The sequence below is a fragment of the Pelobates fuscus genome, chromosome 2 (genome assembly GCF_036172605.1).
Source record: "Pelobates fuscus isolate aPelFus1 chromosome 2, aPelFus1.pri, whole genome shotgun sequence".
NCBI lineage: Eukaryota > Metazoa > Chordata > Amphibia > Anura > Pelobatidae > Pelobates > Pelobates fuscus.
Genome location: NC_086318.1, coordinates 140,444,668 through 140,516,756, shown reverse-complemented (window position 1 = coordinate 140,516,756; position 72,089 = coordinate 140,444,668). Strand labels below are relative to the sequence as shown.

Here is a 72,089-nt window from a genome sequence, read left to right as displayed (position 1 = left end):
CTAGTTCAGGGGTTCTCAACCTTGTCCTCAAGGACCCCCTACCAGTCCAGGGTTTAGGGATTACCTGGGTGTGTCTAAGGTGTTTAGAAAAAGAAAAAAAAACACCTTAGAGTCGAAGGTGTTTTTTTTTTCACTTTTTCTAAACAACTTAGACACACCCAGGTAATCCCCAAATCCTGGACTGGTAGGGCGTCCTGAGGACTGGGTTGAGAACCCCTGATCTAGTTGATAACAGTGTGCTAATTTTACAAGTATCAAAAGTTCAGTTGGAAATAATGACAGCACCTGGTTATAAAACATATTATTACATTCCTCCAGTAGCCTTCCTGCCAACTAGTTTCCCATGCTTCCTTGTTTTCAGGCGATCAGGGTGTCAGTTTATTTGCTAAAATTACTTTTTATGGTCAAAGTAACATCTAGGTGAAACAATGCAAGTATTTGTTTTCCCAGGCCAAACTGTCTTTAAATGAATGCTCAACCTACCCTAAAATCCACCAGAATGTTTTACAATAGCTGGCGGGAAAGAGATCAAAGGGAAAACTTATATAACACACCAGACCACTCAGAAGAGGTTAGCCCTGTGTAGGAATTGCTGCTAAAAGATCTAAAGAGATGGTTCCTCCTAATCTAACCAGCATGGAGGACAGAGGGAACCAAACCATAAATATTTATTACTAATTAAAATCGTAATGCATTGTATTATATTGTTTTTAAAGTTTTAGATTTTAGAAAAACAGATTTTTCTAAAATTGGGATATGCGTAAAGGAGTTATTCTCAGACTGGAGAAGTTTAAATGGAGTCCAGGAGAAATGGGATTATTTAAAAGTTGCACTGCTGAAAGCAACAGAAAATTCCATTAGGCTAGTCAGGAAGAACAGAAAAATTAAGAAACCACTGTGGTACTCCGTAGAAGTGGCCAAAATAGTAAAAAAAATGAATCAAAAAGTTAGCATTTAGTAATTGTATAAAAAAAAAACAACAGAGTGAGGAAGATAGCCAGATCTATAAGATTGGGCAGAAAGAGGCAAAGAAAGTTATAAGAGCCTCCAAAGCAGACACAGAAGAGAGAATAGCACAGTCAGTAAAAAAGGGGGATAAAACATATTTTTAGATACATAAATGAGAAAAGGAAAAGGAAAGTAAAGGAAAGGAAAGTAAAACAAGGATTAGTTAGATTAAAAGCAAAAGAAGTAAGGGATGTAGAAGAGGATAAAGGTCTAGCTGATTGCCTCAATGAATATTTTTGTTCAGTATTTACAGATGAAAATTAAGGAAAGGGGCCTCAGTTAGGAAAAAGGACAAATTAGTCATTTGTTACATGTGAGTTTACAGAGGAAGAGGTTCTATTTCAACTGTCAAAGTAAAGACAAATAAGTCGATGGGGCCTGATGGGATACACTCAAAGTTATTAAAAGAACTTAGTGGTGTACTAGCAAAACCATTTAGTCCCAGAAGATTGGAGATTAGCAAATATTGTACCAATTTACAAGAAAGTTAGTAGGGAGGAGTCGGGCAACTATAGGATGTTAAAGGACAGAATTGTTGAACATCTAAAAGCACTTGTATTTTAAGATCAGAGAGAACATGGGTTTACTTCAGGGAGACCATGCCAAACTAATCTTATTTTTTTTTTTTTTTTATTGGGTAACTAAAATAACAGATCAGGGTGGTGCAGTAGACATTGCTTACCTAGATTTAAGTAAGGCTTTTTATAGAAGGCTTATCAATAACCTGCATTCTTTGCATTTGGATTCCTATATTGTTGAATGGGTTAGGCAGTGGCTGAATGACAGGCAACAGAGGGTTGTAGTCAACAGAGTATATTCGAAGCAAGGTCTAGTTAGCAGTGGGGTACCTCAGGGATCTGTACTTGGACCCATTCTCTTTAATATTTTTATTAGTGATATAGCACAAGGTCTTGATGGTAAGGTATGTCTCTTTGCTGATACTAAAATTTGCAACAGGGTTGATGTTCCAGGAGGGATAAGCCAAATGGCAAATGATTTAGTTAAATTAGAAAAATGGTCAGAGCTGTGGCAACTGACATTTAATGTGGATAAGTGCAAGATAATGCATCTTGGGCGTAAAAACCCAAAGGTTACCCTACTAACCTCAGCATCTGAGGAGAGGAATTTAGGAGTCATTATTTCAGATGACTTAAATATAGGCAGACAATGTAATAGAGCAGCAGGAAATGCTAGCAGAATGCTTGGTTGTATAGGGAGAGGTATTAGCATGGGCGTCCACAGGGGGAGGCAAGGGGGGGATTTTTCAGCTTGTTATGCTAATTTTCATGTGAGATTGAAAATACAGTGCAATACCAGCTGCATCTTATCCCTGCTTCTCTCTGACTAAATCCGCAGGGGAGCAACACATAAAGCCAGCAGAGAGAGCCTACAGATCAGGTAAGTGAGGCATAGGGGGGCAGAGATAGCCTACAGATCAGGGAAGTGAGGGATGGGGGAGACAGCCTACAGGAAGGGTCAGCAAGGACCAGAAAGGAGTAGGAAAGAGCAGAAAGGAGAAGGATTAGAAATGAGCAGAAAGGGGCAGCAAGGAGCACAACAGGTAAAGTAGGAGAAGGAACACAAATGAGCAGGAAGGTGCTGCAAGGAGCATGAAAGGTCAACAAGGAGAAGGAAGGGTCTGCAAGGAGCAGGGAGGGTCAACAAGGAGCAGAAAGGATAAGCAAGGAGCTGAAAATGGCAGCAAGGAGCACAAATGGGAAATAGGAGAAGGAACAGAAATGAGCAGGAAGGGTCTGCAAGGAGCAGGAAGGGTCTGCAAGGAGAAGGAAGGGCCTGCAAAGAGCAGAAGGGACAGAAGGAGCACAAAGGTAAAGGAGCAGAACGAATCAGAAGGAGCACAAAGGTAAAGTAGGAGTAGGAGCAATAAAGGGTAGCAAGGAGCAGAAAGGGATCAGAAAGAGAAAGGAGCAGAAGGGTGAGCACAATAAGCAGAAAATAGCAGAAAGGTAAAGGAGCAGAAGGAGCCAATGAGGAGAGAAGACAGTGTCAGAAGAAAAAGAAGACTGAGTCAAATGAAGGAGAAGAAAAGGAGATTGGAGCAGGAAGGACAAGTGAAGTGAACCCTCCACTTTATTCTGGACACCACATCATAAGGCTTTGGTACCTGAGCCTGGCAGGGAAACTTTGGACCTTCTCATCTCCCCAGGTAGAAAAAAATATCAGTGTTAATGTGTTCACTTTTATTTACTGAGTGTCAGGAAGCACAGAGGGCTGCTGGGGAGGGGTGTCGCTGATTGGCTAGTGCGGTCAGCTGTCTCTCTAAGCCAATCAGTAGCTCCCCAATCATAAAAAAAGTAAAACAATTTATGAACTGGGAACTAGCGATAGGCTTAGAGCGTCAACTGACCACTCTCTAGCCAATCTGTAGCACCCATGCCTGACGTCAATCTGCATTTCCTGACACTCTGTTTCAGAAGCCAAATACCACTGAGCGACCTGGAAATCTGGAGCCGGAGGAAGCCTTTGGGGTTAGAAAATTAACAGAGTGGAAGCCTAGTGTAAGGTAAATTAGTAAGACAGTGGAGGGGTTAACCCTAAATATAATATGAAAAGAAAAAAGAGGAGGAACACTGCCGTAAATAAAGTAATTAAAACAGAACTTTTAATAGTGAAAAAATACGATAGTGATAGCTATACAAAAAAATTACTCTCAATGAACCTCAATGTACTGAGAGAGAATACGGAGAGATAATCTGTGAAGTTTAAAAAAGTATTAAATTAATTGACATCAATTAGAATGTCAAAATAGACAGATATAATGGGAATTTGAATGTCCAGCTCTAGGCAGAGAATACTGTGACTATAGAATAAAGTTGGGTAAATCACTCAACAATGTAGCAGAAAGATTAATATCAAATGTTGCAATATGGTAATTGTTACAGCCTGATAGACATCAGAATGTGTAGTACCACACAGCAGTGTAAATACACCAATGCAAATTGAAACTGTGATGTGCCTTTAAGTATAGATTAAAGCTTAGACAGAAATTGTAAATTTTATCTGATCTGTCTCATATTTCCAAACATGTCATTGCTTTATAGGAACTGTAAGAAAGTCTGTTATATGCTGTTATATGCTGTATGTATAGACAATCTATATCTTCAATGGCACCTTAAACCAAATAATATTAACAAATGCAGAACTCAAGTTAGTAATGAGTGACTCTACAGAAATATATACATCTCTGTGCCTTCAAGGGCACCTAACTAATAGATAAACTAGCTGTAATAGAGAAACTAGCTGTAGAAAGAAAAGTATAGAGATAAGATGATATCAAAGCTACTTATTTATATTTTTAAAGGTACAGCGCACCTTATACGTTTTTCTATTGTATGTCCAGTGATGTTGAGCTATTTTTCACTTTGAGGTGCAGCTTTTTAGTTATACATAGTGTTTCACTGATTTGAAAGTTGTTATATTATTATTTATATCACTTAGCACCTTTTTTTGCTTGTATATATATATCGTTTACTGATATCAAAGTATACCTGTGCCTTCAAGGGCACATGTCTCCAATATTAGGTGCTAAACTAACTAACAGACGAGAAAACGCTGCAAAGCGTGATATTGGGGAAAAAAAAGAGATTATCTGTAATTTTCTAATCACTGTGCACTATGTCCGTGATTGCCTTTGTTTGCAGGCAGCAATCAACTAGAATCCCGCATCCCAAATCACCCGAAATCTTGAATAACTATACAATATCAGTAAAGTTCTAAAGCTAGAAATTAGATAACAAAGGGACGGAAGGCTAAGGCTGAGGTGTTCACAAAATGTTCTCCAGCCCCGACGCGCGTTTCGCCGGTAAGGCGGCTTTTCAAGGGGAACTCAATCCCTATCAGTGAGCGTTTAAATAAGGCGCTCAAAATGCTTATTGGTAATTCGAAAAAATGACATCATCAGTTGATACTGACGGAAGATGGGGGTTAGAAAGGACCACCAAGGCTCTGTTTCCAAGAGATGTTGAATTGTAAGTGATAATTCACATGAGCTACTGGTATTATGTTATATGCAACAGATAATGTAGGAAATTATTATTATAATTATTCTACCATATTACAAGATTTATATATCAGTCCATTGCAGTAAGAATTTAAAAGTATCATATCTACTGCAAAATGTATTTAAGGAATCACTCCCCACTATGATAAGCATTTGAATAGATCATATTTCTTGTAATACTTCATGCAGAAAAAAAATATTTTTTATTTATTTATTAATTTTGCATTTTTAAATATGTTAAACCACCGTGATAAGAGTTCACAGTGGAGTGACAGGTAGATGAGACAATATATATATATATATATATATATACATCAGTAGTGTTAATATGAGTTGAAGAAGGATAGATAAATGAAACAAAGTTAAATAAAATAAAATAAAATTAAATGAAATTAAAGGAAGATGGTGGTCAAAAAAGACCCCAAAGGCTCTGCTTCCAAGAGATGTTGAATTGTAAGTGACAATTCATATGAGCTACTGGTGTTATATTATATGCAGCAGATAATGTAGGAGATTATTATTATAGTTATTTTACCCTACCCTATTACAAGATTTATATATCAGTCCACTGCAGTAAGAGTATGAAGGTATCACATCTACTGCAAAAGGTATTTGAGGGATCACTACCCACTATGATAAGCATTTGAGTAGATCATATTTCTTGTAATACATTATGCAGAAAAAAATATATTTTTTATTTATTTATTAATTCTGCATTTTTTTTTTTTTAAATGTTAAACCACCGTGATAAGAGTTTACAGTGGAATGACAGATAGATAAAGCAAGAAATATATATATATATATAATCAGATAATGTAGTGTTAATATTAAAATTAAATTAAATTAAAGGAGCGCTGCTAATGATTTAATTTGATATAAGATGTCATATCGCCAATATGAGTAATTATGTGTATAAGACAGATAGAGACAATAATAAACTTATTAAGAAAATAATATGAGTGTATATGTGTATACATGTCATTAGAAATAGTTTCTATGTGCCAATTAAATGACCAGTTATGAAAATTGTATCAAAGAGTATAAGGAGTTTAAGGTGAGTAATTGTATCAATGTATGAAAGGGGTGTAATTAAACTCCTCATTAAGTCCCTGTGGGGTCAAAGTCCTGAATGAGTAGATCCATTGTGATTCCTTTTGGAGTAACTGTTGGTTAAAATTCCCTTTTCTGGGATTAGGTGCCAATTTTTCGATGGCTTGAAATTTTAGGTTATCAGCATTACCCTGGTGAAAGTTCACAATGTGTCTGGCTACAGGTGTAGGGGTTATGGAGTTTATATGTTGGAGAATCCTACGGCGGAATGTTTGAAAGGTCTTTCCAATGTACTGAATACCTCACTTGCATGTAATCAGGTATATTAATCGGGTAGTACTGCAATTCACAATTCATGTGTTGATGTGGTAGATTGTGAGGGGGTGATGAACTGACAAGCCTTACAATGGCCACATCTATATGTTCCCTTGGTGTTTGTAAGCCAATTAGATTTCAATGGAATGGGAGCTAAATAGCTGTGAACCAAAAGGTCTTTTAAATTCTTAGATCTTCGAGCTGTAAATGATAGATGGTTAGGTAATTACTGTTTCAGTATGGGATTATGTAGAAGTATGGGCCAATGTTTATAGAGAGTTTTTGTCGTTGTACTCCAGCCGCTATCAATGGTAGCGATACATCTAGTAGTCTGAGCACTTGGTTTAGTACGTGTGGATTTCAAACTCACTAATCTATCTGTTTCGCTGGCACGTTGATATGCTCTTTTCAGGACTTTATTCGGATATCCCAAAGCTTTAAAACGTAAGTTGAGAGTTTGATATTCTTGATAATAGGTTGAATCCTGAGAGCAATTTCTCCTTGCTCTTAGGTATTAGCCATATGGAATTGAGGCTTTCAACCTCTCCCAATGGAGGTTGGGACTATTAGTTGAAGTCAATTTCCTGAAAAGTTCAGTTTGTATAGTGCCATCCTCCATTAGTAGAATATTTAAGTCTAAGAAGACAAGTTCTCTCTCATCAATGACATGAGTGAGTGCTAAATTTATTTTGTTGTTATTTAGAGTTCTTACAAAATCTGCAAAGGCTTGTACCGAACCGGTCCACAGTAGGACCATATCATCAATATATCTGTACCACTTAGATCCGTGGTACAGACTATATTGTGGATCTTTCCAAACTCTATCCTCCCACCAACCCAGAAAAAGGTTTGCATATGTGGGGGCACAAGTTGTACCCATGGCAGTCCCGGTCTCCTGCAGGTAGTATTTACCATTAAATGTTAAATAATTATGGGTCAAAATTAACTCCAGAAGGGAAAGGATGAACAAAATTTGAACTCATATGATGATGATTCCAAAAAGAAACGGCAGGCTTCTAGACCTGCCTTGTGTGGAATAATACTATACAAGGATACCACATCAAGACTTGCTAGTAAGGTGTATGGTGGCACCTGAAGTCCTTCTAGAATTAGTAAGGTGGATTTGGACTCCTGAATATAAGATGGTAGGTTGGTGACATACAGATGTAACATTTTATCAACAAATTTACTGGATCTTTCTGTCAGACAATTGTTACCATAAATGATTGGTCTCCCAGGGGGTGCCTTCATGTTTTTATGCACTTTGGGCAGACAGTACAGAGTGGCTATTGTTGGATGTTTGTGTGGTAGTAGATATTTAAATTCATCCGAGTTTATAACTTTTTGTTCCATTGCTTTAGTGAGTAAGTCCTCCAATTCTCTTATGTACACCTCAGTGGGATCAGAGGGGAGGATACTGTAACTAGATTGATCATTGAGGTGTGCCATGCACATTTCTATGTACATGTCATGGTTTAGTAGGACAATGTTCCCACCCAATGTTGTCCACCGGTTTTATAATCACGTCATCTAACATTTTTAATTCATTAAGGGCTTTATGTTCATTAAAAGTCAGGTTGTTGGTTAGTGGGTGTTCTAAATGACTATTTTCCAAGTCACTAGTGGTTAACGTGCGGAGTATCCTTCATATTGGGAGTGAACCAGCTTTGGGGCTTTAATTTTGTCAAAGGTTTGGAGGGATTCTGTTCCTCCAATAGGTCTGTAAGTATTTTGGAGAATTCAAAATCTTCCAAAGATAATCCCAACTCATTTGCCATTAATAAATCTTTTTTAGAGTGCATTAAGTTTAATGCCAATTTTCTACCAAAAAGGTTTATATCCTTCGCCAGTTGAATTTATTATGCCCAGGGGTTGGTACATATGAGAGGCCTTTGTTTAAGAGATAGACATGACGTGGTTGGAGAGGAAAATTCGAGAGATTAATGATTTTATTAGATGTTAAAATCTCTGACCCCATTCTTGTCTCTTGTAGGCCCAACGGTCCCTGTCCCTCAGTCTTCCCCTTTGTTTGCGAGGAGGGTCCTGTCCTAAAAAAGTTTTAGAAACAGTAGAGTTGTTTGTATCAGAGGTGATTGGGGCGTCTAAAAATGCAACCGATTTATCAGTGCTCTTTAGAATGCTACTAGTAGGTGAATGGATGAGGACAAAATCGCTGTTATGGATCCTGTTGATATATTGTCTTTGTCTTGACCTAGAGGAACCTGTGTCAGAATCGGACCATTCAGACTGTTGGTATTTCTGCGGAATTTAAGTTTTTTATGAAAAAATTTCCCCTTCTTTAAAATCTTTGAAGTCCCTTTGAAATTTAGTGTGTTTCTTTATTTTTAGATTTTGTCTAAAGTGTTCAATACTTTTTTGGAGTTTTGTTTCCATGGGTGAGAAAAGATTGTCTATTTTGAACTTTTTTATTTGTATAATCTCATTTTGTAGTTTTGTATTAGTTTCTTCTAAATGTGTGGTTTCAAGTTTCACTAAAAATGTCATTAGTCTGGCAGAACAGTCTAGCAAAATTGTGTTCCATTCATTTAATTGCAAAAAGAATAGTTGGAACCAGTGCTTATTAATACCAAAATTCAATAAATCAATGTTACAGCAATTTAAGTTTAGCTGCTATACATTCAAGTGTTTCCTTACAATAACACCGTAACAGAAAATGTATCACAGAGAAAAGAATGAAGCGCTTATTTTAGTACAGATGAAACAAAAATGGATCACCTGTTTCAGTTCTGATTGAAGTTTTCTTTTTTAAAGGAACGAAATGTACGTTGACATAAACAGAGAGCTGTCAACTCAGCTCTAGTTGAAATCACTTCTAGGTCCGTTTAGGCGACCCACCCCTATTAGCGATGTGATTTTTCTTTCTATGTGGGAAAATAGAAACACACACAATTGCGCAGTATTGCTAGTACAGTGCCCAAAATTATACAAAGGAAATTTCCAAACGATATGCAGGCTAAGGGCTGCACTCCCTTCTTTTGAAATATAAAAAGCTGGGAACCAGGATACGAAATATAAATAAAAAGTAATAAATGTATTCACATGAAATAAAATTGACAAATAAAATTGCAACAATGTGCCAAATCCGGAACGCGTTTCGCCACTAACCACGTGGCTTCATCAACCGGGTAAATCCGTTAGGTATTCTCAAGTCCCCAATTCTAGTTTAAATACTTGAAAGTGGTGGGCAGAGAGCCAGTACACGGTAACCGCCTCACGTTAGTACCACCCACAGGTACTACGTGTGCGGTCCATGCCTCCCTCTCATGCCGCTACTACAAGGGAGCCGAAAGGAGTTGTCGGTTCTTCCTCCTTCGTTCCGTAATTTTCTTTCAATTTGTAAAAAAGGGTCCATATTCCATTCTTCAGAATATTTCGTTGCAATAGTTCCTTCTGAAGCTCATAATGTCCACTTTCACTGATATTCTCGTTGGCTCATGCATAAAAATACAAAATGCGGGAGACAAAGTATCAATTTATGTTCTTACCGGCATCAATTATTCAATAAACATCAAAGGCATAATGTATTCTTCTATAACCCAATTAACATCAATCATTTAACTTGGCTCTAATATATTTGGCATTCTTCGTTCATCTCTCCCTTTCTCTTTTCCATTAAAATGCAATGTATTATAATCCTCTATTGGGATTTGAAAAAATAATCATTAGATCTAAAACGGAGTAAGGAGGAACAACCGTTTTAAATGAAAACTATTCATTTGGTCCGTCTCATTATTTCATATTAAATCCTCAACTATTTGATCCCACACTTTGGATTAAGTACTATGTGAAGTTCAAATATATTATTCATTTAAAACAAGAACGGTTGTTCCTCCTTACTCCGTTTTAGATCTAATGATTATTTTTTCAAATTCCAATAGAGGATTATAATACATTGCATTGGAGACAGGTGCCCTTGAAGGCACAGGTATACTTTGATAATAAAATGAGAAAACAGTGGAAAAAATCCCAATCAATCCCTACCAATGGGGGTAGATTGGATAATTCCACAGAGAACCCACCTATTATCCTCAATGTGGGAGTAGCCCACTATAGAAATACAAAGAAAGAGAGAAATACGGACAAAAGTCCAAATAGGAGGATAACAGAAAAGAGGAAGCCCTACCTTTAATAATTCTAGGGATAACAGTAAATACGCATATACCAAAAAGAGGAAGGGCAGAACTAAGAGAGGCTGCAATTAGTCAGTAAATTTAAACTGCTAATAAAGCTAAAGAGGTACTGCAATAATGTCAGCCTGCCTATGCAGATCAAAAAAGCCAAACAGGATGATATAAATAAAATCACAAGCAAGGAAATGTTTGAAAATATGAGACAGATCAGATAAAATTTACCATTTCTGTCGAAGCTTTAATCTATACTTAAAGGCACATCACAGAGTATACTGTTTCAATTTACATTGGTGTATTTACACTCTGCTGTGTGGTACTACACGTTCTGATGTCTATTAGGCTGTAACAATTGCCATATTGCAACATTTGATAGTAATCTTTCTGCTACATTGTTGAGTGATTTACCCAACTTTATTCTACAGTCACAGTATTCTCTGCCTAGAGCTGGACATTCAAATTCCCATTATATCTGTCTATTTTGACATTCTAATTGATGTCAATTAATTTAATACTTTTTTAAACTTCACAGATTATCTCTCCTTATTCTCTCTCGTTACATTGAGGTCTATTGAGAGTAATTTTTTTGTATAGCTATCACTATCGTATTTTTTCACTATTAAACGTTATGTTTTAATTACATTATTTACGGCAGTGTTCCTCCTCTTTTTTCCCTTTGGGGTTAAACCATTTGAGAGCAGTTTAACCCCTTAAAGGAAAGAGAGCACCCAGGGGCTTCCTGGCATTATAGCATTTTCATTTAGATGAAGTTGTTATGGTGACCAGAATGTTCCTTTAATTTGCTTTAATTTACTATATATTCCTGACACCATAGATGTGAAAACGCTATTCACCCTGGCTTTATGTGATAATGGCTATGCTCCTCCCCTTCATGACACTGTCAAAAAGGGACCAAGCATGGATGTCATTACAATTATGCCACCCCCCTGGAAAAATTCCTGCAGACGCCCATGGGTATTAGCAGTAGAAAGAGGGAAGTGCTCATGGTGAGACCTCACTTGGACTATTGTACACAGTACTGGAGACCGTATCTTCAGAAGGATATTGATACTTTGAAAGAGTTCAGAGAAGGGCTGCTAAACTGGTTCATGGATTGCAGGGAAAAACGTACAAGGAAAGGTTAAAGGATCTTAACATGTACAGCTTGGAGGAAAGATGATATCTTTCCTAATATCCCCCCATCCCCACCCATTGCCGGCAGTTGGGGAACCTAATATAATAATTGTGGGGGGGACCTAATGTCTCCCCCAGTCCCCACCCATGAGCGGTGGGTGGGGACCCTAATTTAATGATTGTGGGGGGGACCTAATGTCCCCCCGGTCCCCACCCATGAGCAGCGGGTGGGGACCACAAATAAAGTGACTAGGGGTGCCCAGCCCCTAGTCACTCCCCCCCCTCCCCACCCCCAATAAAAAAATCCTACCTCACCCTAATAATAGTGAGGGGGTGGGCAAAAAACTAACCTGTAAAAAAAACAATTTCATACTTACCATTTGATGTCTTCTTTTTTCTTTCTTCTTTTATTTCTTCAGCCCCAAAAAAAGGCCAAATAAAAACCCATAATACGCGCAACTGTAAAAAAAAAAAAAAAAACAAGCTAAAAAAAAAAATCCATCTTCACCCATGGAGGGCTCCGCGCAGACTGAGCTCTGCAGGGCGGGGGAAGGCTTATAAAGCCTTGCTCCACCCTGCAATTAAGCTCAGATCACTGTGATTGGTCAGTTTAAGCCATCCAATCAGAGTGCTCTGACAGGTAAATGAATAGACTGACAGTTAAGTCTCTCCATTTACCTATCACAGCACTCTGATTGGTTGGTTTGAAATCCACCAATCAGAGTGCTCTGTTTCATTTTACACAGCGTGGGAAAGTTCTTTGGAATTTTCCCACGCTGTAAAAAGTGGCTAGCACTCTGATTGGTTAGTTTAAATCAACCAAATGGATGACAAATAAGGGATCTGGAGGGAGGCACATACAATAAACTAAGTTCAATATTTAAAAGTAGGATTGAGTTATAAAATAAAAAGTAAAACCATTTACTATTGGGATAACAAAAAAAGAAAAGTAAAATATGTCATCTCAACCATTTGTTTGGCAATTCAAAACACATGCCAGATTCAAGTCTTCACATGTTAGTAGAAAAAAAGGAGAATAATCATGTGTCAAGAACAGAAAGGCCACGTGGTGTGGTGTCAGAAATATTAATATAGTACAAAGCAAAAAAAAAAAAAAAAAGATTGATATAACCGGGCAGCTCACTTGCCTTTGTCAAATGACAAAACAGTTAACCAAAAATAAACTCAACCACAAGGACAACAAATGCCCTGTGAGTACTCGCAGATGAGAAATAAAGGAGTATTGGTAAGAGCCAAGCAAATAAACAATACATATTTTGAACTTGCATATTTCCATAAAGCAGGACGCAACCAATTAATTAAAAAATTATCCCATTAAACTCCCCGTCATAGTATTACCAACATTTTGAGTAGGCAAGTCTTTAGTAATGCTCAAAATATTAATAAGACTTCCTCATTTCAAACAAAAACAAAATAATTGAATGTCCCAAAGGCAAGTTATACATACTTAAATCAAAATTGCCTGGCAAATATGATAAATAACCTCAGTGTCTTTAATGTGGTAGTCATTGTTTGACAAGGGCTGCAACATTACAAATTGCATTGTTCTGTCATCTGATTTCTACTGCTTACTTTGCTGGCTTTTATATCGTTGGCTGCATCCATCACTTGAATCTAGTGGGCAGACCATGAACCTCAGGCGTCCACTTATTTTTATAAATGGTGTGCATTATTTGCAATTTTTAAAACAGAAATATGTTCATAAAAGAATTAACATTAGCGCTGAATAGATTGATTTTTGCTTTCTTGAAAAATGATGGTGATAATATAACTTATTTTCTTTAAATATTGATTTAATTTAGAGAAAAAAACCTTACTTTTGTTCATTGCAAAATAAATACAACGGAAATATTTTAAAATATATTTTATTTAAAACAGTAGAAATATAAAAACAATTGAAAATATATTACAAATATCATCTTCCTCATTCCATCTCTAATAAGCTTAAATACTAAATCAGAAAAGGTCAACAGGATTATGCACACTTCCAAATATTGCTTTAAGCAGCCATTTTGTTTTCCACTTAAAAATAAGAGAAAGTACTTTCATACTTCATGAGACTCAACAGTCTTTAAATACATGGTGTATATTTTAGAATAGACTCAAACCTTTTAGAAGTAATGAACTATCTATCAGAACAACGTCAGTGTGACAGTAGTCACCACCACCAAGAGTTTAAGATGAACAATTTAATTAGGTATCTGGGTGATTCCTATGTGTCTATTGTGGGTGCAGGATGTGTTTGTAATGTGGTTGTTTGGGGTTAAATGTTAATGTGCTCTCCTGTCTTGCTAATGCTTGCAATCAACTTGGTGGATTTGGCTGTGGAGCCTGTGGTTGCAAGCATCTAGCAACAGCTGAATGCAATTATGCACTACCTGAATAGCAAGGCTAGCTAATTTGGATATTTGGGTAAATTTGCAGAGATATTTTCTGTTAATTATTGCCTAAATCTGAAATCATATGCATTGTTCCAGAAGTGACTTATTTTCCATCAATGTTGACTCTCTTCAATTGAGTCCCCATGCATTACATCTCATGACATCACACACTGCTATAAGATATGAATTATTTGTATTTTGCAGTAAGCATCGCTTAATTTGTTGCAATTGGATAATGATGTAAAATTGCACTTAAAATTCACAGAATTACCAATTCAATTGCAAATATCACACTGAAATTACTAATAGAAAAAAAAAGTATGCAATAGTTTAAAAGGTTTAAATTGGTGACAGTGAGACTTTAACAATGCCATACATGGACTTTAAATACATCTTGAAAGTAATATGGGAAACTGAGCATTATCAAAAATTAGGAGTACTGTAGTGGCAATTCAATCAAGATTATTCACTTAATATGTAAGGCACCACTCAAGGAAACATAACAACGTGAAGTTTTTATGGTGTGAGGAGGTCCCATACACTATCTTACCTTAGTTTACTACTAATTAACGGTTAAACAATAGAAAATTGACCCCTGATCACTCTGTCTCTATTCTTCCTTTGTTAGTCCTAGACTTCAATCAGGAAGCTTTGGGTGGTACCGATAGGCAGAGAGAATCAATGTGAATTTCAATATTTAGGCCATTATATCCAAATCAGCTAAATCCTTCTAATTAGCAATGTTTTTGAGTTTGGCTATTTTGGCCTGAGAATTGATTCACTTTGAAATCCAATAATTCTCACTTTAGCTAATTCCACAACATTTGTATATGTAATATGACCAGTAAAAAAAAATTCTGAATGCTTTTTTAAATTATAAAAAAAAAAAAAACTCATAATTCTTCAGAATCCTTCAATTTCCTCAATTGTTCATTTGCGCCCGTAGAAAGAATTATGTATATATAATATATAATATATATCTACTTCAGAAACTCTTCATTTTCAAATGTTGGGTTGATGTACACTTCTGTCTTTTCATTTGTATGTCGACTAACTGGTTTTGTTCGGTATGTCCTATTTATTGGAGGCCAGTTGGTATCTGCCTCAACCAACCTGATTGTTTTTCTGTACTGGCTTTTTGACTTGTATTTGAAACATTTCTTTAAGAGCAGCCAAAGTTTCCTGTTCTCTATTATCAGCTCCTATTGATAGAAGACAATAAGTAGATATATAGCATTATTATTTAATCATGCATGAGGCAACAAAATATAACCCACTACCCCAAATATATATTTTATTTAAAATAAAAAAAATAAAAAAAAAGATTTACTCAATATTTCTGTCATGGGTAAACAAATAATGGGAAAAAAATTAGAATTTATATACATGTAATTATCTATGTGCCACTGAGCAATCTGTATACATTATGTGTCGGGGTGCTTTTTTTTGTACTAGGTGTTCATCACAAGTTTTAAATACCGTATTTATTGGCATATAACACGCACTTTTTCTCCCTGAAAATAGGGGGCAAATGATGTGTGCGTGTTATACACCGATATACATATTTTTCGCTCCATAAGACGCACTTTTTTTCCCCTCAAAAGTGAGGGGAAATGTCTGTGCGTCTTATGGAGTGAATGTGAAGGTTTACTTACCTGTCTTGAAGCGTGGGCCGGTGTTCAGCGCGCACCGCGGTACTGGAACTTCAATTTCAGGTTCCGGTTTCCGTCGGGACTGAAAGGAAGTGCGCACTCAGTGTGCACACTTCCTTTCAGTCCTGCCGGAAACCGGAACCTGAAATTTAAGTTCCTGTACCGCGGTGCGCGCTCTGAAGCCGGCCCACCCTTCAAGACAGGTGAGTAATTATGGGACAAGGGGAGGGAAAGTGCACTATGGTACAAGGGGAGGGGGGGACACTATGGGATGAGGGGGGGAACACTATGGGAGGGGGTGGAAAATACTATGGGAGGGGGGGGAAATACTATGGAAAGGGGGGGGACACTATGGGATGAGGGTGGGGGAACACTATGGGAGGGGGGGAGAATACTATGGGAGGGGGGGAAATTTCCTTCTTAAAATGAGGTGCGTGTTATACGCCCGGGCGTGTTATACGCCGATAAATAAGGTACATTTTTTATGTTAATATTTGAAAACAAAATGGTTGTGAAAAGTAAAATAGAACTACATTAAATTCACATTTCAGTATTACAGAGTGGAACATATATACATTTCATAAGAGGATTTTATATGCCTCTTGCAACAAATTGTTTACAGAATGCTAAAGAAAGAAAAAATTATAATGGATGCAGTACAACTAAATTTTGTTAAATATGTAAGGGTCACACACACTGCAAAGATCATTATTATTTTTTGCTAGTAACATCCACAATACATATATATAATATTTTTTTCCATTAAAATGTTAAAATGTTTTTGGGAAAAATTAGAGACATTCCAATAATATAGATATTCCTTATGTTATTATATATTATATTATACCTTATATTATAGATATATTCCTTCCCACTTTGAATCATTCCAGTGGATACCCACATACACTAAATAAATAATATGCCTACCTAATGTTTATGCAGCATTGCTGTGTTAAATGGTGTTCATCGTCAAAGTGTCCCAATCACATTAGTATGTGTTTCTGTATCTCTTACATGTACACCAGTATACATTACTAATTGTGTGCAGTATAAGTAAAACTTACTTCAGCTAAAATTGATAAAATGACAGTGATGATCAGCATAATGAAAATGGTGATTCTCCAGGAAGTTGAAGTGCAGACAAGCTGAATAAAAAAGAGCAAATATTAATTTTAGAACTATCCAATGTTAACATTTTACATTTAACAGATGTTAAATAATAAACAACTATATATGCATACATACATCACTTTGCCAATCTCATTTTAAATTGCAAAAGTTAACTTTAGATTTAGACAGATTCAGCACACTGCATTAGAAATGCTACTGGGATTTTTCTTGAATATTTCTCATATTTCTTGAGCAAGAGATGAGCATTCCATGCTATTTTTACAGTACACAAAAATGAGCAAAAGTAATGTATATCCAGTGCATCCTATGCAGAGGGGGCACAGAAACCATCATTGATATCATGAACATGGGTATCATGGGTGACAATGAGAATGGACTACGTGCCCACATTTACATGCATGTTAGTAAAGTGTATGCTGTGTTTATGCTGTATAGGTAACTTTACCATTAACAAATATATAACAAATATATTGGTTAACTCCAATGCCTGGTTGTTGTATTGCAATGTTTAGTAAACATAATATTTCTTCCTTATTCCTATAGAAAACTGTATTTGGTTGTCAATCCCGTTACTATGTTCTTTTCTAGACTCAATATCACAATTACAGTGGATTATGAGTGGGAGTTTATCTTGCAGGCAATAATCAAATATGACTGTTATTTTTTATGATTTTACTAGAAACAAGAATATTTTATTTCCATAATATTAAGTCTGCTGTATTGGACATATTCTGAAAAATATGTTTGCACACTAAACCAATGAAACATCAACCAGCATTTTTCAATGCTGACCCAGCAATGTATTGATGTCTTTGTCAAGCCTACATGCAAAGGTAGCAAAACATATAGTATGGAGCTACAAAGAAGGAGAGTATAAAAGCTTAGTTTGACTAGGGCACCAGTATTACAAGGGAGAACCCATTCTGCCTGGCAGTAGTGGGACAAATTGATGGACAGTTGTCACGAGTATGGTATACATGTAGAGAGAGCACTCTAGGATACACATTTGGGCACTTCTGCAACAAATTTGAATCTGGAGAATGGCTGGTTATTGACACGATTTTTTACATTAACACACATCAACATGTGGGCAGGTGACTCTGATTTGTTTTACTTAGTGAAAATGCACTAAATAAAAAATGCACTAAATAAATTGATAAACTGCAATAAATGTTACCTGTGCAGATCCCTATCAGTTATAATGATAGACTTCAAAATATATCTGTCATAAAATTGATAAACTGCAATAAATGTTACCTATGCAGATCCCTATCAGTTATAATGATAGACTTCAAAATATATCTGTCATAAAATTATTACAGAGACAGACAATTTTTTTTTTCAAACCAGCAAGCCAAACCCTTTTAAAACAAATATACAATGCAAAATAAATCAAGAAAACGTTGAAAAGCATGTAGACATACTATAAACTTGGTCAGATTGCATATTGGACATGCTTCTCACCTAGGGGGGCTTTTTCAGTCTCACCCCACCCCCCTCCTCCCTTTTATCCACCCATCTCAGTTTCAGACCAGCCAACTAATGACAGAAACAGGGCAATGTTGTATGTAAAAAAGGCCCACTTACCTCCATAACATTATATATATTTTCTATGTCAGCAAATAAAAGAAAGATGCTGACTCCAAGTTGAGCCACTAAAACCAAAGCGAATATATCTGGAATGAAACAAGTAATATAGTCAGGATTATTCTTTAAAATATCACTAGCACTCAACCAGACTGATCTTCAAACCCACCAATCACTAGGACAAAAAGTTCAGTGATCAGCATTGCACAATCAAAAATTATAGTATCAAATATTCGAGAGAGTCAACAAGGGCTGATAGGTGAGATAAGTTGTTTTTTTCAAGGTCTGTGGTATTGTTTCAAAATATGCAATACTCATCAATTTTCTCTAATTCTCATTTAATGAATAAACTACATGATGTTGGCCAGACTAGATGGGCCGAATGGTTCTTATCTGCTGTCACATTCTATGTTTCTATGTTTCTATATTATAAATGCAATCATTTTATATGTTATGGTTCTTCAAAGGAACACAACAGGCACCAACACCATTGTTATGCACTTTATAGTTTTTGGCCTAAATAATAAGCTGTAATTTTTATTGATTTGTAGATTGCCAAAAAGCTATATCTTAACCGATATTCTTGATCCATGTTGACCTTTCTAACATGCTCCCTGGTGGACCAAGCTACTTCCTGGAGTAAGTAAAGCCCAATGAAGATAATGCAATATTTGGGGATTTGCACAAGAATTTTGAATTTTAAAAGTGAGTACCCTTCCCATCTTTTATTATTTTGTGTCAGTGTTGTCGTAGTATATTTTATTGCCAAGCCTAACATGTTTTGATTAAATTATACTCACAGTTAGTGTAAATTGGCTGTCGAAATGGCTTTCCCTTGGAGAACACAAATGCAACGATTATACAGTGAATGGTAGTTAGGTACCATAGGGTTGTAGTCTCATAGCTTTCATGACCGATGTTTAGTTTTAGACGTGTATTTGGACTTGTTATGTTAATACTACCGTTGTTATGAAACATATCAGCATTGGTGGTCATACTTTCATTACCAGATGTGCACATACTGTAAAAAAGACAAACCATGCATAAAATGTCAAGCTCTGGATGTTTTATTTATTTGTTTATTTATCTGTTTGTTTACTTGTGTTTTATCTATTGTTCACATTTTTTACACAGATTGGCAATAATCACATTCATTATAAAGTGATCATTAACCGCATATAAAACTGAATCTTATGGAATAACATTGGATCAAACTATACTATAGCAATGGAATGGGTTATTGTGATGGACACAGAGGTCAGGAGTAGGGTATGAGATAAGTAATGATAATAGATGAGTTGGATAGATAACTGGTTAAGAAGGTAATGTAAGGATGTTTGAAAGGGTCAAACTATGGATGTGATTACTTGTTTTTCTAGGGATTTGGATGTAGAGGGGAAAATAATGAAAATATGAACAGTAGCACATAGAAGTGGGGCTCAAGGTAGGGGTACAGGAGGATAGGGATACAGTGGAATGTGTCTGAGGAGATTAGGAGTTATAGAAGAATGTAGTATATGTATGCACAGGATGAAAATTGAGTGGGTTGGGTTTGCAGAAATTAGACATGATTAGGCTTTTTGGGGATAATACAGGAAAAAACATTTAGAATTTTATTAATGAGCATCTTCGAAAACCAAAGGGATGGAATATGCATTAATAAAAAACCTCTCAAAGACAGAGGGGGAATTTTGGTCAAACTTCTGATATAATATATAGAACAGGAAGGTACCTTTCAACTGAATATGCAGTAGAGTGTGCTGTATTTTGTATATTCTATTAACCTGTTCCAATTCACATATATTGGATGACTGGTTAGACAAAATATGATACAAAAATGTGGTCACTGATACGTACTCATTACAGGATCATCACAAGGAACTTCAGAAGGCTTAAAATGATGAATGTCTCATGGGATGGATTAAGCTCATGGGTGGTCATTGGCATTAGAATGAGTAGGAGCTAAAAACGGGGTGCATTTGGGCTGTGATAGGTTTATACAATGTGATAATATTTTATGAGGAAATCTAAATATATTAGTATATTTACTAAATGCTCTTTTGGTGTAATTCTCTCAACTTTTTGGTTCTATGAGAATTAATATATTCCCTATCAACCAAATTGAAAGAACTTTGAGACAAATGTTTAAATGTGAGAATTATTTGAAAATAGCTCTAGCTGCATTATAAAAGAATGGGATAGCAGCTGAATTTCCTAGCAATAAAAAATAAATAAATAAAGATGCCACTAAGGTAAGAGTAAGATTTGGTGGGAATTTATGGTTGGGTGTTACTACGAGATAAGGGAACTGTTGCGGGTAGATTCTAAATCTACATGGTTTGAATCAGATTAAATGCACGAGGGGATTTTCTTGTAACCTGGTTGTAATTCATTCTGTATGTGAAAGTTTATTAGTTTGGGAAACTGAATGCCATCTGACTCACTTAATGAGATTCACGAATAGAGCTTGCATTTTTTTGTTCCCATTTTTTATCAGACCAGGATGGCTCACCCAATTTTAGGGCTCACTCAAAGCAGAAGTGAGGGCTTCTCATATAGAAGCACTGGATTAAGTGCTTCTTTATGTGAAGCATTCTATTGGTGCGGCATGCACCACAAGGCCCCAAAATTCTGCTCTATAAGATGTGATTAACTATTGATGGCTTCTCAAGTGTGAAACAGAAATGCGTCAAGGAGAACGTTTTTCACTGGATTAGAGATAAGTAACCTATATATTTTTACAGAAATGGGGGAAGTATAATCCAAGTTTTGTATGGAGCAATCTTGCTTTAGACATTCATTTGCTTCTAATGCTGCAGTGATCCTTTAACCCCTTAAGGACCAACCTTCTGGAATAAAAGGGAATCATGACATGTCACACATGTCATGTGTCCTTAAGGGGTTAAACAAAATGGTGTAAGGATTGACATTTTGTCCTTTCTTTTTTTATCCTGCACACTCTTCACTTATCGCAAGGTTGGCCAAATGTAGATTCCCAGTAATTGTAAAATTATGCTTGTTCAATCTTAATCCAATGAGCATTATGTGTGTTGTAGTTGAACGGCTGGGGATACACCTTTAGTCACCTCTGTTTATAAATTATTTTTAAAATGCATATATAAAATATCATAATGTTAGGAATATATTATTATCAATATTTAAAAAGAACCTAAATAAGATTACACCCTACAGAGAGAACAACTCACCTAGGAGGGAATGGAGAGTACCAAGACTGCTGCTGGACAAGGAGGAAGCCATAGACTTGGATGACAAGAGTTAAAACTGAATGCAGAACAACAGAAAGCAATAAAGGTGGTGACATGAGCTGTGCTGGAGGTCTGTATGGAGCCAACTTGGGATACGCATGGTTTAAACTCACTGAAAAATAAATAAAAATAGAGATAACTTAAATATAGGCGGAGACATACTGAGATATAAATAGGAGTTATATTAAGCAATAAATATTGAAATTAAAACCTAATTAAGCTACTATTTACAATTTTTTTAGGTTTAAAAAAGCCGCCCTGTAGAAAGTTTCTTCATTGAAATGCTAATGACAGCAAACATCCATATTACTCCCAGGATGTCTCATGTGGGTGGATTACACCTCCTAAGTGATTCACTGCAGGAGTGTATACAGCAACTATGACCATAAAACTTAATTGTGCAATAAGTAAACAGATACATAAATGAATAAATAAATAAAAGTTAATAAATGTTAAATCTTATTTTCTTTATTTGTGCCTTAAACATCCAAATCCAAAATAGCATAAATAAATGCTGTGATATTAAGTAAAATATGGAAGGTAAATATCACTATGAATAGCACAAAATAACATATTTAAAATTTAAGATCTACTATTTTTACCCCATTGTGCTCATAATATTAGTTGTTTACATAGAATACGTTTGTTACCTTTTGAGGGTTTTTTTTCTGTATTATTTGTATAACATGAAACACAATTGATCTTGAATTTGTACACTTTAAATTTGTATTTCATGCCATTGTGTCACTAGATGGCATCACACATCCACAGTTTTAACTAAAGGTAGTATAACTGCAGCAATGTGAAATTATTTTTACAATAACTCACAGTCAATTAAAAGCTAATTCTTTGACTATGTAAGCAGATGTCAATGACATCGTATAACTAATTAAAAAACAGGCAAATATCTATAAACTAAGCAGCCAGCATATCAGTGTGAAATGTGATTTTTACATATTCCCTGTATTAAAAGAAAATACCCAGAATAAATAAAACATAAATAATGCTTATTTCTAATATTTCCACTTTTTGTATCTTACTTGTTAAGCAGACAAGGATAGTGACAGCAACATCTTGTACAAGAAGCTGGTAGTTGGACAGGATGTTTATTTGCTAAAGAAGAACAGACAAAAAACAGGCATAAATACTGAATACATACTAAAAAGGTACATGTATTATTTGATGTGCTGTGTATATTGCTATAAAGAATCCATCAATTATTTCATTCTGAGGAAATATACTACATTGTATTGCTTATCTGACCCTACGGCCAGACTTGGTAGATTCATTGAATTTCTGAAGCCACAAAATCCATACCTACCTGTAAAATAGAGAATTGTTTTATTGTGTAGGGTTATCGCAAGCACCGTGACTACTTCAGTGATTTGAATGGTCATGGTGCTTGTGGTATGAATGTGCAATGTTTTAGGTTAGGAACGCTACACATACAGAATTAAAACACTTTGCAGCCAGAGGTGTAAACACCTCCAGCAGCATCTTTAGCCAGCCCAGAATGCAAATTCAGAGCTGAATAATGTTAGTTTTGTCAGTATTAGGCATTTTTTCTTCAGCACACACAGTATGCTGGCAACAGATGACCAATGGCAGCCCCCTCCTTGTTGCTCAAGTCTTACTCTCAGCCTGTCCTCAAGGATGTCCAGTCCCTTAACTGCCTTTACAGTAGGATCAGGCTACAGGGAGAACGGGGTCTTCCTTCCTCATATAGCCCAACTTAGCCATTGCCAGATATTTCCAAAAACGTATTTGGGAGATGTTTGGTTAAGTCTGGCCATTGTAAAGTCTGACATGCCTCTTCTGGTAACATACTACTTTCTATATAACATAATCTATCTGGTCAAATGATATTATAGATATTTTACCTATAAGCCACTGCACATGCACTGATTGTATTTAGTTAATGCAAGCATCAAGAAAATGTAAGAGGCACATAAATTCCCTTCTCCGACTTTATATGCGGTTTGATCTATAAAAGCCTTTTTTGAAGCCTATTTGAAAAATATTAAAGGATTTCAATGTATAACAAAGTAAAACTCATATATATATATATTTACCCAGTAGAGGAGCAGAAGACAAATAAACTGTATCATGGCATACAGCGTCATATACTTGAACACACAAAATGATGTTACAAGAGCAGCTCTCCCTTCTCTGCAAAGACAACAAAATGTTTTTTTTGATCATGAGCCATCATGTTCCACTGTCATGTATCATCTTTTCTATTTAAAATGTCACTTTGGTGTTTTAACGGGAATCATCTGCTTTCTAACAAAGTTTATTTGTAGAAGGATAAATGAATTATATAAATCTCAAAAAACAATCATTCAAGTTTTAAATCAGAGTCTACAATTAGAATCTAAAGGGTCAGAAGGTAAGTGAGTGGAACCTAGCATCTACTCAAAGACCATTTTCAAATAATGTATTGTTATCATGGGGTTATGTGTCCCTTGAGGAAAGAGAAATGTTTTCTACAATAAGTAATCTGACGGATACGAAAACATCATCAGGGTTTTAATTAAAAAATAATAATAATAATTTGTGTTTTTTTAAAAAGGAGACAAACTGTGAGCAGATCAAAATCCCTCCTCCTGACTTGTAATGATTGTTTTTTCAAGAAAAAAATACAGAAGACAGAAACTAAAGTAGTGACTTACTTTATCAGTTGTGGTACACATCTTATGTTTGGAGTACGTGAAGTGAATGGAGAAGCCACCGATGCCTCTTGTTCAGAGAGGGATATTCCTGCATGAGCCACTTTCAGAGCCTGGAAATGAGTAGCATTTATTTAATCATTATTATATGAATTCAACATATCAAAAATAATTTGTACAGTAAATTTAAAAGATTCTTTTTTTTTTTTACACCATAACGACTTCACTAAAATTAAGTTGTTATGGTGTTTGAATGAGAATGGCGCTGGCTCACCTTTAGGGATACCTGTCTTAACCTTTGTGAGTGCAATATTATCCCTTACTTTATTGCATTTTTGTGTGGTTTTTCACTATGTTGTTCATTTTTTTTTATATATATTTTGAAGAAATTAAACATTTAATAAGAAACTATTTACATCTGGATCACTGTATACTTGTATCTGGACTCTGAAGAGTTTTGCCAGCGTGGGTAAGCATTTTGATTATACTGGTGCTTTCACACATTTTAATCTTCCAATCACGGTGCACCACACTGTTCTTTGCTGTTTTGTGTTTATATATCACGGTTTTTGGAGTTAACCAGTGTGTGAGTGCAGTTGGGTAACGCACTATTATATGTTTTATATTTATTATACCTAAAGGTCAGGCTGTGTCAGGGACCTCCTGCCACCATAGCAACTTCATTTCTATGAAGTTGTTATGGTTCCCAGATTGGTCCTTTATCCCACAAAAACACTGATGTGCACCAAATGAAGCAGTGTAACATGGTTAAGGTGTTAAATACTAACCCAGATAAGTTACACAGATTTAGGGAATGCCAACACGGTAAAGAAGTTCAAAGATGATTAAGACATGTAGAAAGCAATCCTAACTATCTAAAGAAAGAAATAAGCCAGTTGAAGCTGACATTTTATTGTAGGAAAACATTTTTAAAAATGGACTGGTCATTTGTCTAAATATGTGTCGATATAAAATTTTGAATATAGATACTTACACCACAATCATTTGCGCCATCTCCACACATGCATACGTAGTAACTGTTGGGATCCATGTGAATGAAAAGATTACAAGAATTTATTAATTATGGTTTCTAAAAATTAAGAAGACCAAAATAATTAAAATAATTTACATATTTATGGTTTATGCAAATTGCAAGGATTCTTAAATTCTTACAAGCATTTTTTTTCATGAATCCATACTAAATTACCGTATTTTTCGCTCCATAAGACGCACTTTTTTTCCCCTCAAAAGTGAGGGGAAATGTCTGTGCGTCTTATGGAGCGAATATGAAGTTTTACTTACCTGTCTTGTGGCGTTTCTCGGCAGCACAGGGCGCACCGCGGTACTGGAACTTGAATTTCATGTTCCGGTTTCCGGCGGGACTGAAAGGAAGTGCGCACTCAGCTCAGTGTGCGCACTTCCTTTCAGTCCCGCCGGAAACCGGAACATGAAATTCAAGTTCCAGTACCGCGGTGCGCCCTGTGCTGCCGAGAAATGCTACAAGACAGGTAAGTAATTATGGGACAAGGGGAGGGGGACAGTATGGGAGAGAAGAGAAGACTATGGGGAGGGGAGGGGAGGGGAGGGGAGGGGGGATGAAGACTATGGGGAGGGGAGGGGAGGGGGGATGAAGACTATGGGGAGGGGAAGGGAGGGGGGATGAAGACTATGGGGAGGGGAGGGGATGGATGAAGACTATGGGGAGGGGATAGATGAAGACTCTGGGGAGGGGAGGGGGGATGAAGACTATGGGGAGGGGGGATGAAGACTATGGGGAGGGGAGGGGGGATGAAGACTATGGGGAGGGGAGGGGGGATGAAGACTATGGGGAGGGGAGGGGAGGGGGGATGAAGACTATGGGGAGGGGAGGGGAGGGGGGATGAAGACTATGGGGAGGGGAGGGGAGGGGAGGGGGGATGAAGACTATGGGGAGGGGAGGGGAGGGGGATGAAGACTATGGGGAGGGGAGGGGGATGAAGACTATGGGGAGGGGAGGGGGGATGAAGACTATGGGGAGGGGAGGGGGGGATGAAGACTATGGGGAGGGGAGGGGGGATGAAGACTATGGGGAGGGGAGGGGAGGGGGGATGAAGACTATGGGGAGGGGAGGGGAGGGGGGATGAAGACTATGGGGAGGGGAGGGGGATGAAGACTATGGGGAGGGGAGGGGGGATGAAGACTATGGGGAGGGGGTGGGAGAAGACTATGGGGAGGGGAGGGGAGGGGGATGAAGACTATGGGGAGGGGAGGGGAAGGGGATGAAGACTATGGGGAGGGGAGGAGGATGAAGACTATGGGGAGGGGAGGGGGGGTGAAGACTATGGGGAGGGGAGGGGGGTTGAAGACTATGGGGAGGGGAGGGGGGTGAAGACTATGGGGAGGGGGTGGGAGAAGACTATCGGAGGGGGGACACTATGGGACAGGGGAGAAAAAAAATATTCTGAACAAACTGTCCCATAGTAAGAAACACTATGGGACAGTTTGTTCAGAATATATTGTTTTCTGGGTTTCTTCCTCTAAAAACTAGGTGCGTCTTATGGTGAGGTGCGTCTTATGGAGCGAAAAATACGGTAAATGTATATGTGTAATTATATTAATCACTGCTTTTGGCACTTTTATAATTGGATGGCTGACAAATATGTGATTGGAAGGGTGAGGTTAGTTTGAGACACATAATAAAGCAATTTTCTATTGCTACTGTGGTATAAGAGCATCCACAAGTTATAAATATTGTATTTTGCCCATATTTTACATGTAACCTGCCATATCAACAAATGTCATAAAATATATATTTTTTAAATCTCATATTTTGATACAAATCTCACTGTCCTAAAGAAAGAAGAGTTAAAATTTAGAGTCAAACAGTTATGATAAATATTAAACATACTCAAGTTTTTGAAATTCTTCAACAAGACTTGATTTTTGTCCTGGTGACATTCTTGCAAAAATAGCTCCATTCACCATCAACTGCAATAAATCATATTGCGCATTACCACATTAATATAAACGGCATGAAAAAACTTTTCTTTTATGGCTAGTTATTAGTAATGGGGAACATTTGTGACCGATGGAGAAAATAAGAACAAAAATTGAGTAGCATGGCTTGCAAGGTTTTACAGATGGGAAAAATATTCATCCCTAACAATTGCTTCATCACTATTTATAAATGCTAGTATATATGTAAGTAAGATGTGCGGTTAATGATTTTGTTTGTAAATATATAAGTTGCTATCATAAACTTTAGCATAAGTACTTCTATCTGTAGGTGAAATGTTCGTTAAAGTAAACAATACAACATGATATGTGTTTTGGAACCACACATTTAACCAAATGTTTATTTTCAGAATCTGAAATATTGTTTGTATTTTTTTATTCTAACTATTGCTATATGGTATATTGTTTATTGACAGTCAGTGAGTTATTTTGCTGATTTGAAGTACTCTCCCAGAGAATATTAAAATAATCAAATAAGATATCAAATGGGATATTTATCAAAACAAACAGGTGATAATCTGGGTGCAAAGTTCTAATGTTGAGAAGCATTATTTTGAGTTCTTATTATTTAGCTCTATGTCCAAGAAAAATACCTGATTTTGCCTTGGTAAACTTCTCCTCTATGGCAAATATGAAAGCCAAACCTCTTATGTTTATAGGCAAAATATGAAGTATAGGTGCTTACTATATCTTAAAAGATGGGTGAAGGCAGCAGATAATCACACAAGATTTCCCCAACCTTGTGAAAGTTAAATTACAACAGAAAGGAAAGAGATAATCTGTGTCTGTGGTTACACACAGACATGAGTATATACATACAAGGATACAACAGAATCTTGTTGATAGATGAATCTCTTAGAAACAAAAACAAAGATAACACATAATCTAAGTGTAGTAATTATACAAAAACATATAAGGTGGTATATTGGAATGAAAGCACACTCACACTTCCAAGCGCTATATAGAGCTTGACGCCCTTAACAGCAGAGCTCTATATAGCTTTTGAAAGCGTGAGTGTGCTTTCATTCCAATATACCACCTTATATGTTCATGTACGTGTATACTCATATCTGTTTGTAACCACAGGCGCGGATTATCTCTTTCCTTTCTGTTGTGTGTTTATAGCAATTGACCTTTAACATCCAACATACCTTGGGCAATAAACACGGGAAATGCTGTAAAATAGCCTGATATGACTTTCCGCTCATTGCAAAATGATAACCACCCATTGCTTCTTCTTCAATTGTTCTTCTTTCAATCTCAATATTCAGTGTCTGCAAAAATTAATAATTGAGATTAAAAGTTAAGTAATGACTAAATCGATTTCACAGTGAAATCCAATAGTCGATTAGTTTTGATCATCTTCATATGCCCCTATTAATATGGGAGCTTACAACAATTGTAATATCTCCAATAAAAGTGCCATTATAATAATTAGACAAAGTATTAAATATAGAAACATGTTTATCAGGAATGCAAACAAATCAGAATAAGGTGCTAAAGCAAACATTTATGAAATGTATAAAGTGTACAAGTGGGTTGGAGAATTGTTCAATGTATTTGCCTTACACACTGATTCAGACAAGGGATAAACAAACTGAATTGAAAGATAATAAATATAAATTATATTCATATATTCTCAAAAATATGAATTCAACAACTAAAGTTTAAGTTTTGTGTTCAATTCTTACTAGTAAAATCTGTAGAAAATGTACTTAATTAAATTAAGTAACCGATCAAGTGCAAATTAAAGTAAGTAACCATAATTACTTTTTTTGTCTATTTTTATCATTATATCTGCACAAATCAAACTTATTTTGGGAAGTTAGTTATCATAAATACTTAAGTAGGTAAGCGAATAAAACACATTTATCAGCTACAGTGACAATATAATTCTAAAATACAAACTTTGTTGCAATCACTTCATGTATATATAGATTATTCAACCACTAGACCCTCCTTGTTAAAGGAAAAAAATAATAAAATAAACAATGGTCCAGTCTAATGCTTATAATATCATATCATGTTGTGGTAACAAAGTGTACTTTTATAGGAGAAGCACTGATACCGGTGGATGCATTCAGCATACAAACAGCAAAGTTTTACATTCCCAGCCAAAATAGGGTATTTGGATCAAAATCATTTCATAAAGATTAAGAGGTTTTGGTGTGTAAAGTGCTGTAAGCACCACTTATTCCCAATGTATATGCAAAATTAATATTTTTTAATATTTACGCGTTAATGCATTTTTTCTGCCTTTTCGCACAACGAGCTTACAAATAAAGAACAAAAATGCCAATTAATTGGTTCTTACCTAGAAGTTATCACTTCTACAAATGTCTTGTTCCCTTTCAGAAACATTTCAGATACAGATGTACAAGAAAAATAATACATTCTTTCTTACTTTATCATCATCTGAACACTCCTCATGGCCTTCTACTGGGTGCCAGGAAATCTTTGCAGGATTTAACCCATCAGGCTCATCCGCATCCACCAAGATGACTTTGCTGTTCTCCGGTACTAATCCTGATGTCTTTGCCACTGTTATGGCTGTTTGTAAATTATCGCCTGCGTATTACATATGTAATAAATATGTTTATGTGAATCAATGCGGCAGTTATCATAATTAAAGGGACACTGGATCCCTAAGCTTGCTTAAATGCGTCATCTGTGACAAATGTGTAGAAATAAGAACTTTTATAAATTAACCTGGTTACACCTCCTGGCTTTCAAGCAGACAACAAATCTGGTTACTTCAGGCTGTTTAGCTCAATGGAGCTAAACTCAAGAGGCAGGCCACTACCTGTTTTACAAAGACTTCTCATTAAGCTGCATTAGGAAGTCTGTGATTGGACAGCCACAGAAAATCTAGGATGGCTTAAAATTGTAGGGCTTGCAAAGACAGCATGCAAGATACTGCAGCTTTTGAAAGCTGATTTTAAATATGAAAAAAAAAATTGCATTATCAAATGCATGTGTGTTTTCATTTGGGGTATATCTGCAAAACAGTGATTTTATATGTTGGACAGTGGAGTGATCCTTTAAGATATATATCACAGTTTAAATAGCCTTAGTTTTATTGATAGGCAAATCATACTAAACTCCATTAGAATTTAAATAACTAAACTCAGTTGGAAAAGCTGTTTTGATTAATTTAGTCTTAGATAATGAATTGTGTCACATTCTGTCTTAGTGTATCTTGGTCCCCTATCAAATTTATCCTGGCATTCTGTTATAAGCCTTCTGAAAAAATAGATACTTAATGTGGTCTTGACTATATTTTCTTCTCTTTTTCATATATCATTATTTTAGGTGGATATTTGAAGCATGTTGCATGTTGACATTTACATGTACATAAAGATTGTCACTGTTAAAATAGAGCATGTATTTTTTCCCATATTTGTCCTCAAGTGTATTTGCACAGATGACAATCAGTTTACTGTAATGCACACATATATTTAGTAGGAAAGTATATTATAAGTATATTATTTTGCATTGGTTGATAGAGAATTCCCATAGGCATGCCCATGTCTTTCTCATGTTTGCGTGCAATGGGAAGAATGTTCTCTATGTCTAGGAGTATGTTCCATAAAACCAATCCTCTATTTAGGACTTCATGTGACTTAAAGAGACACTCCAGGCACCCAGACCACTTCTGCTCATTGGAGTGGTCTGGGTGCCAACTCCCACTATCCTTAACCCTGCAAGTGTAATTATTGCAGTTTTTTTTAAACTGCAATAATTACCTTGCAGGGTTAAGTCCTCCCCTAGTGGCTGTTTATTAGACAGCCACTAGAGGACACTTCCTGCTCTATAGCACAGGTTTTCTGTGCTAGGGCGTCGCTGGACGTCCTCACGCTGTGTGAGGACCTCCAGCGTCGCTCTATTCCCCATAGGGAAGCATTGAAATTCATTTTCAATGCTTTCCTATGGGGTGCGCTAATGCGCATGCGCGGCATTGCCGCGCATGCGCATTAGGTCTCCTCGGCCGGCGGGCGAGATCAGTCTCGCCCACCGGCCGACGTAAGCAGAAGGAGAAGCGGCGGGGGAGGAGGAAGCAGCGACGTGGGACCTGTCTCTGCCTCTGGTAAGTCACTGAAGGGGTTTTCACCCCTTCAGCAACTGGGGATTGGGGGGTGGGAGGGAGAGGGACCCTCCAGTGCCAGGAAAACGGATCGTTTTCCTGGCACTGGAGTTTCCCTTTAAGTAAAATCAACTCAAACTAAAGCACACAACAACCAAACAAGTATTCTTTATATAACTTAATTATCTGCCAGCAGGTTGATGATCATGGGTGTTGCAATTAATCGGATGGGAAACTTGCCTGTTGGCTACTCCTGAATCACTTATTATATATTATGAGTTACCTGTAATCATTACTGTCCTGATGTTAGCAGAACTGAGCTCCTGTAAAACAGGTTTAGTTTCAGGTTTTAATCTATTTTCTAGTATTAAAAGGCCAAGAAATTCCAGATTGGATTCCACATCCTCCCTAAAAAAAAAAAAAAAAAAGAAAAAAGAAATAAATTAGAAACAAAAATAAAAAAACAAGTTTTTATTTTTTAATAAATTGTATCTAATAAAACCACAGCTTTTCCTTTAACTAATGCATAATTAAGTCTATCATTTTTATGGCTTTAACCCCTTAAGGACAGATGACGGATATATTCCGTCATGATTCCCTTTTATTCCAGAAGTTGTGTCCTTAAGGGGTTAATGTTTACGGCATTATTTGCTTCTCAATAACTAACTGAGGTGTGACTAAAGTAGTCGTACATTATACAATTAATAAAGTTATCATGCTGGTAACACCCTATCAGCATTTAAAGTGGAACACCACTGTTTACATAAACATAGCTTTTGACTGATGAAAATGGTCAACATTTTATTTGTCAATAAAGTTGAATAATATATAAGAAAACAAATGTGCAAATTATGAAGAACTAGAATTGTAATAATAAATCATTATCTGCTCTATACCTCATATTTTATACACTCTGAAAAGAACTTAAAGGGAAACAAGTTATACATACAAAATATATTTCAATTCATATATTATATTACTTGATATGAATTAAGATAAATAGAATGTTATTTTGCTTGTTTTTAGAATGCATCTATGTACTGTTTTTTTTTTTTATTTTTATTTAGATTTTACATCCCTATCCAGAGTTTCTACATGAATAAGTAACATAGCAATTAGTGAATAGATCGATTATAGAAGTACACATAAAATATTGGAATATAATGCTAATTGGCAAAGCAAATACAATAATGAAATCAGATGAATTAAGATTGGGTTTATATTCTAATCAAGGCTGATTTTGCAATTATAATTGCAAATAAGTGCATACATCATATCTAATTAACAGTAGAAGTGCGTAATGAGAACAGGGGATAAGTGATGTGAGATGAGGAAAGAGATGGTGCTATGTTTATTCAATAAAGGCGTTATTAGATTAAAAAAAATATCCAAGGCTTGGCTCCCAAAGAAAAGTTGCTAATCCTGTTTAGACTGTGAAACTCGTTGTGTGCCTTTTAACTCCTGATTTAATTTTTTTTTTAGTCATCTATTTAATAAACATTTTGGATTATATATTGCCAGGTTCTCCATTGGGAATCTTTTGCCACAACACCTAAATCTTTGGATTACTCAACCTTGGTGGAGATGATACCACCCACACTGATTCAGTAGAGCACTTTCAATGCTCCAGATATTGTAAGTAATATTCTAGTTTATTCATTTTCTAAAGTGATACAGTGGACACTATATGCACTTTGTTATTGTTTTATATTTGACGCTTGGTTTGGAAGGGAATGAACAACCACATGTCACTAGGTAGGGATTGTACCAATGTACAATAAAATACAAAAATACAATTGTGAGTAGCCTTTTGTTTTCATTACTTTTACTAAGTATATCTTAAGATACTACACCACTGGACTCTGTGTTTGTATCCCTCTTTTTTTTAATTCATCAGGGCACATTTATACCATTGTATGCTGTTACTACCAAAGCTTATATTACGCTCCATTAAATGTCAGTCACCCTTTCTAATGTTATAATTTGGGGTTTTAATAAAATCCACACAGTTGGGATTCTCCTGTATTTGTGTATTTTTTCCATATCATATTGAGGCTTACATACTTAAAGACTATTAACAGAAGAATACAATCTGAAGAAATTTGGAAGCTGTATTTATCAGAAGAAGATTTTTTGTGTATTCTGTATATCTAATTTATAGTCCAGAGTCACACCCTTTGGTAGTTCTCTTTCTATTTTAGACAGTATACAGTTTTCTTTATCTTCTTTTGAATCAACAGCAACAACATATGTGAGGAAGGCTGAACTTGATGTAACTATGTAACTATATCATGCAGGGTATGAAATGTTAGTATAAAAAAATAAATACTTTTTCTCTCATACAGTAGATATTACAAAAAACATAAGTTTATAAATTAGTATGTAAAAATAATATCTTCATTTGAGAATAATACCCACAAAAAGGAAATACAGTTGAATCAGATATTTTTAAAATAAATGTACAAAACTGCTATATCAATGTTTGTAAATCTAGGGAATGTTTACACAATGTTAATAGTGAAATGGTAGAATTAATTCACTCATTCCCCCTCCCTGACTGTAGGAATGACCCATTGAACCTTCCTTTACTGTTTGAAAGCAGGCAGTGAGCTTACATTTTCAGCAAACTTGCTTGCATTATATCAGTGACTAGTGGCTTTTAGCAAGGTAATTTGTTCATCTTTTCTACATAATTTAAATGAGGGTGAGTGAGGCTTTATAGACTAGATTTCATTCGACAAAATACATTAACATACAAAATGTGTATATATGATTTTGCTGGTATAGTGGCTAAGGGTCCACAGTGTAGTGATGAGATCGCACTTTACAAAGACGATAATGTGTCTTTAAAAGATATCAGGAATCCTATTTGTTTTAAAAAATAATCTTCTTTTTTAAACATGTTCTTCTTTACAAACGGAACATGACATTTAAATAACATTGAACAGTAAATCACACTCATTAACCTCCCACTTTGCACGATACCTTAAAAAGTTAGATTCCCCTGAAATTTTATATCCTTCTAATGTTTTGTAAGCCAGTCCAATAACACGAAAACCCTTTGTGGTGTAAAACTGGAGCTCACTTGTAAAGCCTTTTGGAACTGAAAAAGAAAACATTACATTAGCTTTTTTTTGTATGTAGTGTACATACTAGAACCATCCAACTTTGTTTCCTGGAGAAGACTAGTTAGAGCTTTGGTGCCAGATGAACCCAAGTAAGTCATTAAACTATTCAATAATGGTTTGCCAAATTACACTGGTATTTCAGCAGGGCACTTCTGGCACCACATCCACTACAGTATACATCTTTTAACCCCTTACGGACCGGACTGTTTTTGCGATGTTGTACATTTGCGACCAGGCATCTTTTTACACTTTTGTGGTGTTTGTGTTTAGCTGTAATTTTCCGCTCTCTCATTTACTGTTCCCATACAAATTATATATCGTTTTTTTCAGGACAAAGGGGGCTTTCTTTACATACCATTATTTATATAATCTCATGTAATTAAATTTTTTAAAAATGAAAAAATATGATGAAAAATTGAAAATAATACATGTTTTTTGACTTTTATGTGAAAAATCTTTTACTCATCTACAAAAGCGAATGAAAAAAACTGCTAAATAGATTCAATATTTTGTCCTGAGTTTAAAAATACCCAGTGTTTACATGCTTTTTGCTATTTTTTTGCATGTTATAGGGCTATAAGTACAAGTAGGATATTGCGGTTTCAAAACATACATTTTTAAAATGTATCAATAGTGACATTGTAACACTATTATCTGTCATAAATCGCTGAATAACACCCCACATGTACATATTTTTTTTAAAGTAGACAACCCAGGGTATTCAATATGGGGTATGTCCAGACTTTTTTAGTAGCCAGTTAGTCGCAAACACTGGCCAAAGTTAGCGTTCATATTTGTTTGTGTGTGAAAAAAGTAAAAAACTAAATTGAACGCTAATTTTGGCCAGTGTTTGTGACTAAGTGGTTACTAAAAAAGACTGGACATACCCCATTTGCAATACCTTGGGTTGTCTTCTTTTGCAAATGGTATGCCATCATGGGGGTAATTATCATTCCTGGGCTACCATATGCTCTCAAAGGCAACGTAACCAACCTGGCCATTTTCAATGTAAAAATATTTGACCCATATATTTGACCCTGTAACTTTCAAAAACGCTATAAAACCTGTACATGGGGGGTACTGTTATACTCAGGAGACTTTGCTGAACACAAATATTAGTGTTTCAAAACTGGAAAATGTATTACAACAATTATATCATCAGTAAAAGTGCTGTTTGTGTGTAAAAAATGCAAAAAAAGTCACTTTCACTGACAATATCATCGCTGTGATATGTTTTACTGTTTTGAATCACTAATATTTGTGTTCAGCGAAGTCTCCCGAGTAAAACAGTACCCCCATGTACAGGTTTTAGGGTGTCGTAGAACGTTACAGGGTAAAATACAGTGATAGCAAATTAAATTATCTGGACTTTCGGCCTGGGTTGGCAGGCAGGTCCCTTAAATTGCAATCAATAAAATAACTTAATTATGTAAACATATTACATAAATACGCACATAGAATTTAAATATATATGCATATTTATATATTTGAAGTCTACGTGTATATTTATATAATTATTTATGTAATTTTGTATATGGACATATGAATAGTTCGTATTCTTTTTATTTATTTATATATACATAGATATATATACAATTTCATTCTAAGTGTATTTTGATATAAATATATATATATATATTAATATCAAAATACAGTTAGAATAAAATTTCGTATAGATATAATTTTTTTTTAGTTTTTATTATTATTTTTACATGTTTAATTTAATTTAAATTACTTATTATTTGTATTTTATAATAATATATATACAATATATATAGTTATTATATATATTATATATATACGTGTGTAATTTAATTATAAGTGTATTTTTATATTAATATATGTACATATTAATATAAAAATACACTTAGTATGACATTATATATATGATATCTACACATATATAGTAATAATTTTTTTTTTTAACTTTTATTAACTTTAACTTTAATTTTTTTTGGGATTTTACACTGGCAGGGAGACTGCCTGTCAGCACAGACAGTCCTCCTGCAGGCAGACACATGGACACCTATTGTGACCATGTGGTCGCCCTGTTGGGCGATCACATGGCCACAGGGGTCCTAATTCGCCATGGGGAGACTGTCTAGGCTGCAGGCAGTCTCCCCACAACGGGAGCACCGCCGATCGCCGCCGGGGGAACGATGGCGATAGGGTAAGTACATCTTAAATTTAGGACGGTTCAGGACCGTCAGCGGTCGGCAATAAAAAAATGCCGATGACGGTCCTGAACCGTCCTACGTCCTTAAGGGGTTAAAGAAGAAATCTAGCTGAATATCAGATCCACTTAGTAAGCAAGTTTTCTGCCTGTCATTTTTCCTTTAAATTGCTTGTTTTCCATTGCAGGTATTGCTACTCTTAAAAGTTTTATTTTTTTATTATTGGAAAAAAATGTTGTCAGGATAATTTTAGCCTAAAGTTCACGTGTCAAGTGACACTAATGTCCTTGGATGATTCTTGATGGAAGAGAGAGCATGGGTGTTCACTGGGTGTAATGACTGCAGCATATGTAAATTATGCAGGTTAATCTGTTACTCCTTTGTACCTGTAAAGGAACCTGTCATGACAGGTTCATTTGAACTGATAACATCTCCTTAAGCAATGAATATATTGTTTGGTATGTTTGTATTTTTTTGCTTTTGTGAAAAATTTTACATTTATGATAAGTTACTAGCACAATATATATATATATATACATTAATTTGTTTATCTTTTCATTTGAAGTACTGATGTGTGTACCATTACAGGCACACCTTAAAGGGATATTGTTGGTACTTCAACAACTTAATCTTATTGAAGTTGTTATAGCTTACAGTCCTGCCCCATCTCCTACCCCCAAAAAGCCTACATTAAACTTAACTAATTAGAAGGCTTGTTAGCACAGCTTCAAGCCACAACTCCAGACCCCCTGAGTAAGAGATCCGAGAATCTACTTCCCGGCTCTCATACCGTAACATACAATGACATCACCAGTGTGACGTTTGGCAGCAAATTTCAATTTAGTTTTAGTCATAGTCTTTTGACTAAAAAGCCATTTTAGTTTTAGCCGTATTTTAGTCATCTGAATTGTTTTAGTTTTAGACTAGTTTTAGTTGACTTAATCTCCAGTAGATTTTAGTCAACACGACTAAAATCTAGTGGGTTTGGCTATCTGTCTCTCTTGCCCCTTCCCCAGCCCCTCTGTTTCTCTTTATATCCCCCTAGCCCCTCTAGGTTTCTCTCTCCCAAGCCTTGGTCCATCTCTTTTGCCCCTTCCCCAACCCCTTTGTGTCTCTTTGTGGTCCTACAGTCCCTCTGGGCATCTCTCCCATAACCCCATGTCTGTTTCTTTTGCCCATTCCACAGGCCCTTTGTGGCTCTTTGCTCCACCGTCTCCTATTTGAGGGTCACATGCTCCTAGCCTGTCTGTCACTTTGTGTGTCCCCCAGCCCCTCTATGCATCTCATGTCCCCCATGTGTCTCATTCTCCCAGCCGGCCATAGGTCTCAATTTCTCCCCTAGCCCCTACTAGCACCCCCCCCCCCCCCGAGTGTCTTACCCGCTAATGTTAATTTTGGCGGCAAATCTTTATTTAGGTTTAGTCATCGTCCTTTGACTAAAATGCCATTTTAGTATTAGTTGTATTTCAGTCATCTGAATTGTTTTAGTTTTAGTCAATTAAATCTCTATGAGGAGCATTGGATTTGCAAATTTTCTTGTTTCTTTCTTTCTTTTTTTTTTTTTTTGTACAGATGGGGAAATGCTAAACTAGCTTGGGACTTCAGGATTATTGTATTAGGAATACAAATACGTATTCCAAAGTCTACATTGTTCCTTTAGGTTCAAATTCTAAATTGCCATCAACAACTAAAGGCAGCTAATGCAAAACTGGTAGGACATTCTATGATAAAATTGGGGCTCAAAATACAACCCTTTAACGTCCTGGAACCTTTAATGGATAAACAAATTCTGTTTTCTGCTCTCTTTCTGTCTGTTGTATCACTACCTCTTTGCAAGTGGAAGATGAAAAGGTAGATTTATAGATGGTATGCTCATCTACACATAGCTCTCACTATCTTATTCACAGAACCCAAATGTGTCTTGTTGAACTGGCATGTATGTCTTGTATGCCCATTGTATAAAGCTGTGGAATATTTTGACACAATGTCAAAAATAATAATAATGATAAAAAAGCATCATGAAGAAATTGTATATTTGTGCATAATGCTCTACCATATGATTAATATCACAAGGTAGAATTTCTTTCTGTGCAATAATTTCTTGTTATTTTGTTTTTGTGCTATTCACTCACTAAGTGCTGTATTTCATTAATTTAGCTACTGTCACAAGAAAAATAAATACCAACTATCATCATGATAATTGTAAAACATTCTGTTTTACTGTTTAAAAACAAATAAATGATGTGTTGACTGCTGAACAATTTTCCGCATGTATTAAATATAGGAATTTTCATATTGGAAAAAAGCCCTTACCGCTTTCTGATTTGCAAAACGCTGTTACCATTTCTGGAGCTCCTTTCATATAAACAACAAGTTTATCATCTCCAATGGCATGGGTCACTACAGACATGCGTTGAAGGCTGGAGGAAAATGGAAACTGGTGGACAATGGCAATCCCTTCCACTGGAACCTAAAAAAGGCAACATTTTGTCTTGGTCACAGTGATGGATATAGTGGTGCGCAAGGAATTGTTTCCTAAATTTCTATTTCTAAGTTCTGAATGCTGTTTTCATGTATGGTCATGTACTCTATCAGTAATTTTAACTTTTGAATATTCAGTAACTATATTTGCGTAAATTTAAAGTTGCAAGATATGTAGTTTTACTTGTCAAGTGACTACAATAATACTATAATAATATAATAAGTGAGATTTCATTTATAGAGTGCCAGAGAAAAAGTGTAATTAGGAGTTGGCGGCACCATTTTAATTAGGCTTTATTCTAAAGAAATGCTTAGCAGGCAAGCACTTAAAGGTACAGTCCAGACCCCTAAAATACTTTAGCTTTCTGAAATGCTTTATCTGTGAACTCTTGTGTACTCTTTTATATTTTACAAAAAGTGCAGATTTCAATAGAATTTGGCAGTTTTATAAGTTAACCTTGTTACACCCCTTGGGTGTCAATCAGGCAACAGGTCCTGTTACTTCCTGGTTGGATTTCTCAGTTGAACTTAAAACTCAACAGGCTGCCAATTACTCAAAAACACCTCCAGATTCCAAGTATTTTAGAAAAGTAATGTTTACATAGTTTTTTTTGTTTTGTTTTATTATGCTTAGATCGCATATTAGTTCATGGAAACAAATATTTTGGTTAGACAGAAAAACCATTAAAAATCATGTACCAAATAATTAAATTATAGATAAGTAAACAGTGTTATAAATTTATAACATGTATAACAATTATACAACATATATATAATATTTTTAGGCTCACTAATAATGGACACACACATGCATATGATAATCACACACTCTCATGCATATGGAAATTCCAGACACACTAATTGGTACAACTGTCAGAAAGACAAACATGGATATTCAGAGACATACGTTTTCAGACACATGTCGATGCACAATGTCAGAGACATATATACACACTCACACAGAGCAAAATGTACTGTCAGACACGTACGGACATAAATATGCTGACAGAAACACAGTCACACAAACCCATACACTTTTAGTAGTGTGTGTGGAACTGCACTCACTCCCATAAAAAGACAAAGACCTTTTGGGGTCGAAACAGTGCTGCTGTGGTTCTTAATAAAGTACCTGTCTTGAACCAAGGAGTGCCTGGACCTCTATTATTTTACATACCCATACACTGTTACACACACTGTCAGACACATACACACACTGCCACCACTCACATGCACTGTCACACACACTGTCACATACACATAAACTATCATACATACTGTCAGGCACACATACATTGTCACACACATATACTGTTACAAACACACATACACTGTCAGAAATACACACGGTGACTTTCATTCTGAGTGCTCTCATTTCAGTGAGACATTGATGTCTGCTCACTGCTCTTCTCTGCCAGCCACCCTCCAGTTTCTGTGAGGGAGGATGGCTGCCATTTCTTCCTGCAACTCCCCATCAGTCACCCTGTACTGCCTGGCACTCTGGGAGTATTTGTATTGAGAGGATGGGAGGCTGGCTTTTCTCCCCTGAAGTTGCATTGTGTTTTGTATTTGATGACATTTCTATTGAATAAATAAGATAAATATAAAAAAAAAAAGAAGAGGAGGGCTTGCAAAGGCTGCAGACAAGATATCTGCAGATTTCACAAACTGTTTTTAGATATACCCTAAATGAAAAAAATGCATAATTAAATGCATATCTGCTTTCATTGGGTTTATATCTACTAAACAGTAATATTTATTTTTGTATTTGGACAGTGGAGTGTGATTTTAAGTAATAATATTGATTCAGCTTCTTAAGTAATGTCCATACTAATATTTCCCTAATCATGTTAGTTGTACACAATCTCACCTTATCACAGGCTGATCCAGGTTTCACAATCAGACTGGATGTTGATATTTCATTATTTTCAGAGTCTGGTTGGTTGATTTCCTGAAATTAATGTTTCTCATTCAGTATCACAGTATAGAATTTGGTACAGATAATATAATGTTTATAAATCGAATATATACTGCCACAGTAAAATAAGCGGGCTCAGATACATCTCCTGAGTACACCTAATTAGAGACTTGAATTTTGACAGATTGGCATGCTAAGCCTCTGTCTCATCTTGAGCCACTACATTTTGAGCCATGAGCCATTGCATGATGAGTATATCAGGATTTACCTAACTAGTTTTTCTAAAATTCCCACATGTTACTTAAAGGGATATGAACATTATTAAGTTAGATCACTACACACAGATTATGATTTAGCTCAGGACCACTAATTCTGGCCTCAGCTAACAAACGACATTACCAGTTACTGAGAAATACTGAGGCAAGGAAACAGTCCCTGATGGTGGAAAAGCTGCATGAAAGAATTATTCCATCCTGCATCCATAAGTGCCAAACGAGTTTGACAGAATAATCCATGTAGCACAAAGGGATAAACAGGAAACAAAGAAATACATTTTACACATGTCCTGGATACAAATGAGTGCCTCTTACCCAGTGTGTGCCTTCAAACATCTTCACGTCTAAAGGATCCCCTTGTAAAGTCCCATCAATGTTTACTAACGAATGGCAACTGCTCATAGCACCAAGTAGGGGTCCCCAGGGCAATGTGTTGCCAGATGTAAAATTGAGTATTTTCTGAAAACTAATAATAAATATAAACATTAAATCTCTAATAAAGAGCAATATAGGGGATGTAAACGTCATTTGACCATAACACATTCAATGTACTGTGTAAAATAATGTAGGAACTGAACCGTGCAAAGACATCGATTGGAGGAAGTATGTTAGGAGCACTGACTATAGATCTCATGAAAACACTCTAGGTTTTAGGCCATAAGCAGCTTGAACAACTGATGTGTGAGCTGGAATATGTACTAAAATGCTACTTGTTTATTATGGCCAAAAAAATGAAAATGACACAGTGGTACATGCATAACAAAGTAAGTGCCAAATTATATTAAGTAATTATATTGCCTAATGTTCCAACTGCTTAAGAGAAAAATAAATTTGGATCCATAGCTTGAAGATGGTATCAAATGTCAAGGTTCTTTGGCACACTTACCTCTTCTCACTGGCAGGAAGTAATCCCCAAAGGTCTAGGCCATCCTCTGTCAAAGTACCAGTCTAAAATATAAGAAACATATCTCATCACTTTGTTTAACATAAATAGTCACTTAATGTGCAATTTGATCTTATTTAAGTGCAGTTTTGAATTGGAGAACCATGGAAAAATAAAGAAGCATTTAATGTAGGGTTGCCCTTTTTTAATAGATTTTGATATTTGAGTTAAGTAATATTTTAATAATTTTTAGCTTGTTCGGGCAGAGCCCTCTTCACTTACTGTTTCTGTATGTCAAATGTAATTTACTAGAATTCTCTTGTTTTAAAGATTGTACAGCACTGCAGAATATGTTAGCTCTATAAATAATTGAAATTGCCTTCTTTGCCATTGGATAGTAGAACATTTTCACAAAATAATTAAGGCTTATGTAGCATGACTCTCCGGGTGCCTAAAAGTGTACCAAATTACCTCTTTAATCCCTTTGCAACATAACAGTTTTTATAAGACATTCGGGGTGACTAGAGGGACAATACAATGTAGTGGAGTCGGAGGGGATTGAAAAAATAAATGTGGATGCGGCCATGACAGTGCCGATTTAAGAAAAGTATTTTGTAACTGTTGTGCGTTTAGTTGCGAAGTTAGTTTACCTTTCAAGATTACTTACCTTATCAAAACAAATAAGGTTAAGTCGTCCACACACATTTATCCTTTGAGGGCTAATACAGAATATCCCTTGTGTTTTAAGTCTGCGTTGAGCATACATTATGCCAGTTGACAACGCTGCTGACAGGGCTGGAGGGACAGCAGTGGTTATAATGATCAGAGCTTTGATCACCACCTCAGTAGGAGATTCCTTAAACATGGAGGACAAAATATTGGAGTATAAGAAGGAATAATGATGTGTAAAAATAAGAAAAGCAGGTAAATTACTTCATTTTGAAGACAACTAATGTATAACTATACAGATTACCCCTCTTATCAACACAACCAAGCAGGCCCGGACTGGCCATCGGGCAAACCGGGCAAATGCCCGGTGGGCCGCGATGGCCATGGGCCGAGGCCGGCAGGAAAGATCAAGAGATCTCTCCTGCCGGCCCATGCAGGGCAGCACCGGCCCCAAGGTGGAGTCCTGTCTCCCATCATGGGCCGGAGGGGAGAACACCGAGCAACTTCCTTCTCTTCCTCTCGCGAGCTCCGAGATTATCAGAGCGTTGCCATGGTAACCCGTGGCAATGCTCTGAAAAAACAGCGCTCGCGAGAGGGAGAGAAACATGGTCTGTACCCTGCGGGGTACAGACTGAATTACCTGCCGCTGGACCACCTGGGATCGGTGCGTGGCGTGCCCCCCCCCTCACTGGACCACCAGGTATGTGAATGCTTCCTCTCTCCCCTGCCAAGTTAAAAGGGTATTATCAATTTTGGTAAATGGTATTATCATTTTTTTTTTTTATTATTACTTTTTTTGTTTAATTCTTAAATTAATAATGTATGGCCATATCATCCACTATATACACCCCCCTCACATGCACAAACCACACACACACACACACACACACACACACACACACACACTGCACCCCCTGCACTAACACACAAACACACTACACACACTGCACAAACACACTGCACCCCCTGCACTAACAAACACACTGCAGCCACCTGCACTAACACACAAACACACTACACAAACTGCACTAACACACTGCACTAACACACTAGACACACTGCACAAACACACTGCACTCCCTGCACTAACACACAAACACACTACACACTACACAAACACACTGCACCCCCTGTACTAACAAACACACTGCACCCCCTGCACTAACAAACACACTGCACCCCCTGCACTAACAAACACACTGCACCCCCTGCACTAACAAACACACTGCAGCCCCTGCACTAACACGCAAACACACTGCACCCCCTGCACTAACACGCAAACACACTGCACCCCCTGCACTAACACACAAACACAATACACACACTGCACTAACACACACACATACTGCTCCCCTACACGAACACACTACACACAACGCACCCCCTGCACTAACACACAAACATACTGCCCCCTGCACTAACACACAAACATACTGCATCCCCTGCACTAGCACACACACTACACACACTGTACCCCCTGCACTTACACAAACATACTGCTCAACTGCACTAACACACTACACACACAGCACCCCCTGCACTAACACACAGACACACTAAACACACTCTATCCCCCTATATACACACTACAGGCCCTGCATTAACACACAGCACACACTCTATAGCCCTATATCCACACTACACCTCCTGCACTTACACACAAACACACTTCACACACTCTCTATACACCTTATATACACACTATACCCGCGGCACTCACATACACACTCTATACCCCCTATACATACATTACACTCCCTGCACTTTTATGCATTATGACCCTTTAAACACACACATTACACCTCCTGCATGCAAACACAGTAATTTATATCCCCTATAAATACATATTCCGCACCCCCTGTACACACTACACCACCTATGCATACATCACTGCACCTACACACATGTGCTGTACAGCTCCTATATGCATACACACACTAGAGCCCCTAGATACACTCACAAACACACAGTACAGCTCTTTACATGCACACACTACACCAACTAGGCCCACACACTCCACAGGCCCTATATAAATACACACATACTTTACAACCCAAAAACACAGACTGCAGTCCCTAGCCACATGCAGTACGCCACAAACAGACCCCTTTACACACAATACAACACAAAAAGTCTGTTCTACACAAATGCAACCTCCAAACATATACAACACCACAGGGAACATCCCCACACATGCACAACACTTCAACAGCCCTGTTCCTGTTTTGATCTCTGGTATCCCACTATTGAGGACACCAAAGACAAATCGCAAGCAAACACAGCGCATGCTTGGGCCCCAAAAGAAACAACATGGCATTAACTTCCATCTAAAACACTGGATGCTCTGGAGAAGCGTGACATTAACATACTCATTTGGTGGTGGTGACATGACATGCCCCCTTTCTGACCCCGCCCCTAATAGTGGGCTGCTCTGCCTTTAATTGCCCGGGCTGAATTTTTGTCCCGGTCCGGCCCTGCATCAATTGTTGTATGCACTAGAGAGCAGGTCTATGTTTGGGGGAATTCTACTAGAACAGGGATTCTCATGAATCTATGTTTAGGGGAAATTCCCCCGAACATAGACCAGCTCTCTAATGTGGGGAATCCCTCAAATTGCCCTAGAGAGCTGGTCATATAGAAAGAATAGGAAATAAGGGCTGCGCCAGAGCTGGTCATATGTCTGAACTGTCGCTATGCAGGTAAGTCACTAAGTGTGGACTACCTGCATTGTTTTTACTTAACAGAGTATTTATATAACAAAATATTGGTATAATGTATAACTAGATACAAAATGTAATTGTCATTTCAGAGTCATTTTTGTAACATAAAGTAACATCTTTTCAACGTTTGTTTAGTTTGTAAGTACAACTGTATCTGCATGTAGACCTTGAATTAAAATTTTGCTACCTTCACCCAAACTATTTAACTGAAGTGTGGGTTACAATTGTTTCAATTAAAATAGGCCATACATAGTTATAAACCAGTGTGTCATTTTAATTCAGTTAAAACATTACATTATATCACCATTAGATGGAGCCAACAGAAAATAATTAGCTGAGTTAGGTTAACACATACGACGTTAATCTTACCCCATTCATGACAAAAACAGCGACTGTATAGATTGTTCCAATTACAGCAACAGTTGCCAAAATCATTAGAAATCTGAAAGCGTCTCTGTACAGCTTGAAATTCATAGGCTTTGGGTAGAGGATAGACCTGACCATATCACCTTTCGCAGTGTTAAAACCTGCAAATTCATACATATGTAGATACTATTATAACTGTTATAAGTAATGCATATATTTCCACAAACAGTTGATAAATTATTTAAATGTGCTTTTTCACTATTTAAAATATGAGCACCAAAGATAACTTGAAAAATATTATTAGGGCATTTTTCTCTTTATTAAATGAACTTAAAACGTGACTTCATTTAATTTCATTAATTCCATACTGAGAGTATGAAGTTGAAAACAAATTGCATGTGTCTTACTGTACCATACATTCTGTTTGTGACATTCACACCAATATTGCAACATTTTTAAAGGGGCAAAAAACATAATACAATTACTAGAACTTTGGCAGATATCTCTGACAAAATGGTTGCATAAAAGTGTTAAAATCCTGATATGTAAGTACCCTAAGTCGTCTACTATTAAAAAGCATAGAATTTCCTATGATGGATTTAGGTCCCATGACCATTATTAAACCTATCAGCTTACCACACGTTGAAAACAATTCAAAATGATACATTTGTAACAGTAAAAAAAATCATAGATTTATAAAATATTTTTAGATTTAGATATGTGAGTTTGTCTTTTAAATGGATTTTGTGCACCTTTTCATTAATTCTTTGCTGCAAGATTATTTCACATATGCATACACATATTTACATCTTTATGGGGTTCTTCACTTGAATTTTTGTATTGAACATATTATTCACTGTTTCTATATATTAATTATAACATAAGGTGGGCTTTGTAAATGTACAGTATAAAGGAAGAAAACCTTTTATGCACTTAAAAACAGCAATACGTTATATATGTGTGAGGTAGACTAAACATTTTGTTGCACACATAAAGGCTGGTTGACCAACTGTGAAATGCTCTGATCGTTACGGTTTTAATGGCAATAATGCTGAACTAAAAAAATTGTGTTATGTATACATATGTCAGTTTACTATGAAGTATAAAGATGTATGATATCTTACCAGTTCTTAGAACTACTGCCTTCACGTGACCATGACCTGCTGATTTTGTCTGAATTACTTCTGTTCCACAAAAAAGGATGTGTCTTTTGAAGTCCTCACCACTGTGTTCTTTCCAGGGCATGGTACGATCAAGATGGGGAAGTGGAATCTTACAAACAGGAACACTTTCACCTGTAATAGATTAGGAATCCCACATGTTAAGTTTATTTACCAGTGTAATTTATCTCCCAATATTTCACAGATATGTGGTGGTATTCTGGCCATGTTTCTTGACACTATGCTTAAAATTAGTTGTTATTATTATTATATATTATATTAATTGATATATAAAAAAAAACACACATTTACAGTGTGCAAAATGCCAATCTATGTCCAAACATTTTCAATAAAAAGTATTACATTTAAAGGTAAACTAAAACTTCAGAAGTTTTATTAATTTCCCAATGTTTAGAAAGGGTTGAAAAATATTATATATATATTCCTGTCAGCTTTGTCCTTTGTACCTGGCAGTCAATACAGAGAAAACATGAGAGGAAATATTAAAGGAACGCTATAGGGTCAGGAACACAAACATGCATTCCTGACCCTATAGTGTTAAAACCACCATTTAAGTGGCTTGCCCCTCTTTAGCCCCCTTAACCCCTTAAGGACCAAACTTCTGTAATAAAAGGGAATCATGACATGTCACACATGTCATGTGTCCTTAAGGGGTTAAAAGGTAAAAAAAAACGTACCTTATTTTCAGCAATACGCAGGTTCCCACCCCTGATCTGCCACCTTGCTGACATCATCAGAATTAAACTTTTCAGCCAATCCAATGCTTTCCTATGGGCCGGCTTGGCCAATCAGCACCTCCTCATAGAGATGCATTGAATCAATGCATCTCTATGATAAAAGTTCTATGTCTCCATGCAGAGCGTGGAGGCGCTGAACGGCATCTGAGGAGAGGCCACTGGAGGTGTCCCTAGGGGGCAATGCAAGCACTGCCTTTTCTCTGAATAAAGCAGTGTTTACATAAAAAATGCCTGCAGGGAATAATTATACTCACTAGAACAACTATATTAAGTTGTAGTTGTTCTGGTGACTATAATGTCCCTACTACAAATGCTTCTATTTCTTCTCATTTACAAAGTGTGCTGTGTTGTCAACTTAATTGTCAATGTTGTATTCAACGGTGTAATTTTCAGACAAGTGACAGTTCCACTTTAAGATAATAAACACGAATTTCAATAAAACAAAGTGTTCTAAATCCAATATAATTTATGTTGTTGTGTACCTGTGAGCATGCTTTCATTTACAATACATCCCCCAGTGATCAGTATGGTATCGCATGGTAAAAATAGCTTTTTTCCTGTAAGAACAAGAACATCTCCCGGCACCAAACATTGCGACTCAATCTCTTTGCATTCTACAGAGATGTCAGAAAAAAAAAAAAAGGTTACTACAAACCATGCAACGTGATGCTAGTCTATGATTAATTGGCTGCAACCAATGTCGAGTTCTTATTATGAATTTATACTATTTTCTCCTGTCTCTGTTGCTGTATAGTGGGAGACAGCAAAGAGGTAACAAATAAACAATGAAAAACAGCATAATCTCAATTTAGAGTATGTAGCAAAAAACAAGGAGTATGCATCTCCTGTGTTTTTTTAAGTATGTTTACAATTGGCATAAACATAGTTAGGGACATTCCCTATACTCCAAATGGTCTTGCACCCAATGGGGCAAAACCATTCAGCTGCATACAGGGCCATTGAGACTGCAAAATCAAGATATTGTTAACGCTATTCAACAACGTCCAGATTTTGCAAATTCAGATCTGAATTTGGTCGAGATTTCAGCTGGTCTCAATGCCACCGGACAGCTGAAATTTGAATATGAATGCTTCACATCTAGGCCCAGATTAAAACTATTAGAAAAATCCACACTCTTGTGCACTGGCAGCGCTAGCTACTAACTGACAAATAGTTACCTTTGGTGGCACAAAGGTTAATTATGTAGCAGCTAAATAAGAAGCTAAAAACAAAACAGGGTGGTCTTAATAACTTAAGGGCGGTAGGTGGGGCTTAAAATAATTATACAATGGGGTGGTGGACATCAGTGATCTGTCCACCTCGATTGTTTATTTTAAAATGTATTTTATAAGTCCCCCTTGTTATTTAGCTGGTCACATCCTCATAGGATGGGGCCTTCATAGCGAATGGGCAGCAATTGTCTCCCAGTCACTAGTTTTAAACCTCCCTTATAATAATATGGGGTCTTATTGACCCCCCATAAAGTTTTATTTATTTATTTCAAGCTTCTTTTAATGTGGCAGCTGGCTAGCAAGCGCCAGCCAGCCACCACATAATTAACCCTTGCAGCGTAAAAAAACAAGTGAATGATAACTTGCAAATGTGCATTCTGCCGGAAGCATTTGATACTGAAGTTTGATAAAACTGGTGCTATGTGAATATTCCAAATCCTATACTTTGTATATGATTTGGATGCAAAAATACTGATTTTAATATGGACTCTGAAAGCATCCAGCCTATTGTAGCCCTACCAAATTCCAACTGTATTTGGCTTTTGTAAATATGAGAATTGCTATTTTGGTCAGAATTTGGTAATTTTCCCTAGATTTTGATCCAGTGTTTAGAGAATAACCATATGTATGTGTTTTAAGTTTGGTATTATGTTCTCACAGACTTTACATATGATTTCGAGTTTTTAGTTTTCAACTCAAGCATTTGCGTCTTCGTCATTTCATATTCACAGAGATATTTTATTGATTATAAAGTGTCAAAACTGCATAAGTTTTGCTCGCTGTGGCAATCTAGCACTCTTGCTATATATTGTGAGGTTTATTTGCTGGGCACATTTAACTAATGGGACACTTGTCGGGCACAGTGGTTATTCATTTTATGCATTTCCACATTTGTAGGTCACCTTGATGGGCACAGCACACACTGTGGCAAACAAAGTAATAAAGAGCAAAGCTGCCCAGTGTAGTACAGGGATATAAGCCAGATAGCTATGATTTAAAAGCTACAGTGCAGTTGCTGGGCATAGTGGGTTAAAAAAGATAACATACAGAATAGTTAGCCTAACAAATGATTATCATATTTTCGAGTTTGCTTTTAGCTTTGCTCAACTTTTGCTTCATTTTTGCTACTTGTAGACCACATAATTTAGGTAAAAAGTCCATGAAAACTGAGCATTTTGACAGATATCACATGTCAATAAAAAAACAACTGACCCTAAATACCATTTAGCATGGGAAAAAATGAGCACTAAACTTTTACATTAGTTTTGCACGATCCATGCTTTTTTGCTACAGACTCTAAATGTGTCTGTTAGTTCATCATTTATTACATATGCTAATAGCATAATTGATAGATGTAACGGATAAATAATATTTAGCTTAGTTTAAAGTACTGCAATATGTCTTCAAGTATTTTTCATTAAAAAAAATGTGTGTGTGTATATATATTTATATATATTATATATATTTATCTCATGGCAGTTATTCTGAATCATATGATACATTGTATATTAATTTTGTGTGCAGGCTGCTGTTCTGGAATAGCTTTTGTGCAATACATCAATTATCAGTTTAACATACCTCCATTTTTGTGGCGCACAGTGACTTTTACACTGTTATTGGATTCAACTAGATTGTGAAGCTTTACAGATTCCTTTAGAAAGAAATATTACATCAGTTTCACAATTATAATGATCATTTTAGATTTTGTTCATGCTGTAAACATTGCAATAAGTTAACATTCAGTGACAAACATCTACTTTATTGCCCCCTTTAGTGTTACAGTTAATTAGAACACAGAGATCCCAAATCACCCCAGCCCTTCAGGTATAAGACTGTGGTGTTTAGTACATTTAGCTATTTCTTTCAAGTGCATCAATCACGGACAAAAGCGTCAATAATTGGAAAGATAATCAGATTCTCTACAAATAAACAAGCAATCACTATTTATTTCTGTATAATACACGGTACGTGTTTTAATAGGAAGGACAATGTGTTTTGGAAGTATTTTTTGAGGTGTATAAGTTTTATTGTTACCGAAGTCACTGGGCTATTTTTCTTAACCATGAAAGGATACAAGGATGAAATGGCTCTGCTAGAGGTCTGACCTACGCATTTAAAAAAAGGTACTGGAAATGATCCATTAATCAATTGAGCTGCTTTTCTAGTTAATTCTAGAACGTTCTTCTATCAGAGTTGCTTATGAGTGTGAGGAATTAAAATGCAATTTCTGACCTCCATTCTAAAGGGACTGATGGTGTTACATTACGTGCTATAGTTTTCATACACACCTTCCGGAGGTCATGCACAGTAAAGATGATAGATATAAGAGTCATTATAATAACGGCAATTGAGTATTCTATAAAACCCACTGCAAGCCACAGAGCCAGACTGCATGCTTCAAATGCATAGAATGGATTTAAAACCTGGAGAGGATAGAAAAAAAAAAACACAGAAGACAGACTTGATTACTTATGTTCTTTTTGTGAGTTTATGGAATGTAAAGCCCATGTTGTTAATCTTTTGTGTACTTTTGTGTACATTACCTCTTTTAAAAGTAACTTCCAAATTGGCACAACATCAACCTCAATTTTGTTCAGTCCACATATTGATCTTCTGTGGAATGCAAAGCAAAGTCTAAGTTTAAAACTCAATGAGTGGCATTGTTAATGTCCACATTTCTTAAAGGTTTACTGATAAGATAATTTGATGTAAAACAATGGTTCACAAACTTTTTTGATTAGGGCATACTTCAAAGAGAGAAAGATTTCCAAGAGACTCATCATTTTTTGGAGTCATTACGAGCTTACTAAAGGGATGTTCCAAACTCCTAAAGCACTTCAGCTTTAGACTGCAAGCCACCTTGTCCCAAGTAATATAAGTGCAGATTTAAAAATAAGTTGTCACCTTTATGAAGTAAACACTTGTCAGTCAATCTGACAGCTAGTACAATTGTTTAAACAGAAATTAGAGTTTTCATTGGCAAGCATTAGTCATATGAATTTACTTTGACAGATTTACCAAATGTGAATCTCATTTTTTTTGAATGCTGACATTCTAGGTTAAACCCTTTGTTATTATTATTATAGCCCAGAAGTTAAGGTGTTTTTTTGGCCTCGGCCCACTAATCGAAAAGCAGTGCTATATAGGCATGGAATGGCCCATGTACTATCTTAGGACCAAACTATTCTTCAACTTAAACTTTAAAGGAGCACTATAGGGTCAGGAACACAAACATGTATTCCTGGCCATATAGGGTTAAAACCCCCATCTAGCCACCCTGAGCCCCTCATGCCTCCCAAAATATAGTAAATCTTACTTGTACTCAAGTCTGAAGCTGCAGGCTTTGTGCCTGTTTCCTTTAGACCTGCCCACTGCCTGCTGACATCATCAGAAGTGATAGCCTGATCCAATCACAATGCTTCCCCATAGGATTGGCTAAGACTGACAAGGAGGCAGATCAGGGGCAGAGCCAGCATGATTCAAACGCAGTCCTGGCCAATCAGCATCTCCTCATAGAGGTGAATTGAATCAATGAATCTCTATGAGGAAAGTTCAGTGTCTGCATGCAGAGGGTGGAGACACTGAATGTTTGGATGCATTTTAGGCAGCCATGACCCAGGAAGGATCTCTAACAGCCATCTGAGGAGTGGCCAGTGAAGTTATCACTAGGCTGTAATGTAAACACTGCATTTTCTCTGAAAATACAATGTTTACAGCAAAAAGCCTGAAGGTAATGATTCTACTCACCAGAACGAGTTCAATAAGCTGTAGTTGTTCTGTAAACTATAGTGTCCCTTTAAACAATATGAATTTGATACTTAACAGAGAGACATACAGTGCAGGAAATAAATAAGCCTGGAAAAGAAACCCATGTAACATATCCAAGACTCAAACACAAGATAGTTATATGTGCAACAAAATGACAAGAGATAGTGAAAAAAAAAGAACGCATTGAATATATTTATATGCAAAATATAGTGTTGCTACATTTGTAAGTATAAACAATGTAATATTTTTAAATATACACACGTTTCATACACAAATACATAAAAATTCAACAAATAACACCTGTGCAGTACCTGATGTTTTGCTCTTCAGTTGTCAGTCCATATGCAAACTTAGAGTGGATATCATAACAGGATAGGCTATCCTCCAAAACCCTGAAAACCGTTTGTTTAACAGTAAATTATTTTAGAAGTTGTAATGTTAGCAGGTAAAAGGTATAAAATTAGAATTGTGTTCTTACCCAGCTCTTTCAAATTTCTGTTCTTCTTGGTCCCAAACATAACTGATTTTTTGAACCCGTATCATTTTAACCTATTAATGTAAATGAGAAATTATATCAACTTCCCAAGTATTGGAATAACATTGCATCCTTGGAATACAGGGCAAAAAACAGACAGCCTTCAATTTTGCAAAGATTCTATACTTACTACATTAATGGGATACTGTTAGTGCCAAAGCAAATTTAGCTTAATGAAGCAGTTTTGGTGTATAGATCATGGCCCTGCAGTCTCATTGTTCAATTATCTGCTATTTAGGAGTTATATTACTTTGTTTATGCAGCAATAGCCACACCTTCCTGCACGTGACTTACACAGCCTTCTTAAATACTTCCTGTAAAGTGAGATGTTTAATCCTTTTTTATTGCACTTTCTGTTTATAAATACGAATTTCTTAACTCCTGCTCTGTTAATAGCCTTCTAGACCCTGCAAGTAAATCCTGTGTATGATTAAAGTTCAATTTACAAAGCATGAGTTAAAAACCTCTAAGGTAATGTAACATCTGTCTGAAAATGAAACTGATTTTTTTCATGCAAGCTACGTGAGTCACAGTCAGGAGATGTGTGACTGCTGTGATGGCTGCATAAACAGAAACAACAGTGCTTTTACTCCTGCATGACAGAGAATTGAGAAATTAGACTGCATGAGGCATGATTTGTACCGAAAACTGTTTCACTAAGCTAAAGTTGTTCTGATGCCTTTTACTGCTTAGCAAGTGTTTCTGAGAAGGCTCAAAACGTGTTCAGTTGCTTTTTTTCTTTTTCACAATGTATGTGGTGTAAAGATTTTTGTATATTATTTTTTATACATGATGTGATTTTTCCATGAAATATGCCTATTGCAATCAAGCCTAATTGATGGTTCCTACAATTTTGTTTGGATCTCTCAGGAGTGTGGTATATAAATGTATTGCTTATATTCTTTTAACCTACTGAGCTTTTTTTACAAGAAGGACAAACCAGAATCCTGATGGAGAAGGCTCACATAGGGTTTGCCTAGAATTTTAATGGAATTTAACTCCATAATTCTGTATATATTATTGTAAATTTATGTGCATTGTTTTACAGACTCAGTTAAGACAAAGTGTACCTGGTTTTAGATCCCAGAGAAAGGACTGAGAAATCAATATTCATTTATAAAGACTGAGGAACAAAATCTTTTTTGATCTTAACACCTACAGACACATTGCACAATCCTCCTGGAGTTATTTGATTAAGGTTTGTGATGTGACAAGATATTTTGTTTCTCACCAGTGATGTGCTTTATTACTCATTATACTCATTACATATTACATTTTTATATTTTAGGGCAATAAAAAGCTGGATCTCTGATATATAGGGTTAGGATAAGTCAACATATTTTTTTTTACTTATTTTTTTTAAGTATAGATGGCACTTTTCTCTAGGAAACATATTATATTTTTTTTATTGTTGTATATCTAAATTAAGTTAAGGTTCCTTATTATGTGTTTTGGACTACCTTAACTTTACTTTGGGAAAATATTATTAATTGTCTATTCATTAGCACAACTTACCTTCAAGTCAGGCTTTTGAATGGATTTACTGATAATTGATTTGCTGTCAGCAATCACAGGCGTCACAGTTGTGGTTGTTTTTGATATATTCAGGTTCTGCGGTTGGATCCAAATCACATTTTTTCTGCAGTATTGCTCAAATTCATCCTAGGTGTGCACAAGTATAGTTGAAGTTTCGCTCATTGCGTAAACAGTGCTAAATAAGTTACACTATTACTAATAAGCCAATACACAAGCAGACATGTAATAAACAAAAAAAAGATGTAACAAAAGTATATTTTGCATGTCCACAACCAATCATGATGGGATTTGAGCACTGCCATTTTGGCATGGCCAGGATCAATCAAGCTCCAGTTACCATGTAAATAATTCAAGATAAAGGTGTGTGTGCGGGGGGAAGAGGGGGCAGTAAAGTTACAGTTCATATTTTATTTCTCTTTAAGGACATAGTTTGCTTTGAATACTTTAGATAGCTTTAAAATCCATGGCTCAATTGCCAGTGGATCCAATAAGTAAAAAGAAGTATATTTTAAAACTCCTGAAGATTCCTAAAAATATTTTTTGTGTGTGTTAATTGCTTATTAAAATTAATTATATACAAGGAGATATTTCCAAACATGGTAATTCCACCTTCAGATTTTATATATTTCATATTGCATTAACTAACACAGGTTACTAGGCAGATTACACGAAGAAATTTTTTTTAATTAATAATGTCCAAGTCAACATTACCTTTAAAAGGTTTACTCCAACCAAAAGATAGTATTTTAATAAAACACGGATTTTGAATGTGTCACCCTTGTTGTATGCCCCTCTCCCCCTTAAAAGTAATAAAGAAAGAACAGAGGCTAAGTTCTCTCTGTAGCTGGGTAATCCTCTGGTGACGTCACTCACCCCCTATTGCACGCTACTTGTGTTGACAACAGATGACAAATATGCACATAATTCACAGCTAATGACACTATTGGAATTAAACGCCATCAGTAAAGTGCTTTAACTCTTTATATTCTGCAGTGCTCAGTAAAATGCTGCACACACAGACTCCAAGCAATAAAGATGTCATGATGCTTGGATTAACCATTTTTTATAAACTGTTTTCTGGAGAAAGTGCTTATCAACTTCTACTCTTTGAGATCAGCTGAGCAATTACATGTTGCGTCTCTGGCTTTTAGTCTGTCTCCACAACACATTCAGACCAGATCATCCAACAGGAGAAAAAGTAATTTTTTTAGAAAAATATGCGTTGTGTGTTACCTTTTCAGTGCCAATAGTTATTTTAACAGAGATTCGATTCACAGTTCAAAGTAATTTTCAAAGTCATCTATCTGTTACAATTACTCTCCACCTCACCCGATAGAAATGGTAGTTATATCGGGGTACAAATATATCCTACCCCAGCAGTTAGTACTGTATTTTGTGCATCCCTGTTCCTCTTTTGTTGTTACAATGTTGCCAAGGTAAAAAAAATAATCAAATTAAAATAAATACATTATATATACGCATATATAATTATTTATTTATTATTTTATTTTTTTGTAAGTTCAATTTATTTTTTTTCCACTTTGGGAATGATGTAAGTAATTTATTTTATATGAAATCCTTTGGACTCCCAATACTATATTTTGTTTTGGGAAGGGGATAATTATTAGTGGTTTATGTATGGTAATCATTATTTTGATCTTCTTACAGGTTAGTGTCCATAAGAACCATAATCATCAGAAGATCGAACAATACTCTGAGGCATGTTTTATCATGTGTTTTGTTTTTACTGTCACCAACTAGCCTTCTTGGGAGCAGATGTGTTAGATGTTTCATAAAAACAACAATATAGCAAAGTTAAATAACCCATGAGTTCAGCTTTACTGTTTATCAGTTTTATTGCTTTATTTCTTTACAGTTATATACATTCAATATAATGCAGTAGCGTTGTTTGGATTATGGCATTTAGAATAGATATGGTCTTACTGTAGTTTTAAGTAGTATAGTGTCAGCTTCTTGCAAGCTGCATGGAATACAATGTGCCCACACATGCCACTCTGGTTTCCAGTAGAATATAAGCCAAAGAAAGCCACAGGAGATGATGTATCCAACAACACAAACCATTCTTCGAATTGACTGTGCCTTGTAACCAAAAGTTTCCTACGGAAAATAAAAAATAAATAAAATAAAGGTACTCAACACTCCTGCACCAAAATGTGGAAATTGCTTTGGAGTGCCTGCCACTCACTATTTACTTATTGACACTTAAAGCGACACTGTAGTCATCAAAACAACTTTAGTTTAATAAAGCAGTTTTGGTGTATAGATCATGCCCCTGCAGTCTCACTGCTCATTTCTCTGTAATTTAAGAGTTACATTACTGTGTTCATACAGCCCTGGTCACACCTTCCTGCATGTAATGTACACAGCCTTCATAAACACTTCCTATAAAATTAGATCTAAAGTTAACACTTCCTTTATTGAAAATTCTGTTTAATTTAGAATTTCTTATCTCCTGCACTGGTAATAGCTTGCTAGATCTTTCAGGAGCATCCTGTATGTGATTTAATGTTTGGTTTACAGAGCAGGAAATAAAACCTATAAAGCAAGTTAACATCTGATTGAAAATGAAACCATTTTATTCATGCCGGCTGTGTCAGTCACAGCCAAGCGAGGTGTGTCTAGGTTTCCATGGTCAGAAACAAAAGTGATCTAACTCCTAAGTGGCAGAAAATGAAGTAGAGAGATTGCAGGGACACAATCGAAACACCAAAATGGCTTTATTAAGCTAATATTGTGGTGACTATAGTGTCCTTAAATCCAGTAACACTGCATGTCTGATGGTGAGTATCTGGTTGTGTATATTTCTTACTGAGTTTGTCTGGAAGTGTGTATATGTGTATGTGACTCAGAATGTGCCTGGAGTGAGTATCCTTGTGTGTCTCTATGAGTGTATATCTATCTTTCTGGTTCTTTGTGGAGGTGACTATGTGTGTGCTGGGGGGGTTACCATCTGTGGGTTGGTAACTATGTCTATGAGTGACTGTGTCTGTGGTGGAGGTCTGTGTATGATGGTGACTACATTTGTGAGGGGGTGACTGCATATGTGGGGGTGACTGTATTTGGGAAGGTGGCACTGTGTGGAGTGGTTACTGTGGCTGTGGGGGGTAGCTATGTGGGAATGAGAGTGCTAGTGAGATCTTTAGATATCCTCATCAGCTGTGCAGTAGCAGTGTACCCCTCAGAGTCAGTACTCTAATAGTAGCTCATTCTCCTATGGGTGCTATAGGTACTAATTTCCAAAGAAATGTATTTTCAATAAACAAACTTCACCTGCAATTGGTTAAATGGCATATACATGATTTCTAGGTATGTGAGCATACTGTCAGAATTATGTTCAAACTAATGCCTAGAGAAGGCGTTAATCTTGTTAGTACATAAACACAGTTTCATTTTCTTTGGCCAAGGTGTTTATTAGTTTTAAACAAAAGTAGTTCACACCAAAAATAATCATATCCTTTGTTTTCTGTCTTGATAACTAGTGTAGATCTGGGAATTTAGTTGTGGAGATTAAATGTGAAATTACCCCTATCTGTCTTCTTTTGGTGTTACAGCCAGTCAAATAAATTGTGTGGCTAAGCTACATCATAGCTGTGTGCTGCTATTATTTTCAATCATAATAAAACAAGTTTTAAAAAACAAAACAAAAAAAAACAGTGTCCATTAACGTAACTTCATGTTATTTTTATAGACATAAATTCCAAGTTTCTTTGCTGTAGCCTTGGACCACAGAAAGTTCAATATGCATAGAAGAATATGTGCTACATTCAAATCAGACACAAAAAAAAAATACAATCTATCATGCCCTGCCTACATTCTATTAACACAAACCTTGCATCCTGGTGTTTTGTCTATGCCACCGAATGTGTGGCTCTTGGCATTTGAGGGACTTGCAGGTGTCTGCACACAGCAAGAAGTGTTTTTGCTCTCTACAAAAATCCAATAATGTAAAAATACAATAATTTAGACTAAATGAAACAGCAATCAACAAATGTAAGTATGTGAATCTTTAGTATATTATTTGTTGAGGTGCCAATATTGTTACAGTTTGTATTTAAATTGAATGTCTATGAAAATTCACTAACATATAAGGGAAGAAAAACTGTACTCATTGTTTTTAATTATCTGCGGGAAGAAGGGCCTTTTTAAGACTATGCTTTCATAAAAAAAATCATAACTGCTATTTGAGGATACAATAAACCTTTTAAAAATAAATTCCAGAGAGTAAATATATCATCTCACCATCTCATTTTCATCTCCTTGGTTAAGTAAGCCATGCTGATATGTATCCTTACTTCTCTCCATCAATTCAAAGTGTATTCAGAAAATGAAGTTCTCAAGACCTGTGATTTTAGTGAGTGAAACATCCATTGTCCCAATTCCTGACTTATGAAGCTCCGAATTTGTAAAACACACCCCTATCAGCACACAAGCAGTAACAAAGGTTGGTAAATTTCCCATCATATTTTGAAATGTGTGTGCTTAACCTCTGCAAACTTCCTTGTCATTTTCTCACCCAAACCAAGGTCACCAAATGTACCCATAAGAAAAAATATCAAAGGTGATCTTAGTTTACATATATGGAAAGTTTTCAACTTTTATGGCTTACCTTTTCTCCTTAGTAGCAAAGCCTGAAATGAAGAACATATTATATTATTAGATGAACATTTTAAAAGAATGATCTATGTTCGAAGAGAAACTCTTAGCTCCCTAATTAAGGCAGTTATGGTGCAAAGACCCTGACTCTGCAAAAGTTTATTTATTTTTTGTAATGTTTAATTCTGGTGCTAAATGTACTTTTTCCTCTGTGTAGAGCCTCCTCCTTGTCTAGCAATCAGCCAACTGGCATACTCTCTTCCTGGCTAACCCCTCACACACATTTAAATAGTGTTCAGCAAACCTTTCAGGGATGAGAAGACATGACTTAACAGCTAATTAGTTCTTCTTGGACAAAGTCCACAGGGCCTTCTATGCCCACAAATATCCTGAAGAGCCGATATTGTCATTCAGTTGTATCACTATTATGGCAAGGAACTGATTATATTTGTTGCGAAACAGAGATAACCTAAAATGTTCAGACTATATATATGCTGATCTCTACCCCCACTGTATGTAACCTGGGCTAGAAGAGATATGTCTGCTGTATACCAATTAAATCCAATTGGTTCTTGCAAAATTGTTGACACCTGTATATACTTTCTCCTTACATTGGCTTCCCTTATGATACAGGGCTCAATTTAAAATGTTGTTACATGTTTACAAATCTCCACATAAGACTGCTCCAATAGTCCTATGCTCAGCAATATATAAGTATATACGATCCTGGCACCTAGAAGACATGCATCTATTCTCTGTTTTAATTGCACATCTGACACCCACCTTCAAGACTTCTCTAGGTCTGCACCATTCCCATAGAGCTCATTTCCCTGATCCATTAGACTCTCATCCAGCATCCATCCCTTCAAAAAAAATAATTTAAAACTCACTTCTTGAAGAAGAGTGGGTTTAAAATTGTACTTACTTTTATGATAATTAAAATCCACACATAGAACTGACTCTTACATGATAAAATAGTGATTCTTAATCAGAAGAACCCATTAAAAGCATGTTCCACAATAGTTCAGGCAATACAGGAATATCACAGCACTCCTCTTCAGTTGAAGAGATTCTGGAAGTTACTAGATGCAGAAGAATGCTAAGCAGGAATATTCTTTCCCATTGTGGATCCTTCTCAGCATAAAACAACCCTCCTAAAAACATATTTCACCCTCGAACTGGCCATTCTTAGGAATAGGTGCCTGGGGAAAGAGAGAGGCGACTTGTAATATTCTGTTCTCAAAGATTTAAGGGGCTAGGTAGTCTTAAGAAAAACAGTGGTCCGCTGAGACTGCACCTTGACATGACCAAGCACAATTACAATTAAATATAATATAGCATGCATAATATATACCTTTAAAAACAAATTAGTGAACATTAATATGCATAATAATCCTCTTACACAATTGCTAGGTGAACATCCCCATGAATAGATACATCTCTGAAAAAAAAAAAATAGCCCATTTTTGAAATAAAATTGTACAGAACAAGTTTTCTCTATCATTCATTTGGAAGAAATAATACTTATTAAAGTATGAATCAAAATACATTTAAAATGTTAACAAATTAGATTAAAAAGAAAGTGGCAGCTTAATCTGGGAGCTCCTCCGACCCCGAGGCTGCATATCCCGATAAAACACCCTAAGAGTGCATAATGGGGAAAAATTCTAAGCATGCGGGTACCCCCAAACCTTCGGGGACCCGCCAGACCGTAATCCACACTTCTATGTGGCAGTACCTGGCCGCGTCAGCGGATACCGCTTCGCAGATGGCATTAAAGGCCTACAATGACTCGGAGGCCACGACCCCTCCATCAACCTCACCTGGCAGAGAGGAGCCACCAGTGTCCCCTCCGACGGATAGACTGATACTAATAAAGGCACTGCTGACCAGGGCGGACCTCAAAGAAGCGAACGTGAAGCAAACGTGGCCCTCTATGCCTCGATCCGGGCCGATCTTCAACTAATGAGGTCGGATCTCCAGGGACTGTCGGACCGCATGGCGGAAGTGGAGGCTGACCACGACAACCTCCTGGCAGCCCAGACGGCAACCACATCGACACTAGGGCATAAAGGTTTACTATCTCTGAGAAGTTTATTTCTTGAAAAACCATCCCCTATGTTTATAACATTCTAGACCAATTTGTCAGTATATAACTGGCCTACAGTGTTACTTGAGTAATGATGAATTTTGTAACAGCACTTATGTTAGACTAGAAATATTCTTACATTAGCAATACAAACAGATCTGAAGAAAGCTGTTATATAACAGGACTGTAGAAAAGATTAGATGCCACACATTGAGAGTGGAATAAATTACATTTTACATACAGCAAAGAAGAATGTTCTTTACATATTGAGAAATAAAATTACGTGTAATTTTCTGATTTAAGAGGTTATTTTGTAATATTCTACAGAAATTATAAAGGGGGACCTAGTTACACAGAATAATGAAGCCTGTAATAAGTAATATTCTTGTTGACATAGGCAATTCTCTAATTAGGTGAACTAGGCAGGCACTTAAGGGGGAAATTATAATGCTAGGAATACAAAGTTGTATTCATAGCAGTATTGTACCCTATAGGACACATAAACACAGCCTCCCCACAAACTGTCACCCCCAGCCTCGATACACAGTTTCCCCTCAAAGTCATACCCTTATTCATTTTGTTACACGTATCACCCCTGAACACTGAGCAACTCACCATCACTTTTTCATTTATTTTCATATGTGAGAATAACTCCTAATGGAACATGTCCACAGTGATATCACCATACTAACGTGGTCATTTTACAATTGATTAACACTGGTGTTGTGCCATCTACTGCATATAGGGTTTTCAATAGGGATTTTCTGGTTGCAACTCACCATCCCAACACACACATGAACCGCCCTTCAGCATACACACAACTCACCACAAGCAGATGCTCACACATTTACACACAAAGATGTTCACTGTCATACACACACTCTAAGGCACAAAGACAATCCCAGACACACACAGACACATTCAGTCAGAAATACACACATCCAGATACACATTTTGACTGTTTGTCTGTATTTTTCAATGTGTGTGTATCAATGCATGCATCAGAGTGTGTACATGTGTGTGTTTATCAGTGTGTATATTTGTGTATATATGATGTGTCCGTGGCTGCATTTTGAGGGTGAAGAGTATGGGCTATACCTCTCAATTATGTATACATAATTAGCATAACGGCCAATTAAATATATTTATTGCAAATTATGCCATAACTAGAGTAAGAGATCTCAAAGTGCACAGGCACCGACAGCTGTGACGCAGCAAGCATCTGAATACTGGGAATAGCTCTCTGTATTGAGAGGTGCCAGCCCACTCTTCACTATAACGCTGGTTGATGAACACCATCTGTGCCTCTAGAAAGCCATGTTTTATAGCCCCACCAATTCCTGTCATCACACGGAAAGCAGAAAAGGAGCCGGACAGTGAAGAAAGTGCGAGCACTGCAAACTTAATCTCCATGAATTGGTCCTGGTGCAGTGCTTTATTACTTCTAACTCTGCAATGTAAAACATTGCCATTTATCAAATACAACAATGCTATGGTTGCAGGGTTAACACAGCCACTAGAGCCGCAACCCCTGGGAGAACTGATTCAAACTAAATTCTCAATTAAATTCTGTTCCTGAAGAGTATTAGATCAGTATTAATATTAGCCTCCTAAATCTTCCCAATAGGGAAACATTGGATTAGCTGAGATCATCAAGATTGATGATTTCTGCCAATGAGGTGGGACCAGCAGAGCGAAGACTGGCACGGGAGAGCACAAATTGCGTAGAATGATTTTCTTACTCCACAGGGGTGGGCAGGGTGGGATTGGGATAGATATCTACATAGTGGGAATGTTTGTGCAATCTCTTAAGCATCCTTTTTTTTTTCGAGCAACTAAAAATTTAATTGAAACCAATGTCTGCATTTTAAAAGACCCAAAAGTGCACCAATATCTATGAAAGATAACACAGAACGCTAAAACGGTTTAAAATAATTAGCCATTATGTACACATGCACACTGTTCCCTCTATATACAAATACTACAGTCCTTATACACACACACCTTAGAGACCCTAAACATATAAGTCACTACAGCTCCTAATATACATATAGAATGCAACCCCCATGTTTTTCATTATTGTTGCTAGTGGGGGCCATATATTCGAGTTTTGTGTAAGGTCTCACAAATTCTAGAGATGCCACTCCTTGCTAATCCAAGAAGAAGTCTGATTTATTTTTTTTGTTTCCGCATCTTTTAGCACAATGGAAAATTGTCAAATTGCTTTTTAATCAAATTCTTTGTATCAAATTGCTTGTTATGATCAACAACAAAATTAGAGCTGTAGGTGACAATTCTTCTTTAGGGTTAATAATATGAGTAACTAAGATACTCATCAAAAAACATTATTGTAGTATTTATTGACACATTTATTTTGTATAGGTTTAAGTGTTCTTGACTCCTCTTAGTTATGACAAATGATCAATGAGCTGTTACTTCCAGATAAGTCTTTAAATCATTTTGATTCAATATTGTATGTATTTTAAAAGCTCTTGTAAATGTTTATAAATGTAAATTTTAATTAATCCTCCAGAACAATAACTCATTCAAAGTTAAAAAAAATCTTAAACTAAAGCAACAAGGAAGTGTCAATAATTGTGACATTATTATTTACAAATTCCTCATACCAAGTGATTTAGCAAGATGCCATGCCATGGTGTCTTCTCGGGACAAAAGGAAGCTAAGAGGCAACTATATACAAAATAGCCAGAGATGAAAGAACTGAAACAGGGTCATATTTTAAGAGAGGTCAGCGTCGCATACATACAGGCAATACAAAATGGGCATTTGTTTTCAGGAAGAATCGCAATTCAGATGAAAATTGACTCATTTAAGAATTAACAAAAAATGTGTTTGATTTGTTCATTATTTTATTTCTGTAAGTATTTAATAAAACTATACTCTTATGTGGGTTACTATATTTAAAATTACTATTGGCAAATTAGGGGGATATAAAGGGGCGTAGGGGGGGGCACTGGGCTTAATGGTGCCTAGCACTCTCATTCAGTACTCTATGTGACTTATCTGTCTTCTCAACCAAGTGGGGTGCCTTGCACAAGCCCAGGAAGCGCTGCCTATTTGCTTATCATGAAGCTTATGGTGAGGCCTAGTGGAAATATTGAGCAGGAGGGGCAGACACTCTCCTGGTCCGTGCAACACAGCCCTGGCACAGACCCTCTTGCGGTCCCGTTTCCCCCGCATCTGTCTCTATGGAAGACTGCTCTGAGGCCCTGTTCCCACATTTCCCACTATTGGACTATTGACATGGACTCATTTCAGCAGCAGTCCTGGTTGAGTTTTATACCAGTAGGAGACCATTGCACACCTGCTTGCTTATATCTCAATTGCTTGATTATCTTGTTGTAGGACTTAAGATTCTTTGTTTAGCCTTTCCACTACTCTTACACTCCATCCTAGTCAAAAAACAGTGGTACAGAATGGAAATGTTGGCTCTAGTGGTCTATTATTGATTAATAAGCAGTACAATCCACTCTGATTACTCATTAGTAGTTACTTTCACTGGCACCTTAGTGTAACCTCTTATCTACGACTAACCATGGAAGCAGAGCTTGCATATATAGTTTTACATTAATAAAAAAAAATGTGCATGTTTTCTCAATTACCCCAAATGTTATGCATGATGATATATGCTTTATGATTCCTGTTGTGGATATGAGGTGAAAAATTAAGACCGGAGTCATAAGTCATACTAAGGCCGCTAGCTTGAGGGGTTTAACCCTGCAAGTGTAATTATTGCAGTTTTTTGTAAACTGCAATAATTACCTTGCAGGGTTAAGTCCTCCTCTAGTAGCTGTCTATCAGACAGTCACTAGAGGGACTTCCGGGTTCTTAAAACTCGAAAAGTGTTTTAACCCCTTCAGGTCCGGCCTGTTTTTGCGATGTTTGTACGTTAAGGACCAGAGCAGTTTTAACACTTTTGTGGTGTTTGTGTTTAGCTGTAATTTTCCGCTCTCTCATTTACGGTTCCCATACAAGTTATATATTGTTTTTTTCACGACAAGAAGGGCTTTCTTTACATACCAGTATTTATATTATGTCATATATTGTATTTAAAAAAAATAATGAAATATGGTGAAAAATAAAAAAAAAACATGTTTTTGGACTTTTACTTGAAAAATCTTTTACTTATCTACAAAAGCTAATGAAAAAAACTGCTAAATAGATTCAAAATTTTGTCCCGAGTTTAAAAACACCCAGTGTTTACATGCTTTATTGCTTTTTTTTGCAAGTTATAGGCCTATAAATACAAGTAGGAAATTGCTGTTTCAATATATATATATTTTAAATGTATCAATAGTGACATTGTTACACCGTTATCTGTCATAAATCCCCGAAACACACCTAACATGTACATATTTTTTAAAGTAGACAACCCAGGGTATTTAAAATGGGGTATGTCCAGTCTTTTTTAGTAGCCACCTAGTCACAAACACTGGCCAAAGTTAGCATTTATATTTGTTTGTGTGTTAAAAATGCAAAAACCGCTAACTTTGGCCGGTGTTTGTGACTAAGTGGCTACTAAAAAAGGCTGAACATACCCCATTTGCAATACCTTGGGTTGTCTTCTTTTGTAAATGGTATGCCATCATGGGGCTAATTCTCATTCCTTGGCTACCATACGCTCTCAAAGGCAACCTAACCAATCTGACAAATTTCAATAAAAAAAAAAAAAGTAAAATCAAGCCTTATATTTGACCCTGTAACTTTCACAAACACTATAAAACCTCTACATGTGGGGTACTGTTATACTCAGGAGACTTCGCTGAACACAAATATTAGTGTATCAGAACAGTAAAATATATCACAGCAATAATATCCTCAGTGAAAGAGCTGTTTGTGTGTGAAAAATGCAAAAAACTTCACTTTCACTGACAATATCATCGCTGTGATATGTTTTACTGTTTTGAAACACTAATATTTGTGTTCAGCGAAGTCTCCCGAGTAAAACAGTACCCCCATGTACAGGATTTAGGGTGTCATAGAAAGTTACAGGGTTAAGCACAGTGCTAGCAAATTAAATTATCTGGACTTTTGGCCTGGGTTGGCAGGCAGGTCCCTCAAATTGCAATCATTAAAATTACTTAATTAGGTAAAAATATTACATAAATATGCACATAGAATTTTAATATATATACATATTTATATATTTGACGTCTACGTGTATATTTATGAAATTATTAATGTAATTTTGTATGTGGACATATGTATATTTCGTATTATTTTTATTTATTTATTTATACATAGATATATATATCATTACATTCTAAGTGTATTTTGATATAAATATATATATATCAATATCAAAATACTGTTAGAATAAAATTGAATATATATATATAATTTTTTTGTAATTATTAAAAATTATTTTTATTTTTTGTTATTTATTTTTATTAACATATTATTTGTATTTTATAATAATATATATATACCATATATATAGTTATTATATATATTGTATATATTCGTGTGTAATTTAAATATAAGTGTATTTTTATATTAATATACGTATATATAAATATAAAAATACACTTAGTGTGACATTATATATATGATACATATACATATATTATATATAGATATAATACATGTATATATATCATATATATATACACATATTATAATTTTTTTTACACTGATTTTTTTGTTTTACACTTTATTTTATGATTTTTCACTTGCAGGGAGACTGCCTGTCAGCACAGACAGTCCCCCTGCAGGCAGATACAAAGACCCCTATTGCGGTCATGTGATCGAGTGATCACATGGCCGTGGGGTCCTGATCTGCCGAGGGGGGACTGCCCGGGCAGACAGGCAGTCCCCCTGGACCGGGAGGAGAGCTGATCGCCGCCGTGGGACCGACGGCGATCAGGTAAGTTGCCCAAAACCGTTATGACGGTTCAGGACCGTCAGCGGTCCAAACGCACGTTTTACCGCTGACGGTCCTGAACCGTCAGCGGTCCTGAAGGGGTTAAACAACGCTGGTCATCCTCACGCTATGCATGAGTACCTCCAGCATCAACGGAATCCCCATAGGAAAGCATTGAATAATGCTTTCCCATGGGGAGGTTTAATGCGTGCACGCGGCCATTGCCGCGCATGCGCATTATGTCTCCCCCGCAGAGTCTGACCCAGCGCTGAGGGACATCGGCACTGGATTCAGTTAAATCACTGAAGGGGTTTTAACCCCTTCAGCAACATGGGATGGGGGGTGGGAGGGAGAGGGGCACTGCAGGAACCTGCAGTGCCAGGAAAACGGATATGAAAACTCATCCTGAGTTTAAACAGGACAAAAAAGTGACATGGCAATTTGTGCATAATATTAAATAAAATGTTTTAAAAGCAAATGTATCTTTCTAAAATTCTCAACAACCCATGATTAGCAGGGTTAATCATTTAACACCAAACTTTGTCTTGATTGATAAAATCCTTTGAAAATGACCACATTTCAATCAATTCTCAAGTTTACTAAAGCTTAATACAGTCTGAATTTGGTTTGGCTGAACAAATCTGTATCCATCGAGTGCCTGAATTGCAATATTCACACTTTTACAAATGTCCTCGTATGCAGGCGAATGGTTTTGCCCCATCCTGGTATGGGGCCATTCAGACTTTAGTGAATAACCGTGACTCATACACAAAAGTAAAATAAAGTGCTTAAAGTGTATCCAAAACACAATTGCAATGTATCATAAATAAACTGTAGAATGATGTGTACTTTGCACACTATTGTATATATCATATGTGATTGTCTTTGATTTGCTTTTTCTTGACTCAACATTGAATTTAGACATTTGGAGGATAATTTGGAGAATTATCTTCTAATTTGTACTTGGAGTAGGGATTTAGAAAACACTGCTTTCGTGATAAGACTGACATCTTGACAAAAGGCACAACATAATATATATATATATACAATTTTTTTTTTTTTTTTTAATAATAAGTTTTTAACCATGGTCAATATATTTGCAGAAACAAATTAGGAAGCAATCTATCTGAATCACCTACATTTTATTACACTTTTGTTTTTAAATTGGTATAATCCCTAAACAAGATTGTTTAATTGCAAACAATATATAGCAGGCAAATAAAACAAAAGAAACGGTTCTTGCCTTGAATATGACGTTAATTATGGGAAAGAGAATATTATTTCCTTTTGTTACTCCAGCTTGATGCAATTAGGTGTCGTGTCCTGCAATGCACTGCTTTCCAATTTTGTTAGAACAATACCAAGAGCACACACAACCAGTGCTATGTAAATATTGCCTCTCGCAACATTCCTTCTATTCCTGTTTGTAACAAATCCAAAGAAATGTCACCAAGGTATATGTAATAAAGATTACTTTGTGTTAGCATCAATCATTTTAAATTAATCTGCAAAATACAATTGAGACCTACTTTCCTACCTGGCAAAGCATTTCTCTGACACCTTATTTGACATCATGACTTCCTCAACAATATATGTTATCGCATGAGACCAAATTTTATGGTCCTTGTGTAACATTTTATGCATATTGCACTGATCTCTCACATGAGATGATGCACACAGACTTGGATCTATCATTTAAATCAACCATCAATCGCTGCTTCCTAGTACTTGTGAGCACCATAAGCACCGTACTGGTACACCATAACCACCATAAACCCCACAAACTGCCGCAACTTGGTTGGGGTCTCGCTGTTCTCCACCCACCCTGGACCCAAGACCAGGATCCAGCTTCCAGTGGGTAGACCTCTCCTAGTCCAGAGAGCGAAGCAGGTTGCTCTTACAATCACTTGTGATCCAAGGGAGTATAGTGATTATAGCAATCCCCAGAGTGAATATAGCTCTCCAATCCCCCAAACAGAAGCCTAGACTTCATGAAGGGTAAAACAAATCTCTTTAATGGCAGCCACAACATGCCTTATATGCAGATCTCCATGCAAGGGGCACTCCTCCCTCGACCTGAGAGTAGACTACAGTAAAGACATACACACGATTACATTGGCTCTGATGCCCAGGACACTCCCATACAAAATAGGACAATCCCTCCCCTATGCCTGGGAGATAATTGAGTCAGCACTGTATTAAACTCAATTATCTCCAGGCAAAGAAAACATACATTAAAAAAAAAAATGCGTTAAACACACAAAATCCACACAAAAGTTACATCCCTTAATAGCCACGATCTGGGTGACCAACAAATCCAAAATTCACCCAGATCGGTTCCGGGGTTCAGGAATTTCCTAGAAGTCATAATTTGACCGACCGCACGCATGGTCCCATGCCCAAAACAGTTCCAGAGAATCAGGGCTTGCGGTCGGCCTAGTTCGGTAGTGTAAAAACGAACAAACTACCAAACGTAGTCAATAGTCTTACCCTGGAGCTTGTTCCCCTTGTTCATTGGAATGTTTCTACCAAACAGTGCCTTCCTAAGTGCTATAAAATCAAACCCAGGCGATCATGGAAGACCAGCGGTGTTCGGGAGTTTCAGTGTCTGAAAATAGTTCCATGAACTTGACGACCAAACACTTCTGCCTGTTTTCATGCGAAGAAGATGGCTGCAACCTCGTGGTCATCCATAGGAATTGCGGCCACCCAGATGAGCATGGAGAACACTGCAAGGGAAATTGCTACAAAGTAGCAATTAGGCTTAAAAAAACTCCAGGATGGTCTCCGGTTCGTGCGGCTGTTCGATTCCCGAACCAAATATAAAATCCCACGAACCAAGTTTGTTCACATAGTTTTTTTAAAGGGTCCATAGTCTTTGGTAAGAGGCTGGCCAGCAGGCCCCTCCAAGCACCCGTGACGAGGTTCAATTTGTCACACATAATATAGAGTAATAGCATCATGTTGCGAAGAACTGTTATGAAATTCACCTCCCAATGTAAAGTAACACAAAATGTTTATCTATTTCCACTATTCTGATCTTTAGATATATTCAGAGACAAAAACATGTGAGCATATAGGTATAGACATGATTGTTTATAGACATAATGTTTGCTTTCCCATGGAATTTGTAGACAGCTGCATTTCTCTACATATCAAAAGGTTTTTGACAGATATCCAATAGCAGGATATCTGAATGTTACATAGTTACATAGTTAGATAGCTGAAAAGAGACTTGCGTCCATCAAGTTCAGCCTTCCTCACACCTGTTTTTTGCTGTTGATCCAAAAGGCAAAAAAAAAAAAAAAAAAACCCAGTTTGAAGCACAATTTTGCAACAAGCTATGACAAAAAATTCCTTCTTGACCCCAGAATGGCAGTCAGATTTATCCTTGAATCAAGCAGTTATTACCCTACATTGAAAGATTATATCCTTGAATATTCTGTCTTTGCAAGTATGCATCTAGTAGCTGTTTGAACATCTGTATGGACTCTGATAAAACCACTTCTTCAGGCAGAGAATTCCCCTCCTGATTGTTCTTACAGTAAAAAAACCTTTCCTTTGCCTTAGACGAAATCTTCTTTCTTCCAGTCTAAACGCATGGCCTCGTGTCCTATGTAAAGTCCGGTTTGTGAATAGATTTCCACACAATGGTTTGTATTGGCCCCGAATATATTTGTATAATGTTATCATATCCCCTCTCAGGCGACGTTTTTCTAAACTAAATAGGTTTAAATTTGTTAACCTTTCTTCATAGCTGATATGTTCCATTCCTTTCATTAATTTTGTAGCCCGCCTCTGCACTTTTTCTAGTGCCATGATATCCTTCTTTAGAACAGGTGACCAAAATTGCACAGCATATTCAATATGTGGTCTTACCAGTGATTTATAGAGAGGCAAAATGATATTCTCGTCCCGAGAATGAATGCCCTTTTTCATGCATGACAATACCTTACTGGCCTTGGCCACTGCTGATTGACATTGCACATTGTTGCATAGTTTGTTGTCTATAACAATTCCCAAGTCCTTTTCGTGTGTTGTTATCCCTAATTCGCTTCCATTAAGGGTATACGTTGCTTGTGTATTCTTTACGCCGAAGTGCATAACTTTGCATTTTTCAACATTAAATTTCATCTGCCATTTGAGTGCCCAGTCCTCCAGTCTATCTAAATCCTTCTGCAGCAAAGTAATATCTTGCTCACATTGTATTATTTTACAAAGTTTTGTGTCATCTGCAAACACTGAAACATGACTTTCAATGCTGTCTTCAAGATCATTTATAAAAATGTTAAATAGAAGGGGTCTCAGAACAGACCCCTGAGGGACACCACTTGCCACCTCTGTCCAGCTTGAAAATTTACCATTAACGACAACTCTTTGTATTCTGTTTTTAAGCCAATGTTCTACCCAAGAACAAGCATTTTCATCGAGACCGATTTCC

General features: G+C 36.4%; 1 protein-coding gene across 1 annotated transcript; it reads right to left on the bottom strand.

Annotated features, from left to right (window-relative positions):
• Nucleotides 1–15,058: 15,058 nt before the first annotated feature.
• LOC134586873 (probable cation-transporting ATPase 13A4) lies at nt 15,059–59,384 on the bottom strand. The gene is made up of 30 exons (XM_063442775.1): nt 59,322–59,384; nt 57,006–57,179; nt 55,041–55,187; nt 53,469–53,539; nt 53,302–53,382; nt 51,766–51,835; nt 51,511–51,645; nt 50,801–50,873; nt 48,473–48,604; nt 47,197–47,367; nt 46,076–46,233; nt 42,985–43,173; nt 42,321–42,382; nt 41,750–41,900; nt 41,112–41,192; nt 39,077–39,233; nt 34,447–34,564; nt 31,745–31,869; nt 29,770–29,945; nt 28,529–28,651; nt 27,271–27,350; nt 25,378–25,420; nt 24,387–24,496; nt 23,787–23,883; nt 22,755–22,827; nt 21,655–21,826; nt 19,249–19,469; nt 18,449–18,537; nt 16,795–16,875; nt 15,059–15,280 (listed from the first exon to the last, which is right to left on the bottom strand). Exons 1-30 carry the CDS (start codon nt 59,382–59,384, stop codon nt 15,059–15,061), a joined length of 3,645 nt encoding a protein of 1,214 aa, XP_063298845.1.
• Nucleotides 59,385–72,089: the final 12,705 nt, after the last annotated feature.

Coding starts and splice junctions, on each gene's coding strand:
- LOC134586873 (XM_063442775.1), bottom strand. CDS start 59,384: ATGGAGAGAAGTAAGGATACATATCAGCATGGCTTACTTAACCAAGGA. Junction 53,540..55,040: donor TTCAAAAGCCTGACTTGAAG/GTAAGTTGTGCT, acceptor TTACATTAATAG/GTTAAAATGATACGGGTTCA. Junction 23,884..24,386: donor TGTGTACCACAACTGATAAA/GTAAGTCACTAC, acceptor TTGTCTTTGCAG/AGAAGGGAGAGCTGCTCTTG.